This window comes from Dama dama, chromosome 7 (assembly GCF_033118175.1).
Source record: "Dama dama isolate Ldn47 chromosome 7, ASM3311817v1, whole genome shotgun sequence".
Lineage (NCBI taxonomy): Eukaryota > Metazoa > Chordata > Mammalia > Artiodactyla > Cervidae > Dama > Dama dama.
This window is the reverse complement of record NC_083687.1, coordinates 28740778-28801725: the sequence shown is the minus strand read 5'-3', so window position 1 is coordinate 28801725 and position 60948 is coordinate 28740778. Positions and strand designations below refer to the sequence as shown.

General features: G+C 37.8%; 1 protein-coding gene across 5 annotated transcripts; it reads right to left on the bottom strand.

Moving 5' to 3' along the window:
- Window positions 1-7331: 7331 nt before the first annotated feature.
- Window positions 7332-54194, bottom strand: LOC133059611 (butyrophilin subfamily 1 member A1-like). Of its 5 annotated transcripts, none has more exons than XM_061146963.1 (12): window positions 54021-54194; window positions 53028-53093; window positions 48663-48767; window positions 47784-47804; window positions 18277-18297; window positions 16718-16738; window positions 11608-11628; window positions 10421-10441; window positions 9479-9505; window positions 8965-8991; window positions 8389-8415; window positions 7332-8212 (listed from the first exon to the last, which is right to left on the bottom strand). In XM_061146963.1, exons 1-12 carry the CDS (start codon window positions 54115-54117, stop codon window positions 7689-7691), a joined length of 978 nt encoding a protein of 325 aa, XP_061002946.1. In that variant the 5' UTR covers window positions 54118-54194; the 3' UTR covers window positions 7332-7688. The 5 variants fall into 5 exon arrangements, with proteins under 5 accessions (XP_061002946.1, XP_061002950.1, XP_061002948.1 ...); XM_061146967.1 differs by having other exon boundaries at window positions 53028-53203; window positions 54021-54158; XM_061146965.1 differs by lacking the exon at window positions 8965-8991.
- Between the last annotated feature and the right edge of the window lie 6754 nt (window positions 54195-60948).

The following is a 60948-nucleotide window of genomic DNA, read 5'->3' as shown; positions in this document are numbered from 1 at the left end:
CCCTCCCTGCTCTGGTGGTTGGCATCTAAAATAAAGCAAACTTTCTTTTCCACCAACCTGGCTTCCTTAATGGCTTTTGAGTGGTGAGTTGCTGGACCTGTGTTTAGTAACAATGGGACCCGTGATGCCAGTCCCGGAAATCACTGCATATGTTTTGGTGTTCAGTATGAACACATAGTTGTTCTGTCATTAGTAGAGACTTCAAGTCTCTATACCATTAATTACTCCTGAACTATAAGCCATATTTGTGATGTAGCATGACTGAATTGTTTTGTACCAACAAGACAGAGAAGGAGCACTATTACTCTGTAGGTTGAAGTTTATTTCTCCTTGCTGAAAATCTTGTTCACTCAAGAAACAACATTGAAGGATGAATTATTTTGATAGAAATTTCCCCCCACATTTCCACAAATTTTGTTTTCAGAGTTTTAAGCCTTTACTCTATATCTGCCATTTTACTAAATATAAGGAAACATCCTCTCCTTAGAATCTGGCCATCTTTTAAGCTGTATGAAACCCATAGGGGTTTAAACATGAAACAGGCAAATGAAGCTTGGCTACTATGTTGGGTTCAAATACTTCTTTGGAAGAGAAAAGTTGTGCATTATAGGAAACTATTTTAAAAGAACTGATGATTCTTCACTGGTGTGTGGCTTGTATTTTTAATGCCTAGCACTTAATGCCTGAGTGCTATACTCAGCTGACCACAGGAAATACTGGAGTCTAAGATTGTACTTCCAGAGAAACCTTGGCATTTACTGAGGACACATGTTGTTAAACATCACTGATACTATACCTACTGATACCCAGTGTGAGAATGGTAGTTTTAGTGTGAAAAGTTCAGTGAAATTCTTGGGATAAAAATAGACTTTATTCATTTTCTAGGGCTGCTATAACAAAGTACCACAACTGAGTAGCTTAAATAACAAAAGTTTATTATCTCACAGTTGTGGAGGCTAGAAATCTGAGATCAAGGTATCGACAGGGTCATACTTGCTCTGAAAGCACTAGAAAAGGGTCTATTCCGTGCCTTTCTCTTAACTTCTGGTGGTTTGCCAGCAATACTGAGGATTCCTTGGGTTGTGGCAACAAACTCCAGTCTTGATATGATGTTCTCCCTCTGTGCATGTTTGTGTCCACATTTCACCTTTTTATGAGGATACCAGTCATTTTGGATTAGAGAACCACCCTACTCCATTATGACCTCATCTTGGTTAATTACATCTACAATGACCCAGATTCCAAAGAAGATCACATTCTGAATACTGGAGGTTAGTCATTCAACATGTGAATTTTGAGGGACTGGAGTATGGCAAGAGAAAGTGAAAGTAAAAGTCACTCAGTCCTGTCTGACTGTTTGCAACCCCATCCACTGTAGCCTGCCAGGCTCCTCTGTCTATGGGATTCTCCAGGCCAGAATACTGGAGTGGGTAGCTGTTCCGTTCTCTAGGGGATCTTCCCAACCCAGAGATTGAACCCAGGTCTCCCAAATTGCAGGTGGATTCTTTACTGTCTGAAGCCCATAATATGGTGACAGAATTCAACCCATAATCTAGAGTGTGCAGAGGAGAAATGGGAAACAAGGAAATATGAATAGACTATTTAGATAACTACTCTGAGAGTTTTATTATGAAAAGAGAATAGTATATGAAAGGACACAGAGTTGATGGAATATTGTATTGTTTTGTTTTTAATATGGGAAATGCTTTTAAAATTTTAAGGTTCATGAGGAGAAGTTGTACAAAGTTTGAGAGGAATAACTAATGGATCCCAGTACTAGAAAGGGCATTACAGGATGGATAAAGAGGAGAAGGATCAGTATTTCCTATTAAGAAAAAGGAATACTTCTCTTATAACAGTGAAGGGAGGCATAATGGGAAAATGCAGAATTAAATTGGTTTGTTAGCTTATTATTACAAATTCATATAGTCCCCTTCTCATAGATTCTTCTCCTTCTTCTTCACCTCCGCCTCCTCCTGCTTATTATTATTATTATCATAAGAGGGAATGCAGTCATAAACTGAGAATAAGGAGGCAGTAGAGTAGGAAGTTTAAAGAAAGTGAAATTTTTAATGAAAATTTTTTTGTCTTCATTAGAATTTCTTATTGTATTTATTTGAAAAATATTTTTCATTTATATTATTGGCTAGGAGATATTGCTGAGTAGGTTTTTGTCTTTTTATTTTATTTATTTATTTACTTTTTAATTGGAGGATAATTGCTTTACAATGTTGTGTTGGTTTCTGTTTCTGCAACTACTAGTAGCCCCAGAAAGAATGAAGCTGCTGGGTCAAAACAGAAATGATGCTCAGTTGTGGATGTATCAGGTGATGAAAGTAAAATCTGATGTTGCAAAGAACAGTATTGCATAGGAACTTGGAATATCAGGTCTATGAATCAAGGTAAATTGGATGTAGTCAAGCAGGAGATGTAAAAATAAACATCAACATCTCAGGAATCAGTGAACTAAAATGGAAGGGTATAGGTGAATTTAATTCAGCTGACCATTATATCTACTACTGTGGGCAAGAATCCCATGGAAGAGTTGGAATAGCCTTCATAATCAACAAAAAAGTCCAAAATGCAGTATTTGGGTGCAACCTCAAAAATGATAGAATGATATCTGTTTGTTTCCAAGGCAAGCCTTTCAACATCACAGTAATTCAGGTCTATGCCCCTACCACTGATGCTGAAGAAGCTGGTGATCAGTTCTATGAAGACCTAGAAGACCTCCTAGAACTAATACTAAAAAAAGATGTTCTATTCATCATTAGGGATTGGAATGCAAAAACAGGAAGTCAAGAGATACCTGGAGTAATAGTGAAGTTTGACCTTGGAGAACAAAATGAAGCAGGGCAAAGGCTAGCTGAATTCTGCCAAGAGTATGCACTAGTCATAACAAACTCACTTTTTCAGCTACACAACAGATGACTTTACACATGGACATCACCAAATGGTCAATCCTGAAATCAAATTGATTACATTCTTTGTATCTGAAGATGGAGAAGCTGTATACAGTCAGCAAAAACAAAACCTGGAGCTAACTGTAGCTAAATCATCAGCTTCTCATGGCAAAATTCTGGCTTAAACCAAAGAAAGCAAGGAGAACCACTAGGTCAGCCAGGTAGGACTTAAATCAAATCCACTGTGAATATACAGTGGAGGTGATGAATAGATTCAAGTGATTAGATCTAGTAAACAGTGTGCCTGAAGAACTATGGATGGAGGTCCATAATATTGTACCGGAGGCAGAGAACAAGACCATCCCAAAGAAAAAGATAATCAAGAAGGTGAAGTAGTTATCTGCGGAGGCTTTACAAATAGCTGAAGAAAGAAGAGATGCAAAAAAGCAAGGGAGAAAGGGAAAGGTACATCCAACTAAATGCTTAGTTCCAAAGAATAGCAAGGAGAGACAAGAAGGCCTACTTCCATGAACAGTGCATAAAAATAGAGGAAAACAACAGAAGGGAAAAGACTAGAGATCTCTTCAGGAAAATTGGAAATATCAAGAGAAGATTTAGCCAAAAGATGGGCACAATAAAGGATAGAAACAGTGTCTACCTACTAGATGCCAAAGAGATGGAAAGAATACATGGAAGAACCATAAAAAATAAAAGATCTTAATGAACTGGATAACTATGATGGTGTGGTCAGTCACCTAGAGCCAGACATTCTGGAGTGTGAAGTCAAGTGGCCCTTAGGAAGCATTGCTGCTAATAAAGCTAGTTGATGCAATGGAATTCCAGTAGAGTTATTAAAAATGCTAAAGGATGATGCTATCAAAGTGTTGCATTCAATATGTCAGCAAATCTGGAAGACCCAGTAGTGGCCACAAGACTGGAAAAGGTCAATCCTCATCCCAATTCCCAAGAAGGCTAGTACTAAAGGACATTCAAACCACTGGACAATTGCACTCATCTCCCATGTTAGTAAGGTCATGCTTAAAATCTTGCATTCTAGGCTTCAGCATTATGTGAACCCAGGATTCCAGATGTCCAAACTGGGTTTAGAAAAGGAAGAGGAACCAGAGATCAGATTGTCAACATTCTCTAGATCATAGAGAAAGCAAAACAATTCCAGGAAAACAACTACCTCTGCTTCACTGACTATGGTAAAACCTCTGTGGATCACAACAAACTGTGGAAAGCTCTTAAAGAGATGGGAATACCAGACCATCTTACATGTCTCCTGAGAAACCTGTATGCAGGTCAAGAAGCAACAGTTAGAACCCTGTATGGAACAACTGATTGACTGAAGATTGAGAAAGGAGTACGACAGGGCTGTCTGCTGTCACCCTTTTTATTTAACCTATATGCTGAGCACATCATGAGAAATGCCAGGCTGGATGAGTTATAAGCTGGAATCAAGATAGGGAGAAATATCAACAACCTCAGATATGTAGATGATAACACTCTAATGTCAGAAAGCAAAGAGGAACTAAAGAGCCTCTTAATGAGAGTGAAGGAGGACAGTGAAAGAGTTGGCTTAAAACTAAATATTGAAACAACCAAGATCATGACATCTGGTCCCATTACTTCGTGTCAAATAGAGGGGGGAAAAGTAGAAATAGTGACATATTTCTTCTTCTCGGGCTCTAAAATCACTGTGGATGGTGACTGTAGCCATGAAATCAGAAGACGATTGCTTCTTGGCAGGAAAGCTATGACAAACCTAGACAGTGTGTTGAAATACAGAGACATAACTACTGACAAGTGTCCATATAGTCAAGGCTATGGTCTTCCCGGTGGTCACATATGGTTTTGAGAGCGAGACTGTAAAGAAGGTAGAATGTCAAAGAATTGATGCCTTTGAACTGTGGTGCTGGAGAAGAGTCCTGAGAAGCCCTTGGATAGGAAATCAAACCAGTCAATCTTAAGGGAACTCAACCCTGAGTACTCACTGGAAGGATTGATACTGAAGCTGAAGCTCCAGTATTTTGGTTACCTGATGCAAAGTACTGACTCATTGGAAAAGTCCTTGATGCTGGGAAAGAGTGAGGGCAGGAGGAAAAGAAAGCATCAGAGGATGAGATGGCTGGATGGCATCACCGATGCAATGGACATGAACTTGGGCAAGCTTTGGGAGATGGTGAGGGACAGGGAGGCCTGGTGTATGGCAGTCCATGGGGTTGCAAAGAGTCAGACATGACTGGGTGACTGAACAGCAATAAGAGTTGGAAGTTTAAAGAAAGGGAAATTTTTGATGAAAATTTTTCATCAGTCTTAATTAGAGCTTTTATTGTGTTTATTTTCAAAATATCTTTCATTTATATTATTCCCTAGGAGATATTGCTGAGTAGGTATTTATATTTTTATTTTATTTATTTACTCCTTAATTGGAGGACAGTTGTTTTACAGCGTTGCATTGTGTTGGTTTCTGCCATACAATGTGAATCAGTCATAACTATATATATCCCTGACCTTTTTAATGAAGTTGATTGCAAAATAAGGAACTGCAAATGGCTAGAGATGCACAGGAGCATTACCAGATAATACTAGTGTGCAAGAGTTGATAGGTGATTACACAAGTATAAAGAAAACAATTATTCATTTGCGTGAATTGTTATAGCATGCTAATTGTAAGACGTGGATAATTAGATCAATTCATATTTGGAATTTGCCAGGTTGATGTGACAGGATAATGACAACAGGATTTTCATTTATTAGTAAGGGAATACTTAAAATTATTAGCCATGATACATGAATAGGGAAGGGTTTGAAGTCAGGAGTGACTAATGAATTAGTGGAAATAAAGGGGCTTAAAGAGATCGACACACTGGAGAGGCGTAGGAGTAGTTAAGTGATCAAGTACAGAACTTTACCCCTCGAGTTTCACCTGCATATTCAATTTCGGGTGCCATCTGCTGCCATACTTAAAAGGGAAAGTGCTTCAGTAAGGGTAAGAATCACAAATGACAAATATCCAACATATAAGTTGACTAAAGATACAAGTTTATATCTCGCAGAGAAGAGTTCTAGAACTGCATAATAGAGTAGCCCCAAGAAATTGTCAAAAATCCAGTTCATTTTAATTTCTTCACCATCCATGTAGTATTACATCCATGTCATATTACATGTCATATAGTTTTTGAGTTCTAGCCATCATGACATATTACAGCCAGCAGAAAGTAAAGAAGAATAGAAAGGCACAGTTTATCTTTACGGACACATCCTTATAGTTCTGCTTATAATAACAGCATCATCACTTATTCACATTGAGTAGAGGAGGTAAGGAAATCTAATATTTATATGAGGCTGTCATAGGAAAGTATAAATATAAAGAAGAGGGGAGAATTAAAATTCTCCAAGCCAGGCTCCAGCAATACATGAATCGTGAACTTCCAGATATTCAAGCTGGTTTTAGAAAAGGCAGAGGAACCAGAGATCAAATTGCCAACATCCACTGGATCATCGAAAAAGCAAGAGAATTCCAGAAAAACATCTATTTCTGCTTTATTGACTAGGTCAAAGCCTCTGACTGCATGGATCACAATAAACTCTGGAAATTTCTGAAAGAGATGGGAATACCAGACCACCTGACCTGCCTCTTGAGAAACCTGTATGCAGGCCAGGAAGCAGCAGTTAGAACTGGACATGGAACAACAGACTGGTTCCAAATAGGAAAAGGAGTATGTCAAAGGCTGTATATTGTCACCCTGCTTATTTATGTGCAGAGTACATCATGACAAACACCAGGCTGGAAGAAGCACAAGCTGGAATCAAGATTGCTGGGAGAAATACCAATAACCTCAGATATGCAGATGACACCACCCTTATGGCAGAGAGTGAAGAGGAACTAAAAAGCCTCTTGATGAAAGTGAAAGAGGAGAGTGAAAAAGTTGGCTTAAAGCTTAACATTCAGAAAACTAAGATAATGGCATCTGGTCCCATCACCTCATGGGAAATAGATGGGGAGGCAGTGGAAACAGTGTCAGACTTTATTTTGGGGGGCTCCAAAATCACTGCAGATGGTGACTGAAGCCATGAAATTAAAAGATGCTTACTCCTTGGAAGGAAAGTTATGACCAACCTAGATAGCATATTAAAAAGCAGAGACATTACTTTGCCAACAAAGGTCCGTCTGGTCGAGGCTATGGTTTTTCCAGTGGTCATGTATGGATGTGAGAGTTGGACTGTGAAGAAAGTTGAGTGCCGAAAAATCGATGCTTTTGAACTGTGGTGTTGGAGAAGACTCTTGAGAGTCCCGTGGACTGCAAGGAGATCCAGCCAGTCCATCCTGAAGGAGATTAATCCTGGGTGTTCATTGGAAGGACTCACGCTGAAGCTGAAACTCCAATATTTTGGCCACCTCGTGTGAAGAGTTAACTCATTGGAAAAGGGATTGGGGGCAGGAGGAGAAGGGGACGACAGAGGATGAGATGGCTGGATGGCATCACCGACTCAATGGACATGAGTTTGAGTAAACTCCGGGAGTTGGTGATGGACAGGGAGGCCTGGCGTGCTGCGATTCATGGGGTCCCAAAGAGTCGGACACAGCTGAGCGACTGAACTGACTGACTGAATCATCAGTCTGTGTCCAGAGCTTCAACTTGAGAATGAACCAGTAAGGAATAGGAAAAATATCTATTTGTATCTCATTGAGGGAGAATTGTGATTTTTCGCTGGGGATCAAAGTAATCATTTCTCCCGGAGGGGTAGGCATCAGCACATTACACCATCAGCACATTCTCATTCACTTGGACAGATGGTTAGGGAGCCTGACTCAGAGGACCAAAGTCTGAAAAGTGGCCTTAGGGCACCATAGAATGTGTTCTGGGGAAAGGTGAATATGTGGGATCCATCTGTCATATTATAGAAAGATACATCTCCAGCCTCATAATCCAGAAATACCCCCACAATAAAGGGTTTTTCTCTGAGAGTAAGATGGGTTTCTGGGGAGGTGAGGGCCCAATGCTCTCCCTCATAGAACCTAATGGCCCAGAAACCATTCTGTGGGGACATTGTGACCCTCCCCTTCCTTGTTACATTATCCCTACAAACTCCCAGGTCCCAGGAACGGGCATTCCCAACCTCTACTTTCCAGAAATATCTCCCTGAGCTGAATCTCTGGTCACCCAGCACACAAGGAATGGAGTCGAATCTCTGTGGGGAGCTGGGAAGATTTTGATGCCTTTCTTGACAGGAAACTCGTCTCCCTTCTTCAGACAGGAGGAGGGTAGGATGAGCAGTGGCTGCATCCAGGGTCACATGTGCTGCAAAGACAAGTGGACCATCATGTTTCTGGGAAGGGTCTCAGTAGGCCTGGGCCAGAGGGTTCTCACTCTGTGAGGACTCCTCTGACCCTGGGTAGATCAGCTCACTTCCACCCATCATTCCTCCAGGCTGTCCCACAAAGAGCAAGGTCCCTCATGGATCATTGCATACTCACCAGTTTTGAATTCTTCTTTCCTCCAATCTACAAGGAACAAGTGAACATGAGAACCTACCATCTGAAAAACACAGCTGCCTGTCTGTCCAAAATACTATGAGTATAAACTCCCTAAGATTAATTAAAGAATAATAGCAATCAAAGAAAATACTCTTTTGTAAGTTAACTTTTTTTTTAACAGTCTTCTAGATAATGTGTGACTTGAGACATGACCCATCCCTATGCCCTCTAAGTTGACATTCCTGCAGGATAAATACTTAGACTCTATTTAGAGTGTTTAAGAGGAAATAAGGAACACGGTGTTTGACAAAGTAACTTGTTGATCACGTTAGTTTCCTCAGATTTTAGCCAATGAAAACCAGTTTATATAGAATGTGAGATATAATTAAAAAATCTGCTAAAATTTAGCACTTTATACATCTTATTATCTCTTATAGTATTAAGTAGTCTATGAAATTAATGTTATGTATGCTTTGGAGTTTCTTTGATTTTCATTATATGTTTTACACACAGTAGATGTTCATTTAAAATATTTTTGATCATAGGATTTTCTTCAGCAGAGTCTATGTAACTCACCAGGATATAATGGTGCATTCCTCCAGACTACAAAAGAACAAAATAGGAAGCCCTTTAATTTTTTTTTCCTTACCTGATTTCTCTTACTATCATTTTGTTTTTCTGCTGTCTTTATTCCCTTTCTTTTTTGACTCTCTTGGGCTTTCTCTTTCTATCCTGTATTATCTTCATATTCTGTTTTTTTCAAACATGAAAATAAAAGTGGTCAGGTGTAGGAAAGGTAGAAATAAAGAAGCAGCAAAAGATCAGAGGAACACTGGAGGAGTGTGAGGAAGATTAAATAAACAGGAGAAGCATGAAAGGAGGAAAGGAGGAAAAACATGTGAATCACTCATCATTTACTCGTCAAAGATAATTCACTGAAATTACAGAAATTTAGCAGGTAATTCTAGAAATTCCTCTTTGCTGGCTACAGACATTTTTATTTTGTTCCTGCTTCCCATCCTACTGCACTAGAGACAAGACTCAAGATAAACACAAGAATGGAGCTTTCTGAGAGCTAAGCATTACTCACCTTGTTTGAATCGAGCCTTCCTCTTATCTGAGGGACAATATACAAACACACATATATGAGACAGGATTTCTTAACATCATAAGGAAGATGAAATTAAAGCCACACATCTGCCGATGTTTGTGTTAGCATACTGATCAGGTATTGCTTATTCAAAAATAATGACAGGAATCTCTTAAGTTCCTTGCATATGAAACATTTACAATAGTATAAAGAATGCAGTCTGATATGTAGAGTGATGAAGATATAAATAATTTTTATAATAGGTTACTAAACTTGTATAGGAATATCTTATAAAGACATGTGAATCCATGGCTGATTCAGTCAATGTATGGCAAAAACCACTACAAAAAGTAATTAGCCTCCAACTAATAAAAATAATTGGGAAAAAAATAATTTTAGAGTTTAGTGATATATTATCAATGAAGTTTATTTGAGTCAAAATGAAATACAAAAGACCCTGAATGATGAACAACTTGTTGAATAATTGAACTAATCTAAGCAAATATGAAAGAAGAAGAATAGCTACAGTAGGAAACAAAAATAACAAGGCAAAATCAAGAAAAACATTTAAATACCTTGGCTTCTTAAGAACATGATCAAGAGAAGTGGACTAGCAAGATTACACTTGTTATCAGTAGACAAAGTCCTTCAGTATGAACTTCTCTCACTCACCAGGTTTGGAGTCTGAGCCCTTCTAGGAACGGGGGCAATATCATGTACAAAACAATGGGCATTGCTTCTCAGAGGACACCTTGGAGAACCCAAGTTAAAGAAAACTTTCTATTAAATGGAGAAAACCACATTCTAGCCTAATCCCTATCATGGAGACAACCTCATGATGAAATTATGATAATCATCTGAAGATTATATCAGAAGAGGGAAGGGAAACAAAGTATGTTTATAGGAATTACATCTCTAAAAGGATGTCAGAATAACAGTTACCAAGTTCATTCTGAAGTTCCCCTGAAAAGCAAAATGGAAAAAACTCAAGTAAGTGTCAAGGAAAAACAACCCAGAAAATGAAAATGAGCTGAAAATTTGCAGTTCACAGAAAATTGGTAGGATGAATGTGATCAGAAAACAAAACAAAACAATACAAAAATGGGAAAATGGCAAGGAAGTCCATTTGTCTTAGAAAAGTGAGAAAAAGAAATGAATTTCATAATTGACTGAATAAAAAGAATGGCTAAGGTGTGGACAGAAAATAACTTGGATGTGAGCTGGTACATGTTTCTTTTATGCATAGTTTTAAGGATATAAGTAGTTAAAAATATAGACAGAAAATATACTTAAAATGACCTTAGAGTGAATGTTTTTGGTTGTAGTGTAGTGATGTTGATTTCCTAACTATACAAACCTTTCTGAATATATCAGATTAAGCATGATGTCCTTAAGTGAAAACATCATTTGTATATTTAGGGTAAACATATGTAAGTCCTGAAAAAGTCTTTCAGGAAGATGTCACAGCATTGATAAAGTGAATGACTATACTAAGTCGGGGTACAATACTTTTGTGCTTTAGGCTGTACAATACAAAGTATGTACAATACTTCTGTACGTACTTTAGGCAGATGGTTTCTAATTCTTTACACTTAACACAATTGCAATATATTTAATTTAGTTGCCAACTGAAGGACTTTCAAAATTAGTTGTGAAAGCTTGTAGTCTCTGGTTTTATCACCTACTGCAGAAGCCAAAGAATTGAGTGTCATGGCTCTGGCCAAATTCTTTCCATTTCTATTAACTTACACTGTTGAATGTTTTCTAGAAAAAAGATATAGAATAGAAAGCATCTACCTATCAGCTTCATGCCTTTCATCTCACCAGCTTCTTAATGAAACTGGCAAGATCCTGCAAGACAGAAGGAGCCAGTCTTTATAGAGAATGCATGGTATGAAGTGAAAAGAGAAGGAATGGGAAAGTAGAGAAGGTAGGGAAACAGAAATGGACAGAATTAAAATGGGAGAATTCCCACACCAAAATAGTAGGGTGGAACATGGAATATTAGGTAGACATGCAGGAGAAAGCCATGCCAATACAAGGCATAGAGATGAGAAGTCAGGTAATGTTAAATGTTGCATCAGTCATTTTAAAGGGGATTAAGACTAAGGAGATATCAGAAAATTTACCTAGTCTATTCCGAAGTACTTCTAAAAAAAAAAAAAAAAAAGAAACAAATGTAAATGGCTTGGGGAAAACACTACAAAGAGAATGCAAAATTTACTGGAAAATACATATTTAAAATTAACCATGTCCAGTTTCAGATGAACACGCACAGAAATTGGCTCAGAGCTGAGTATTGTTCAGAGACATGCTAGAGTAAATAAAGAAAGGTGAAATGGAGTTAATGTAGTTATTAGACAAATTTTTTAGGATTATTACTTCTGGTGGTTAATTTGTAAAATCATTCTTGATCCCTTTGGCAAATTTAGGCTACTATTGTCCTGTTTGTTAGCTTTAGTATGGTCATTGGCTGCTTTTACATGTACTAGTCAGTTCTCATCATTGCAGTAGCTACATGTAGTCAAGTTGCCACAAACACTGTATAAAGGAATACTGAAACACTGTAGGCATAGATCATACACTGGCAGGTTTCTGAGTACCTCTTTTTACAACTCTGATTGCCACCAGTTAATTTGCTACCTTGTTACATTTGAGTTTCTGTTTAATTCATGCGTGCTGCTGCTGCTGCTGCTGCTAAGTTGCTTCAGTTGTGTCTGACTCTGTGCGAACCCATAGATGGCAGCCACCAGGCTCCCCCATCCCTGGATTCACCAGGCAAGAACACTGGAGTGGGTTGCCATTCCTTCTCCAATGCATGAAAGTGAAAAGTGAAAGTGAAATCGCTCAGTTATGTCTGACTTTTAGCTACCCCGTGGACTGCATCCTACCAGGCTCCTCCATCCATGGGATTCTCCAGGCAAGAGTACTGGAGTGGGTTGCCAGTGCCTTCTCTGATTCATGTGTGAATGAAACTTAACCCAATCACATGGGTGCTGAATCCAGGAGAGAGAAAAGAGTAGGTTTTCTGAGAGATTCTGTTTCTCAACAACCATGCTTTTTACCATTCCTCCTGCTTTTTGAGAGAAAATATCTAAACACACAAATAGGAGACAGGTTTTCTGAACATTATAAAGGAGCTTCCACTAAAGCTCTACCTTTCCTAATGATTGTTTCTGTGACACTTTCAAGTTATGTTCTTTTTGTTATTAAAGGTGTCAGTTCAGTTCAGTTCAGTCCCTCAGTCGTGTCCGACTCTTTGCAACCCCCTGAATCGTAGCATTCCAGGCCTCCCTGTCCATCACCAACTCCCAGAGTTTACTCAAACCCATGTCCATCGAGTTGGTGATGCCATCCAGCCATCTCATCCTCTATCGTCCCCTTCTCGTTCTGCCCCCAATCCCTTCCAACCTCAGGGTCTTTTCCAACGAGTTAACTCTTCACATGAGGTGGCCAAAGTATTGGAGTTTCAGCTTCAGCATCAGTCCTTCCAATGAACACCCAGGACTGATCTCCTTCAGGATGGACTGGCTGGATCTCCTTGCAGTCCACGGGACTCTCAAGAGTCTTCTCCAACACCATAATTCAAAAGCATCAAGTTTTCAGTGCTCATCTTTCTTCACAGTCCAACTCTCACATGACCACTGGAAAAACCTTGACTATACGAGCCTTTGTTGGCAAAGTAATATTTCTGCTTTTTAATATGCTATCTAGGTTGGTCATAACTTTCCTTCCGAGGAGTAAGCGTCTTTTAATTTCATGGCTGCAACCACCATCTGCATTGATTTTAGAGCCCCCCAAAATAAAGTCTGACACTGTTTCCACTGTCTCCCCCTCTATTTCCCATGAAGTGATGGGACCAGATGCCATAATCTTAGTTTTCTGAATGTTGAGCTTTAAGCCAACTTTTTCACTGTCCTCTTTCACTTTCATCAAGAGGCTTTTTAGTTCCTCTTCACTTTCTGTCATAAGGGTGGTGTCATCTGCATATCTGAGGTTATTGGTATTTCTCCCAGCAATCTTGATTCCAGCTTGTGCTTCTTCCAGCCTGGTGTTTGTCATGATGTACTCTGCACATAACTTAAATAAGCAGGGTGACAATATACAGCCTTTGACATACTCCTTTTCCTATTTGGAACCAGTCTGTTGTTCCATGTCCAGTTCTAACTGCTGCTTCCTGGCCTGCATACAGGTTTCTCAAGAGGCAGGTCAGGTGGTCTGGTATTCCCATCTCTTTCAGAAATTTCCACAGTTTATTGTGATCCACACAGTCAAAGGCTTTGGCCTAGTCAATAAAGCAGAAATAGATGTTTTCCTGGAACTCTCTTGCTTTTTCAATGATCCAGTGGATGTTGGCAATTTGATCTCTGGTTCCTCTGCCTTTTCTAAAACCAGCTTGAATATCTGGAAGTTCACGGTTCATGTATTGCTGGAGCCTGGCTTGGAGAAGTTTGAGCATTGCTTTACTAGCCTGTGAGATGAGTGCAATTGTGCAGTAGTTTGAGCATTCTTTGGGATTGCCTTTCTTTGGGATTGGAATGAAAACTGACCTTCCCCAGTCCTGTGGCCACTGCTGAGTTTTCCAAATTTGCTGGCATATTGAGTGCAGCATTTTCACAGCATCATCTTTCAGGATTTGAAATACCTCAACTAGAATTCCATCACCTCCACTAGCTTCGTTTGTAGTGATGCTTTCTAAGTCCCACTTGACTTCACATTCCAGGATGTCTGGCTTAGGTGAGTGATCACACCATTGTGGTCATCTGGGTCATGAAGATCTTTTTTGTACTGTTCTTCTATGTATACTTGCCACCTCTTCTTAATACCTTCTGCTTCTGTTAGGTCCATACCGTTTCTGTCATTTATTGAACCCATCTTAGCATGAAATGTCCCCTTGGTATCTCTAATTTTCTTGAAGTGATCTCTCATCTTTCCCATTCCTTTGTTTTCCTTTATTTCTTTGCATTGATTGCTGAGGAAGGCTTTCTTATCTCTCATTGCTATTCTTTGGAACTCTGTATTCAAATGGGAATATCTCCTTTGCTTTTCACTTCTCTTCTTTTAACAGCTAATTGTAAGCCCTCCTCAGACAACCATTTTACCTTGTTGCATTTCTTTTCCATTGGGGTGGTCTCATTCCCTGTCTCCTGTACAATGTCACGAACCTCTGTCCATAATTCATCGGGCACTCTATCAGATCTAGTCCTTTAAATCTATTTCTCACTTCCACTCTATAGTCATAAGGGATTTGATTTAGGTCGTACCTGAATGGTCTAGTGGTTTTCCCTACTTTCTTCAGTTTAAGTCTGAATTTGGCAATAAGGAGTTCATGATCTGAGCCACAGTCAGCTCCCAGTCTTGCTTTTGCTGACTGTCTAGAGCTTTTCCATCTTTGGCTGCGAAGAATATAATCAATCTGATTTTGGTGTTGACCATCTGGTGATGTCCATGTGTAGATTCTTCTCTTGTATTGCTGGAAAAGCGTGTTTGCTATGACCAGTGCATTTTCTTGGCAAAACTCTATTAGCCTTTGCCCTGCTTCATTTCGTACTCCAAGGCCAAATTTGCCTGTTACTCCAGGAAGTAACTCCTGTTACTTCCTACTTTTGCATTCCAGTCCCCTATAATGAAAAGGATACTTTTTTGGGTGTTAGTTCTAAAAGATCTTGTAGGTCTTCATAGAACCATTCAACTTCAGCTTCTTTAGCATTGCTGGTTGGGGCATAGGTTTGGATTACCGTGATATTGAATGTTTTGCCTTGGAAACGAACAGAGATCATTCTGTCATTTTTGAGATTGGATCCAAGTACTGCATTTCAGACTCTTTTGTTGACCATGATGGCCACTCCATTTCTTCTAAGGGATTCCTGCCCACAGTAGTAGATACAATGGTCATCTGAGTTAAATTCACCCATTCCAGTCCATTTTAGTTCGCTGATTCCCAGAATGTCGATATTCACTCTTGCCATCTCCTGTTTGACCACTTCCAATTTGCCTTGATTCATGGACCTAACATTCCAGCTTCCTATGCAATATTGCTCTTTACAGCATCGGACCTTGCTTCTATCACCAGTCACATCCACAGCTGGGTATTGTTTTTGTTTTGGCTACCTCCCTTCATTCTTTCTGGAGTTATTTCTCCACTGATCTCCAGTAGCATATTGGGCATCTACCGACCTGGGGAGTTCCTCTTTCAGTATCCTATCATTTTGCCTTTTCATACTGTTCATGGGGTTCTCAAGGCAAGAATACTGAAGTGGTTTGCCATTCCCTTCTCCAGTGGACCACATTCTGTCAGACCTCTCCATCAGGACCTGTCCATCTTGGGTGGCCCCACACGGCATGGCTTAGTTTCATTCAGTTAGACAAGACTGTGGTCCTGTGATCAGATTGGCTAGTTTTCTGTGATTATGGTTTCAGTGTGTCTGCCCTCTGATGCCCTCTCACAACACCTACTGAATTACTTGGGTTTCTCTTACCTTGAATGTGGTGCTGCTCCTTGGAGGTACATCTCTATAAACCATTTTATGGTTTATAAATTTTATAAATTCATTTTATAAGTGGAAACCATTTTACAAATTCATTTGAATGAATTTCATAATTGACATAGAATTTTTAACTTATTTTTGTGCTAGAATATTAAAAAGAGTTCTGGAATTATCTCAGGACATAACTTTAGACTTTAGTGATATATTATCAATGAGATTTACTTGTGTGAAAAACATATGATTAAGATCCAAAAGGAATAGCAATTTGGCAAATTAATAATCAAATGAGTAGGAATAAAAATGAAAGAGGATTCATAACTATGGCTGGAAATTGAAAATAACTAGGCCAAGTCTGGCAGAAACACTTACATACACTGGATCACTTGAGGGTATGGTCAAGAGAAGTGGACTAGCAGGTCTTAAGATTACATTTGTTATCAGTAGACAGAGTCCTTCAGTATGAACTTCTCTCACTCACCAGGTTTGGAGTCTGAGCTCTTCTAGAAACTGGGGCAATATCATGTACAAAATAATGGGCATTGCTTCTCAGAGGACACCTTGGAGAACCCAAGTTAAAGGAAACTTTCTATTAAATGGAGAAAACCACATTCTTCTAGCCTAATCCCTTTCATGGAGACAACCTCATGATGAAAATATGATAATCATCTGAAGATTATATCAGAGGAGGGAAGGGAAACAAAGTATGTTTATAGGAACTACATCACTAAAAGGATGTAAGAATAACAGTTACCATTTTCATTCTCTAGTTCCCCTGAAAAGCAAAATGGAAAAAAATCAAATAAGTGTCAAGGAAAAACAACACAGAAAATGAAAATGAGCTAAAAATTTCTAGTTCACAGAAAATTGGTAGGATGAATGTGATCAGAAAACAAAACAAAACAATACAAAAATGTGAAAATGGCACGGAAATCCATTTGTCTTAGAAAATTGAGAAAAAGAAATAAATTCCATAATTGACTGAATAAAGAGAATGGCTAAGGTGTTGGCAGAAAATAACTTGGATGTGAGCTGGTACATTGTCAGGAATCGTCTGGCCCTTATTAATTCCTGAATATTCAGGAATTAAGAGGTGAGGCACGCCTTTCCCAGGGCTGAGGAATCCAGGCATTTCCTTTATTAGTTTCTCATTATGGTGATAAGCACCCTCTTCTCTCTTTAATAGGGATCGCCTTGTGTTTTGTAAGTCTGGAATTTTAACCTTTATCTTTGCTGAGAATAACTACCTTTTAAGACAGTATATATGCCCACGCCATGTTGACTAAAGCACCTTTGCTCCATCAGAGCTTTGGTCCCCATGTCTTTCTTTCTTTTTTTCTCCATCTCTCTCCGTCTATTTCCGGCTGATTCTCTGGAGCACGGAAGCCGGCTGCGTAACCCAGGGAATATTAGCCTCTTTACTTCTTTCACTCTTTCATCCACGACTCCGGACCACCAGGTTCCGGTCCATTAAAGGACCAACAGTACATGTTTCTTTGGTGCATAGTTTTAAGGATATAAGTAGTTAAAAATTTAGATTAAAAACATACTTTAAATGATCTTAGAGTGAATGTTACCTTGGTTGTAGCGTAATGATATTGCTTTCCTAATTTTACGATGTCCGTAAGTGAAAACATCATTTGTATATTTAGGGTAAATACGTCTAAGTCCTGAAAAAGTCTTTCAGGAAGATGTTACAGCATTGATAAAGTGAATGACTGTAATAAGTCGGGGTACAATACTTTTGTAAGGCTGATGGTTTCTAATTCTTTACACTTAGCACAATTGCAATATATTTAATTTAGTTGCCAACTGAAGGACTTTCAAAATTAGTTGTGAAAGCTTGTAGTCTCTGGTTTTATCACCTACTGCAGAAGCCAAAGAATTGAGTGTCATGGCTCTGGCCAAATTCTTTCCATTTCTATTAACTTACACTGTTGAATGTTTTCTAGAAAAAAGATATAGAATAGAAAGCATCTACCTATCAGCTTCATGCCTTTCATCTCACCAGCTTCTTAATGAAACTGGCAAGATCCTGCAAGACAGAAGGAGCCAGTCTTTATAGAGAATGCATGGTATGAAGTGAAAAGAGAAGGAATGGGAAAGTAGAGAAGGTAGGGAAACAGAAATGGACAGAATTAAAATGGGAGAATTCCCACACCAAAATAGTAGGGTGGAACATGGAATATTAGGTAGACATGCAGGAGAAAGCCATGCCAATACAAGGCATAGAGATGAGAAGTCAGGTAATGTTAAATGTTGCATCAGTCATTTTAAAGGGGATTAAGACTAAGGAGATATCAGAAAATTTACCTAGTCTATTCCAAAGTACTTCTAAAAAAAAAAAAAAGAAACAAATGTAAATGGCTTGGGGAAAACACTACAAAGAGAATGCAAAATTTACTGGAAAATACATATTTAAAATTAACCATGTCCAGTTTCAGATGAACACGCACAGAAATTGGCTCAGAGCTGAGTATTGTTCAGAGACATGCTAGAGTAAATAAAGAAAGGTGAAATGGAGTTAATGTAGTTATTAGACAAATTTTTTAGGATTATTACTTCTGGTGGTTAATTTGTAAAATCATTCTTGATCCCTTTGGCAAATTTAGGCTACTATTGTCCTGTTTGTTAGCTTTAGTATGGTCATTGGCTGCTTTTACATGTACTAGTCAGTTCTCATCATTGCAGTAGCTACATGTAGTCAAGTTGCCACAAACACTGTATAAAGGAATACTGAAACACTGTAGGCATAGATCATACACTGGCAGGTTTCTGAGTACCTCTTTTTACAACTCTGATTGCCACCAGTTAATTTGCTACCTTGTTACATTTGAGTTTCTGTTTAATTCATGCGTGCTGCTGCTGCTGCTGCTGCTAAGTTGCTTCAGTTGTGTCTGACTCTGTGCGAACCCATAGATGGCAGCCACCAGGCTCCCCCATCCCTGGATTCACCAGGCAAGAACACTGGAGTGGGTTGCCATTCCTTCTCCAATGCATGAAAGTGAAAAGTGAAAGTGAAATCGCTCAGTTATGTCTGACTTTTAGCTACCCCGTGGACTGCATCCTACCAGGCTCCTCCATCCATGGGATTCTCCAGGCAAGAGTACTGGAGTGGGTTGCCAGTGCCTTCTCTGATTCATGTGTGAATGAAACTTAACCCAATCACATGGGTGCTGAATCCAGGAGAGAGAAAAGAGTAGGTTTTCTGAGAGATTCTGTTTCTCAACAACCATGCTTTTTACCATTCCTCCTGCTTTTTGAGAGAAAATATCTAAACACACAAATAGGAGACAGGTTTTCTGAACATTATAAAGGAGCTTCCACTAAAGCTCTACCTTTCCTAATGATTGTTTCTGTGACACTTCCAAGTTATGTTCTTTGTGTTATTAAAGAGGTACATCTCTATAAACCATGTTACTGGTTATAAATTTTATAAATTTATTTTATAAGTGGAAACCATTTTACAAATTCATTTGAATGAATTTCATAATTGACATAGAATTTTTAACTTATTTTTGTGCTAGAATATTAAAAAGAGTTCTGGAATTATCTCAGGACATAACTTTAGACTTTAGTGATATATTATCAATGAGATTTACTTGTGTGAAAAACATATGATTAAGATCCAAAAGGAATAGCAATTTGGCAAATTAAAATCAAATGAGTAGGAATAAAAATGAAAGAGGATTCATAACTATGGCTGGAAATTGAAAATAACTAGGCCAAGTCTGGCAGAAACACTTACATACACTGGATCACTTGAGGGTATGGTCAAGAGAAGTGGACTAGCAGGTCTTAAGATTACATTTGTTATCAGTAGACAGAGTCCTTCAGTATGAACTTCTCTCACTCACCAGGTTTGGAGTCTGAGCTCTTCTAGAAACTGGGGCAATATCATGTACAAAATAATGGGCATTGCTTCTCAGAGGACACCTTGGAGAACCCAAGTTAAAGGAAACTTTCTATTAAATGGAGAAAACCACATTCTTCTAGCCTAATCCCTTTCATGGAGACAACCTCATGATGAAATTATGATAATCATCTGAAGATTATATCAAAGCAGGGAAGGGAAACAAAGTATGTTTATAGGAACTACATCACTAAAAGGATGTAAGAATAACAGTTACCATTTTTATTCTCTAGTTCCCCGAAAAGTAAAATGGAAAAAATTCAAATAAGTGTCAAAGAAAAACAACACAGAAAATGAAAATGAACTGAAAGTTGCAGTTCACAGAAAATTGGTAGGATGAATGTGATCAGAAAACAAAACAAAACAATACAAAAATGTGAAAATGGCAAGGAAATCCATTTGTCTTAGAAAATTGAGAAAAAGAAATGAATTTCATAATTGACTGAATAAAAAGAATGGCTAAGGTGTGGACAGAAAATAACTTGGATGTGATCTAGTACATGTTTCTTTTATGCATAGTTTTAAGGATATAAGTAGTTAAAAATTTAGATAAAAATATACTTAAAATGATCTTAGAGTGAATGTGAACCCAGGTTAAAGAAAGCTTCCTATTAAATGGAGAAAACCACATTCTTCTAAGCCTTGTCCGTTTCATGTCAACAAGCTTATGATGAAATTTTGATAGTTATCTAGAAGTCAGAATCCCAAGAACATATGAAACGAAGGAAATAAAACAAAAAAAATATTTCTAGGAATTATATCCATTAAAAAGTCATAAGAAATTTGCTCATTAAATATTGAAATATATATGAATAGTTGTGGCTGATTCATGTCTATGTATGGCAAAACCAAAACAATACTGAAATTATCCTTCAATTAAAATAAATGAATTAGTTAAAAATTAAAAACACTCATGCGTATGTCAAGGAACACCAACAAACAAAAACAGAAATAATTTGAATGTCCTCACTTTATATAAAATTGGCAGGAAGAATGTAATTTAAGAAAAAAAATAAGCAAAAACACCTCCCCCCCCAGAAAAAGAAAGAAAAAATATTGTAAGGAAGCACATGGAAAATTTAAGAAAGGGAATCAGTTTCTCAATTGACTTAATAAAAGAACCATGGGAAATGTTTAGAAAGAATGAAAACCAGGATTTCTTATCATACATGTTTCATTTATGGAGAGTTTTATAGGATATAAGTATTTCTAATTTAGACCAAAATACCTGTTTAATAAAATGATAAAATAATTTTACAGTAATAATTATATCTTGGTGGTAGTTTAGTGAAATTGACTTTTAGTTTTCAAATGTTTCTGACTATGTCAGATTAAACAAGATTTCTGTAAGAGAAATGGAGTAGGAAATGGCAGTCCACTCCACTGTTCTTGCCTGAAGAATTCCATGGACAGAAGAGCCTGGCAAGCTACAGTCCATGGGGTTGCAAAAGAGTCAGACATGACTGAGCACACATGCATAAGAGAAAATGTCATTTCTATAATTAAGGTGAAAGTGAAAGTGATAGTTGTGTCTGACTCTTTACAACCCCATGGGCTGTAGCCTACCAGGCTCCTCTATTCATGGAATTTTCCAGGCAAGAATACTGGAGTGGGTTGCCACTCCCTTCTCCAGGGGTTTTTCCCAATCCAGGGACTGAACCTGGGTCTCCTGCACTTCAGGCAGAGTGTTTACATCTGAGCCACCAAACGTATGTATGAGTCCTGAAAAGGTATTTTTAGAAGATGCCACAGCCATTGAGAAAGTTAATGACTATATGTCTGGGTACAATATTTTTGCAAGTCTGTTGGTTTCTAATTCTTTACACTTAATAAAACCGGGATAAATTAGTGATCAATAGAAGGACTTTCAAATTAGCTTTGAAAGCCTATACTTTCTTATTTTATCATTTACTTCAGAAAGTAAAAAAATTGAGTGTCACGGTTCTAACCAAATTCTTTCCATACTTTTTCATTTTCATTATCAAGGATTTTCAGCAAACAAATATTTTAAAAACAGAAAATAAATGGAAAAGTTGATGTAGATGACTGATTTATGTATTTGGGGGACATATAATCTTCAGCATGGAGTTAATGGAGGAAAACAAATGCTATGATTATATCATATAATCAAAGCAAAGTGTTAGACTGTGCTTTAAGCACTAATTTTATCTCATTCTATAACGTGACTCTGGGCTATATTGAAGTCACTTATAAAGCTTTCATATAAATTTCAAGAGATCAGCTCATTTAGAGAAATTGACATTTTGTTAAAAGACAGTGTTTGGGGGTCCTTACGATTTATAGGTTTCAAGATGTTACTCACTATGCACACTGTTCCTTGTCCTACACTTTTGGAGGAAACCTCTCAAGCAGTATTAATCCACTGTGTGGTCTTCCCCCCATCTCTCCTGTGTTCACTAGACTAAAATAACTATTAATACTCATCTCTGCCTCTCAAGTTACAACCTTCCTATATTTAGATATCTTTTAGGATATACTTCCTAACTTAAAGAAGGGGAGACTAGTGTAATCTCATGGAGAAGGAAATGGCAACCCTCTCCAGTATTCTTGCCTAGAGAATCCCGTGGATGGGGAGCCTGGTGGGCTGCTGTCCATAGGGTCGCACAGAGTCAGACACGACTGAAACGACTTAGGAGTGTAATCTCATATACATTACTGTGAGGAAAAACTCATCCTTTCAAATAAAATAGGGTAGAAAAGGAATAGAAAAGAGATATTATGTGGAAATGAAGAGAGATTTAAATTGAAAAAGCCTATATTGGGGAATACTGACAGGTCAGAACTTTAAAATACTCAGATGTGACATATATCTTGGTGCTAAAACTCTGTTCACAGAAGGGCCTTGCCTTCTTGCTATAGATAGAAATATGAGAGAGGTAATAATGGCATAAACTGAATTGCAAATGACACTAGGTAACTGAGTTGAAAGCTAAGATACTGACATAAAATCATGTAAAAGCATCTTGTTTGAGTTACGGCAAGTGATCACCAGAAGTTTCAACATTAAGTTTCAAGGATACAAGAAATAGATAAAAGAATAGCAAGGCACACAATGGAAAACTTATTGGTACTTGTCTCTTTCCTGTTCACTCTCCTCCAAAAAGTAAAAAGAAGAAATAAAAATTCATTCCAAATAAAAGCATATTGTTGGGAAGAAAGGAGAACAAAAATTGGGACTCCTTTCATAGTTTACTCCGTGGTACAACTTGACCCATATTTGTGAAAAGTGGAGCCATAAGGTTGCAAAGGATATCTCATTAGTCAGAGACAGTGTCATTTTATATCCTTCCACCCCTTAGTGCAAAAGAAACTAAATTAGGAAATGAAACCATTAAGGAGAGTTAGGGTGGGAATTCTTTGGGGATGTACAATATCAGCCATTTATATATCATTGGGACTTTCTTTTTCACTTTAAAATGGAAATGTAAACATGCAGAAGACAGGTTCTTACTAAAAAGTGAAGAAGAATACAGAAAAGCCATGTATTTGTGCCAAACTATATTTGTCACCATAGTCATGTGAGATTTACTATAATCATTGTTTTTGTTGTTTTTCAGTCACTGAGTCCGATTCTCTGCAACCCCATGAACACCAGGCTTCTCTGTCCATCACTATCTCCCTGAGTTTGCTCAAACTCATGTCCTTTGAGTTGGTGATGCCATCCAACCATCTCATCCTCTGTCGCCCCCTTCTTCTCTTGCCCTCAATATTCCCCAGCATCAGAGTCTTTTCCAGTGAGTCAGTTCTTCCCATCAGGTGGCCAAAGTATTGGAGCTTCAGCTTCAGCATCAGTCCTTGCAGTGAGTATTCAGGATTGATTTCCTTTAGGATTGACTGGTTTGATCTCCTTGCAGACCAAGGGACTCTCAACAGTCTTCTCCAGCACCACAGTTTGAAAGCATCAATTCTTTGGTGCTCAGCTTTCTTTGTAGTACAACTCTCACATCCATATGTGACTACTGGAAAAACAATAGCTTTGACTAGATGGACCCTTGTTGGCAAAGTAATGCCTCTGCTTTTTAATATGCTGTCCATGTTGGTCATAACTTTTCTTCCAAGGAGCAAGCATCTTTTAATTTCATGGCTGCAGTCACCATCTGCCATGATTCTGGAGCCCCCAAAATAAACTCTGTCACTGGTTCCCCATCCATTTATATCTTGGCTAATGTGAACAGTGCTGCAATGATTGTGGGATTACAAATCTCTCTTTGAAATACTAACTTAAATACACAGTACAATTTTTAAGTTTTTGAGGAATGCCCATGCTGTTTTCTGTATGGCTGTACTAATTCACATTCTTACCAACAGTTTGTAAGGATTCTCCTTTTTGCATATCTTTCCGATCATTTGTCATTTTTTTTGTCTCTTTGATAATACGCAATCTAATATGTGTGAGTGATATCTCATCATGGTTTTTATTTGCCTTTACCTGAGGATTAGTGATGTGAAGGACATTTTTAATTACTAATTGGCCATGGAATGTGAAGTCAAGTGGGCCTTAGAAAGCATCACTATGAACAAAGCTAGTGGAGGTGATGGAATTCCAGTTGAGCTATTTCAAATCCTGAAAGATGATGCTGTGAAAGCACTGAAGATGTGAAGCCTGAAAGATGATGCACTTAATATGCCAGCAAATTTGGAAAACTCAGCAGTGGCCACAGGACTGGAAAAGGTCAGTTTTCATTCCAATCCCAAAGAAAGGCAATCCCAAAGAATGCTCAAACTATCGCACAATTGCACTCAATTCACACACTAGTGAAGTAATGCTCAAAATTCTCCAAGCCAAGCTTCAGCAATAAGTGAACTGTGAACTTCCAGATGTTCAAGCTGGTTTTAGAAAAGGCAGAGGAACCAGAGGAACCAGAGATCAAATTGCCAACATCTGCTGGATCATCAAAAAAGCAAGAGAGTTCCAGAAAAACATCTATTTCTGCTTTATTGACTATGCCAAAGCCTTTGACTGTGTGGATCACAATAAACTGTGGAAAATTCTGAAAGATATAGGCATACCAGACCACCTGATCTGCCTCTTGAGAAACCTATATGCAAGTCAGGAAGCGACAATTAGAACTGGACATGGAACAACAGACTGGTTCCAAATAGGAAAAGGAGTACGTCAAGGCTGTATATTTTTACCCTGCTTATTTAACATATATGCAGAGTACATCATGAGAAATGCCGTGCTGGAATATGCACAAACTGGAATCAAGATTGCCGGGAGAAATATCAGTAACCTCAGATATGCAGATGACACCACCCTTATGGCAGAGAGTGAAGAGGAACTAAAAAGACTCTTGATTAAAGTGAAAGAGGAGAGTGAAAAAGTTGGCTTAAAGCTCAACATTCAGAAAACTAAGATAATGGCATCTGGTCCCATCACCTCATGGGAAATAGATGGGGAGGCAGTGGAAACAGTGTTAGACTTTATTTTTTTGGGCTCCAAAATCACTGCAAATGGTGATTGCAACCATGAAATTAAAAGATGCTTACTCCTTGGAAGGAACGGTATGACCAACGTATATAGCATATTAAAAAGCAGAGACATTACTTTGCCAACAAAGGTCCGTCTAGTCAAGGCTATGGTTTCTCCAGTGGTCATGTATGGATGTGAGAGTTGGACTGTGAAGAAAGTTGAGTGCCAAAAAATCGATGCTTTTGAACTGTGGTGTTGGAGAAGACTCTTGAGAGTCCCTTAGACTGCAAGGAGATCCAACCAGTCCATCTTAAAGGAAATCAGTCCTGGGTGTTCATTGGAAGGCCTGATGCTGAAGCTGAAACTCCAATACTTTAGCTATCTCATGTGAAGAGTTGACTCACTGGAAAAGACCCTGATGCTGGGAAGGATTGGGGGCAGAAGGAGAAGAGGACGACAGAGGATGAGATGACTGGATGGCATCACCGACTCAATGGACATGGGTTTGAGTAAACTCCGGGAGTTGGTGATGGACAGGGAGGCCTGGTGTGCTGCAATTCATGGGGTCGCAAAGAGTCAGACACAACTGAGCAACTGAAATGAACTGAACTGAACTGATGTCTACTTTTGAGAAATATGTGGTCAGGTTTTTTTGCCCTTTTTTTAGAGGATTGGTTTGTTTGTTTTTTGCTATTAAATTAAATTAATTTCTTTTACACTTTGGATATACAACCATTATCAAATACATAATTTGCAAATATCCTCTCTGTTTCTGTAGTTGTCTTTTCATTTTCCAAATGCTGATCCTTTCTTTTGCTGTGCAGGAGCTTTATAGTATGATATAGTCCTATTTGCTTATTTTTACTTTGTTGCCTGTGCCTTTAGTGTCACATCCCAGAAATAATTGTGAAGACTAATGTGAAGAGGGGCTTCTCAGGTGATGCTACTGGCAAAGAATGTGCCTGCCAATAAAGCAGACATAAAATATGCGGTTTTGATATCTGGGTTGGAAGATCCCCTGGAGGAGAGCATAGCAACCAACTCCAGTACTCTTGCCTGGAGAATCCCATGGAGGGAGGAGCCTGGTGAGCTACAGTCCATAGGGTTGCAAAGAGTCAGACCTGTCTGAAGCAACTTAGCATGCATGCATACAAGGTGAAGGAGGTTTTCCTTGCCTAGAGGTTTTATGAATTTAATCTCATATTTAAATTATTTAGTTGATTGTTGTGTATGGTAACAAAAGAGTCCAATCCCATTCTTTTGCATGTGGGTATACATAGTTTCCCCAACATGGTTTATTGAAGAGACTGTTCTTTCCTCTGTGTGCATTCATGTCACTTTTGTTGAAGATTAGTTGACCAGATATATGTGGGTTTAATTCTGGGCTCTCTGTTCCGTCCCACTGTGTCTGTTTGCCAGAACCATAGTGTTTTGATTACTATAGCTTTCTAGCATAATTTGAAATCAAGAAATGTGATGTCTCCAGTGTTATTCTTTTTTTTTTGAAAGTGTTTTATTTATTTAAAAAAATTATTTACTTTAATTGGAGGCTAATTACTTTACAACATTGTAGTGGTTTTGTCATACACTGATATGAATCAGCCATGGGTGTACATGTGTTCCCCATCCTGAATCCCCCTGCCACCTCCCTCCCCATCCCATCCCTCTGGGTCATCCTAGTGCACCAGCCCTGAGCACCCTGTCTCATGCATCGAACCTGGACTGGTGATATGTTTCACGTATGATAATGTACATGTTTCAATGCTGGAGAGGGTGTGGAGAAAAGGGAACCCTCTTAACACTGTTGGTGGGAATGCAAACTAGTACAGCCACTATGGAGAACAGTGTGGAGATTCCTTAAGAAACTGGAAATAGAACTGCCATATGACACAGCAATCCCACTGCTGGATATACATACTGAGGAAACTGGAATTGAAAGAGACACGTGGGGGGAGGAGCCAAGGTGGCGGAGGAATAGGAGGGAGAGACCACTTTCTCCCCTATAAATTCATCAAAAGAACAATTGAATGCAGAGCAAACTTCACAAAATAACTTCTTATCACTAGCTGAGGACATCAGGCGCCCAGAAAAGCAGCCCATTGTCTTCGAAAGGAGGTAGGACAAAATATAAAAGATAAAAAGAGAGACAAAAGAGCTAGGGATGGAGACCCGTCCCAGGAAGGGAGTCTTAATAGAGGAAGTTTCCAAACAGGAAACTCTTGCTCTGGCGGGTCTGGGGGAAGTTTTCGAATCTTGGAGGGCAACCTAACTGGGAGGAAAAATAAATAAAACCCACAGATTACGTGCCCAAAAGCAACTCCCAGCAGAAAAGTACCCCAGACACCTGCATCCGCCACCAGCAAGTGGGGGCGGAACAGAGAGGAGCGGGTGGCATTGCTTAGGGTAAGGACTGCGCCTGAGTGCCCTGAGGGCAATTGGAGGGAGCTTTTGTTAGATACCAACTTAAACTGTGGGATAGGAAAAGAGAGAGAGAAAATTAACTGGCCCGAACACACTGCCGGCCGTTCGCAGAACAAAGGGTCTGAGCAAGTCCAGAGAAGAGCTCACCAGCTACGGACTGGCCCAGCCCCACAGGAGGCAGGAGGCAGGAAGCAGGAGGCAGGAGGCAGGAGGGAGGGGAACGGGACAAACTCGGCCCCAAAGACGGCATCCCCTACCACACTGCAAACAGGCCTCCAGTTTCTAACCAAAGACTTCAAAGATTCTGGGTGGTCGACATCCACCGGGAGGGTTGCGGCTAAACACAGGGCACACGCACCCGACCAGCACGGGCAGAGGCTGAGGCTGGGGCCGCGGAGGGGAGAAGGCGCTCCGCACCCAGGAGAGTGCGCCCATCAAGCTCCGGGCTGCCTGAGCTGCTCGGGCGGGGAAGGCACAAAGCGCAGGCGCAACCGAGTCCGCGCTTTTCTGGAATACCCGAAAACTGGAACCGCACCCAACGCAGGGCCTGCTCCATATAGAGCAGCTGGGAGCCTGAGCAGCGTAGACGGGGAAAGCAGCGCCAGTCCCTCCCCGCAGCACAACGGAACTAGCGAACCTGAACAAGACACCACCTCCGCCCGCCTGTGTCAGGGTGGAAATTAGGCACTGAAGAGACCGGCAAACAGAAGCCAGACAAACAAAGGGAACCGCTTCAGAAGGGACCGGTGCAACAGATTAAAATCCCTGTTGATAACACAGACTACACTGGAAAGGGCCTGTAGATATCGAGACGTGTAAGCTGGAACGAGGAGCTATCTGAAACTGAACTGAACCCACACTGACCGCAACAGCTCCAGAGAAATTCCTAGACATATTTTTACCTTTCTTACTTTTTTTTTTTTAATTAAAAAATTTTTTTTCTTTTCTTTCCTTTTTTATTTTTTCTCTTTTATTTCCTTTTAAAATTCCCTATTACTCCCCCATTACTCCTTAACTTTCATTTTCATAGATTTTAACGATTTTTTTAATTAGTAAAAAAATTTTTTTTCTTTTCTTTTTTTTCTTTTTCTCTTATTTTCTTTTAAAATCCTCTATTACTCCTCTACTACTCCTTGATTTTCATTTTTATTTCACTATAACCTTGCAAAAAAAAAAAGAGAAGCCCTATTTTTAAACTGAACTTCATATATATTTCTGAAATTTATTGTGTTTTTGTTTTTAATATTGTATTTTTAAGAGTCTAACCTCTACTCTAGATTTTTAATCTTTGTTTTTCAGGATGTGATATAAATTTTGGACTTTTAAGAATCCAATATTCAGTTCCCATTTTTATTCAGGAGTGTGTTGATTACTCTCTCCCACTTTTGACTCTCTGTTTTCTTCCTCAGAACACCTCTATTTCCTCCTTTCCTCTTCTCTTCCCAATCCAGTTCTGTGAATCTTTGTGGGTGTCTGGGCTACGGAGAACACTTTGGGAACAGACAGCTGCGTAGATCTGTCTCTCTCCTCTTGAGTCCCCCTTTTTCTCCTCCTGCTCATCTCTATCTCCCTCCTCCCTCTCCTCTTCTTCATGTAACTCTGTGAACCTCTCTGGGTGTCCCTCATGGTGGAGAATCTTTTCACCATTAACCTAGAAGTTTTATTATCAGTGCTGTACAGTTGGAGAAGTCTTGAGACTACTGGAAGAATAAAACTGAAATCCAGAGGCAGGAGGCTTAATCCCAAAACCCGAGAACACCAGAAAACTCCTGACTACATGGAACATTAAGTAATAAGAGACCATCCAAAAGCCTCCATACCTACACTGAAACCAACCACCACCCAAGAGCCAGTAAGTTTCAGAGCAAGACATACGATGCAAATTCTCCAGCAACACAGGAACATAGCCCTGAACGTCAACATACAGGCTGCCCAAGGTCACACCTAACACATAGACCCATCTCAAAACTCATTACTGGGCCTCCATTGCACTCCAGAGAGAAGAAATCCAGTTCCATGCACCAGAACACCGACACAAGCTTCCCTAACCTGGAAACCTTGACAAGCCAATCATCCAACCCCACCCACTGGGTGAAACCTCTACAATAAAAAGGAACCACAGACCTCCAGAATACAGAAAGCCCACTCCAGACACAGCAATCTAAACAAGATGAAAAGGCAGAGAAATACCCAACAGGTAAAGGGACATGAAAAATGCCCACCAAGTCAAACAAAGGAGGAGGAGATAGGGAATCTACCTGAAAAAGAATTTAGAATAATGATAATAAAAATGATCCAAAATCTTGAAAACAAAATGGAGTTACAGATAAATAGCCTGGAGACAAATATTGAGAAGATGCAAGAAATGTTTAATAAAGACCTAGAAGAAATAAAAAAGAGTCAATTAAAAATGAATAATGCAATAAATGAGATCAAAAACACTCTGGAGGGGACCAAGAGTAGAATAACGGAGACAGAAGATAGGATAAGTGAGGTAGAAGATAAAATGGTGGAAATAAATGAAGCAGAGAGGAAAAAAGGAAAAAGAACCAAAGAAATGAGGACTACCTCAGGGACCTCTGGGACAATGTGAAACGCCCCAACATTTGAATCATAGAAGTCCCAGAAGAAGAAGACAAAAAGAAAGGCCATGAGAAAATACTCGAGGAGATAATAGCTGAAAACTTCCCTAAAATGGGGAAGGAAATAGCCACCCAAGTCCAAGAAACCCAGAGTCCCAAACAGGATAAACCCAAGGCGAAACACCCCAAGACACATATTAATCAAATTAACAAAGATCAAACACAAAGAACAAATATTAAAAGCAGCAAGGGAGAAACAACAAATAACACACAAAGGGATTCCCATAAGGATAACCGCTGATCTATCAATAGAAACCCTCCAGTCCAGAAGGGAATGGCAGGGCATACTTAAGATAATGAAAGAGAATAACCTACAACCTAGATTACTGTACCCAGCAAGGATCTCATTCAGATATGAAGGAGAATTCAAAAGCTTTACAGACAAGCAAAAGCTGAGAGAATTCAGCACCACCAAACCAGCTCTTCAACAAATGCTAAAAGATCTTCTCTAGACAGGAAATGCAGAAAGGTTGTATAAACGTGAACCCAAAACAACAAAGTAAATGGCAATGGGACCACACCTATCAATAATTACCCTAAATGTAAATGGGTTGAATGCCCCAACCAAAAGACAAAAACTGGCTGCATGGATACAAAAACAAGACCCTTATATATGCTGTCTACAAGAGACCCACCTCAAAACAAGAGACACATACAGACTAAAAGTGAAGGGCTGGAAAAAAATATTTCATGCAAACAGAGAACAAAAGAAAGCTAGTGTCGCAATACTCATATCAGATAAAATAGACTTTCAAATAAAGGTTGTGAAAAGAGACAAAGAAGGACACTACATAATGATCAAAGGATCAATCAAAAAAGAAGATATAACAATTATAAATATATATGCACCCAACATAGGAGCACAGCAATATGTAAGGCAAACGCTAATGAGTATGAAAAAGGAAATTAATATTAACACAATAATAGTGGGAGACTTTAATACCCCACTTCAACTATGGATAGATCAACTAAACAGAAAATTAACAAGGAAACACAAACTTTATTTTTTTTTCATTTATTTTTATTAGTTGGAGGCTAATTACTTTACAATATTGTAGTGGGTTTTGTCAAACACTGACACGAATCAGCCATGGATTTACATGTATTCCCCATCCCAATCCCCCCTCCCACCTCGCTCTCTACCCAATCCCTCTGAGTCTTCCCAGTGCACCAGGCCCGAGCACTTGTCTCATGCATCCAACCTGGGCTGGTGATCTGGGAAACACAAACTTTAAATGACACAATGGACCAGCTAGACCTAATTGATATCTATAGGACATTTCACCCCAAAACAATCAACTTCACCTTTTTCTCAAGTGCACACGGAACCTTCTCCAGAATAGATCACATCCTGGGCCATAAATCTAGTCTTGGTAAATTCAAAAAAATTGAAATCATTCCAGTCATCTTTTCTGACCACAGTGCAGTAAGATTAGATCTCAATTACAGGAAAAAAATTGTTAAAAATTCAAACATATGGAGGCTAAATAATACGCTTCTGAATAACCAATAAATCATAGAAGAAATCAAAAAAGAAATCAAAATATGCATAAACATGAATGAAAATGAAAACACAACAACCCAAAACCTATGGGGCACTGTACAAGCAGTGCTAAGGGGAAGTTTCATAGCATTACAGGCTTACCTCAAGAAACAAGAAAAAAACCAAATAAATAACCTAACTCTACACCTAAAGCAATTAGAGAAGGAAGAAATGAAGAACCCCCGGGTTAGTAGAAGGAAAGAAATTTTAAAAATTAGGGCAGAAATAAATGCAAAAGAAACTAAAGAGACCATAGCAAAAATCAACAAAGCTAAAAGCTGGTTTTTTGAAAAAATAAACAAACTTGACAAACCATTAGCAAGACTCATTAAGAAACAAAGGGAGAAGAACCAAATTAACAAAATTAGAAATGAAACTGGAGAGATCACAACAGACAACACTGAAATACAAAGGATCATAAGAGACTACTACCAGCAGCTCTATGACAATAAAATGGACAACTTGGATGAAATGGACAAATTCTTAGAAAAGTATAACTTTCCAAAACTGAACCAGGAAGAAATAGAAGATCTTAACAGATCCATTACAAGCAAGGAAATCGAAACTGTAATCAGAAATCTTCCAGCGAACAAAAGCCCAGAACCAGATGGCTTTACAGCTGAATTCTACCAAAAATTTAGAGAAGAGCTAACACCTATCTTACTCAAACTCTTTCAGAAAATTGCAGAAGAAGGTAAACTTCCAAACTCATTCTATGAGGCCACCATCACCCTAATTCCAAAACCGGACAAAGATGCCACAAAAAAAGAAAACTACAGGCCAATATCACTGATGAACATAGATGCAAATATCTTTAACAAAATTCTAGTAAACAGAATCCAACAACATATTAAAAAATCATACACCATGACCAAGTGGGCTTTATCCCAGGAATGCAAGGATTCTTTAATATCTGCAAATCAATCAATGTAATACACCACATTAACAAATTGAAAGATAAAAACCATATGATTATCTCAATAGATGCAGAGAAAGCCTTTGACAAAATTCAACACCCATTTATGATTAAAACTCCCCAGAAAGCAGGAATAGAAGGAACATACCTCAACATAATAAAAGCTATATATGACAAATCCACAGCAAGCCTTACCCTCAATGGTGAAAAATTGAAAGCATTTCCCTTGAAATCAGGAACAAGACAAGGGTGCCCACTCTCACCACTACTATTCAACATTGTTTTGGAAGTTTTGGCCACAGCAATCAGAGCAGAAAAAGAAGTCAAAGGAATCCACATAGGAAAAGAAGAAGTGAAACTGTCGTTGTTTGCAGATGACATGATCCTCTACATAGAAAACCCTAAAGACTCCACCAGAAAATTACTAGAGCTAATCAATGTATATAGTAAAGTTTCAGGATATAAAATTAACACACAGAAATCCCTTGCATTCCTGTACACTAACAATGAGAAAACAGAAAGAGAAATTAAGGAAACAATAACATTCACCATTGCAACAAAAAGAATAAAATACTTAGGAGTATATCTATCTAAAGAGACAAAAGACCTATACATAGAAAACTATAAAACACTGATGAAAGAAATCAAAGAGGACACAAACAGATGGAGAAACATACCGTGTTCATGGATTGGAAGAATCAATGTTGTCAAAATGGCTATACTACCCAAAGCAATCTATAGATTCAATGCAATCCCTATCAAGCTACCTACGGTATTTTTCACAAAAGTTGAACAAATAATTTCAAAATTTGTATGGAAATACAAAAAACCTTGAATAGCCAAAGTAATCTTGAGAAAGAAGAATGTAACAGGAGGAATCAACCTGCCTGACTTCAGACTCTACTACACAGCCACAGTCATCAAGACAGTATGGTACTGGCACAAAGACAGAAATATAGATCAATGGAACAGAATAGAAAGCCCAGAGATAAATCCACGAACCTATGGACACCTTATCTTTGACAAAGGAGGCAAGGATATACAATGGAAAAAAGACAACCTCTTTAACAAGTGGTGCTGGGAAAACTGGTCAACCACTTGTAAAAGAATGAAACTAGAACACTTTCTAAACCATACACAAAAATAAACTCAAAATGGATTAAAGATCTAAATGTAAGACCAGAAACTATAAAACTCCTAGAGGAGAACATAGGCAAAACAATCTCCGACATAAATCACAGCAGGATCCTCTATGGCCCACCTCTCTGAATATTGGAAATAAAAGCAAAACTAAACAAATGGGACCTAATGGAACTTAAAAGCTTTTGCACTACAAAGGAAACTATAAGTAAGGTGAAAAGACAGCCCTCAGATTGGGAGAAAATAATAGCAAATGAAGCAACAGACAAAGGATTAATCTCAAAAATATACAAGCAACTCCTGAAGCTCAATTCCAGAAAAATAAGCAACCCAATCAAAAAATGGGCCAAAGAACTAAACAGATATTTCTCCAAAGAAGACATACAGATGGATAACAAACACATGAAAAGATGCTCAACATCACTCATTATCAGAGAAATGCAAATTAAAACCACAATGAGGTACCATTACATGCCAGTCAGGATGGCTGCTATCCGAAAGTCTACAAGCAATAAATGCTGGAGAGGGTGTGGAGAAAAGGGAACCCTCTTACACTGTTGGTTGGAATGCAAACTAGTACAGCCGCTATGGAGAACAGTGTGGAGATTTCTTAAAAAACTGGAAATAGAACTGCCATATGAGCCAGCAATCCCACTTCTGGGCATACACACTGAGGAAACCAGATCTGAAAGAGACACGTGTACCCCAATGTTCATCGCAGCACTGTTTGTAATAGCCAGGACATGGAAGCAACCTAGATGCCCATCAGCAGATGAATGGATAAGGAAGCTGTGGTACATATACACCATGGAATATTACTCAGCCATTAAAAAGAATTCATTTGAATTAGTTCTAATGAGATGGATGAAACTGGAGCCCATTATACAGAGTGAAGTAAGCCAGAAAGATAAAGAACATTACAGCATACTAACATATATACATGGAATTTAGAAAGATGGTAATGATAACCCTATATGCAAGACAGAAAAAGAGACACAGATGTACAGAACAGACTTTTGGGCTCTGTGGGAGAAGGCGAGGGTGGGATGTTTTGAGAGAACAGTACCAAAACATGTATATTATCTATGGTGAAACAGATCACCAGCCCAGGTTGGATGCATGAGACAAGTGCTCGGGCCTGGTGCACTGGGAAGACCCAGAGGGCTCGGGTAGAGAGGGAGGTGGGAGGGGGGATCGGGATGGGGAATACATGTAACTCCATGGCTTATTCATGTCAATGTATGAAAAACCCATTACAATATTGTAAAGTAATTAGCCTCCAACTAATAAAAATAAATGAAAAAAAAGAAAAAAGAAAGAAAGAGACACTTGTATCCCAATATTCATCACAGTACTCTTTATAATAGCCAGGGTATGGAAGCAACCTATATGTCCATCGGCAGATGAATGGATAAGAAAACTGTGGTACATATACACAATGGAATATTACTCAGCCATTAAAAAGAATACATTAGAATCAGTTCTAATGAGGTGGATGAAACTAGAGCCTATTAAACAGAGTGAAGTAAGCCAGAAAGAAAAACACCAATACAGTATGCTAATGCATATATATGGAATTTAGAAAGATGGTAATGATAACCCTACATGCAAGACAGCAAAAGAGACACAGATGTATAGATCAGTCTTTTGGACTATGTGGGAGAAGGTGAGGGTGGGATGATTTGAGAGAATAGCATTGAAACATGTATATTATTATATGTGAAACAGATTGCCAGTCCAGTGTTATTCTTGTTTAAGATTGCATTGGCTATTTAGTCTCCTTTGTGGCTCAATATGAATTTTATCAGTTTTTCTATTGCAATGAAAAAGTCTTTGGAATTTGACATGGATTTCAGTGAATCTGTATATTACTTTGGGTAGAGGATTGAACATTTTGAAAATATTAATCTTTCAATTCAAGAATATAAAATAATTTTACATTTATTTGTGTTTTAAGTTTCTTTTGTCAGTGTTTTACAGTTTTCATTATTAGGTATTTCACCTTTTAAGTTAAGTTTATTCCTAAACTTATTTAGGTTAAGTTTATTCCTATTTTATTCTTTTCCATGCTGTTGTAAAGATTATTTTTTTCATTTATTTATAGATAGTTAATTTTCAGTGTTTGGAAATATAATTGATTTAGTCCATCCTGCAACTTTACTGAACTTTTAATTTCTAATAGGGTTTTTTTTTTTGATGGTAGATGAGAGTTTTATTTTGTTCATAAAATTTAAAATCATCTTGTAATATTCCATAACTAAACACTCTGTTAAAATTTGTGTGTGTTTGTGAAATGCAGTTAACATGTAGATCAGTGTTGGGAGAATGGACATATTTTTAGTACTGAGTCTCTCATTTTTTGAATATGACATGTCCCTTAATTTATTTAAAAATTTTTGAAACAAATTTTCAACAATACTTCTTAATTTTCAGTGTAAAGATCTACCTTCCTCTTATTAGATTTATTCAAGGTGTTTGATATTCTTTTGTGATGTTGTGGGAGTGGTATCTTTTCAGAATTTAATTTTTATGTGAGTTTTTTGCTAGTATATGAAATTCATTATCTTAAAATCATGACCTTATATCTAGCAACTTTTCTTAATTCAAATATTAATTGTAAATTTTTTTGCTACAATTTTTATTTCTCATTTTGTACATATACAATTATGTATTTGGTGAATACTCTTTTTCTTCTCATCCAATTCACATCCACATGCAATTTCCCTTTTTCTTGCTTTATTGATTCTGACTAGCATCTTTATTCCATTTTTAATAAGAGGAGGAATAGTATATATTCTCACATGATAACAAATGTCAAGGTGGAAACTTTCAATACTTCATCAGTACATGTGCTATTTGTTCTCAGGTTTTAACATGATATTTCATATTTGGGGATATATACTTTTGCATAAATACATGTCAAGATCTTCAAATATTCTTTGTATCAAATATTCAGTGTACCTATTGAGATGATGATATAAATGTTATCCCTGTTTCCATTAATGAGTAACTTACATTGATTTTCAAATATGAAATCATGTTTACATCCTTGAATAAACACTAACTTTGATATTTATGCATATGCATTCATATACATATACATGATATATGTAATATATATATATATATACATGAATTAATTTCCTAATATTTGTTTAAAAATTTTGCATCTCTATTTATGCAGGATGTTGTTGTTGTTCAGTTGCCCAGTCATGTCCGACTCTTTGTGACCCCATGCTCCGAAGCATGCCAGGCCTCTCTGTCTCTCACACCAGGTTCATGTCCATTGCATCAGTGATGCTGTCCAGCCATCTCATCCTCTGACACCCCCTTCTCTTTCTACCCTCAATCTTTCCAAGCATCGGGACTTTTCCAGTGAGCCAGGCTGTTCGCATCAGTTGATCAAAATATTGGAACTTCAGCTTCAGCATCAGACCTTCCAATGAGTATTCAGGGTTGATTTCCTTTAAGATTGAGTGGTTTGATCTCCTTGCTGTCCAAGGGACTCTCAGGAGTCTTCTCCAGCACCTCAGTTCGAAGGCATTGATCCTTCCTCGTGCTGCCTTCTTTACAGTCCAGCTCTCACAACTGTTCATGACCACTGGTAAGACCATAACCTTGACTATATGGACTTCTGTCAGGCAGAGTAATGTCTCTGCTTTTAAACACACTGTCTAGGTTCGTCCTTGCTTTCTTGCCAAAAAGCAAATGTCTTCTGATTTCATGGTTGCAGTCACCATCTGTAGTGATTTTGGAGCTCAAGAAAAGGAAATCTGCCATGACTTCCACCTTTCCCCCCTCTATTTGTCTTAAAGTAATGGGACCAGATGCCATGATCTTAGTTTTGTTAGTATTTAGTTTTAAGCTGGCTCTTTCACTCTCCTCCTTCACTCTCATCAAGAAGGCTCTTTAGTTCCTCTTCACTTTCTGACATTAGAGTGGTATTATCTGCATATCCGAGGGTGTTGATGTTTCTCCTGCCTATCTTGACTCCAACTTGTAACTCATCTGGCCTGGCATTTCTTGTTATGTGCTCAGCATATAGATTAAAATAGAGTGATAGCAGACAGCCATGCTATACTCCTGTCTCAACGTTGAACTAATTAGTTGTTCCTCACAGGGTTCTGACTATTGCTTCTTGACCAGCATACAGGTTTCTCAGGAGACAGGTAAGATGGTCTGGTATTCCATCTCTTTAAGAGCTTTCTACAGTTTATTATGATCCACACAGTCAAAGGCTTTGGCATAGTTGATGAGACAAAAGTAGATATCTCTCTGGAATTCCCTAGCTTTCTCTGTGATACAGAGAATTTTGGCAATTTGATCTCTGGTTCCTCTTCCTTTTCTAAACCCAGGCTAGACATTAATTTTTTCAAAAGCATTAATTCACATAATGCTGAAGCCTGGAATGCAAGATTTTAAGCATGACCTTACTAGCGTGAGTGCAACGCAGGATATTGACCAATAGATTTCCTTTCTTGTAGTATCATGGGCTTGTTTTATAACAAGTTATGATGGCTTCAAAATTTCATTGAATACATATTTTATCATCGTCTAAATACTCTATGAGAGTTTTGTTTAAAATTGGTTTTTAATCTTCCTTAGATGTTTGAAGGATTTTACTTTATTTTGTGTTATGTTATTTTTATTTTTCGCCACACTGCCTGGCTTGTGAGATCTTAATTCCCTGACCAGGGATTGAACCTGGGCCTACAGCACTGAAAGCACCACGTCCTAACCACTGGACTGCCAGCAAACTCCCTGAAAGATTTTAATAGTGAAGATTTTAATAGCGAAGTTTTTTGGGTCTGAAGTTTTGTTTATGCAGAAATTTATTTTAATACACCCAATGGAATATTACTCAGCTGTTAAAAAGAATGCATTTGAATCAGTTCTAATGAGGTGGATGAAACTGAGCCTATTATACAGAGTGAAGTAAGTCAGAAAGAAAAACACCAACACAGTATATTAACATATATATATGGAATTTAGAAAGATGGTAATGATGACCCTATATGTGAGCCAGCAAAAGAGACACAGAAATAAAGAACAGACTTTTGGACTCTGTGGGAAAAGGTGAGGGTGGGATGATTTGAGAGAATAACTTTGAAACGTGTATATTACCATATGTGAAATAGATTACCAGTCCAAGTTCAAAGCGTGAAACATCCCAGCCAGTGCACTGGGAAAACCCTGAGGGATGGGATGGGGAGGGAGGTGGGAGGGGGGTTCAGGATGGGGGATACATGTACAGTCATGTCTGACTCATGTGAATGTATGGCAAAACCACTACAATATTTTAAAGTAATTAGCCTCTAATTAAAATAAATACATTAATAAAAAATTAATATTTTTCTCAATGAGGACTATTAGAAATTTTTGTTGTTTCAGTTTTACCAAATTCTTTTTAAAAAGTGACTTGTCAATTATTGTCAAAGTAACTGGGACAAATTATCCCTCACATTTTTCACATTATATTTTAAAATGTTTTAGAGTGATGCTTTCTTCTTTCTCATTTCTGATATCTATAGTGTTTTTCTTTCTTTTATTATCAATTCTTAAAACTTCTAAGATTGCTATTAAGTTATACATTTTATTAGTCTTTTTAAAGAGCCAATTTATCTTTTTTATTTTTTTATCACAGTTTTTAATTTCATTAGTATATATTTATGGGCTTCGCTCATAGCTCAGCTGGTAATGAGTCTGTCTACAATGCAGGAGACTCTGGTTCAATTCCTGGGTCAGAAAGATCCCATGAGAAGGGATAGGTTTCCCACTCCAGTATTCTTGGGCTTCCCTGGTGGTTCAGATGGTAAAGAGTCTGCCTGAAATTTGGGAGACCTGGGTTAGGAAGATTGGGAAGATCCCTTGGTGGACGGCATGGCAAACCACTCCAGTATTCTTGCCTGGAGAACCCCCACAAACAGAGGAGCCTGGCAGGCTACAATCCATGGGGTCACAAAGAGTCAGACATGACAGCACAGTGTGTATTTTTATAACTATGTATTAGTTACTTTCATCTGCTTTCTTTTAAGGCTTTAAATTTTCTCAAAAGCATTAATTAACTGCATTTCACAAGTTTTCCTTCTGAAGAGTCTTGAAATCAAATCTTTTTCATCTATGAGACAAGGAAAACTCTTCTCGTTTTCAGAGGTTTGCATATATTTTTCAACATCCATTCCTTTATAGCTCCATAGTTTGGTGGTAAAATGAGCTGTATGTTTATTATAAGGTCTCTCAAGTCTCCAATTCTATCATTCAGCCTCACAAGACTGCAAAAATGTGGATGTGCTTGACTTGATTGTAATCTTTTGTCTTGAGAAATGTCTTGATTTTTAGTTTCTTGACTGAACTCAGAATTGGCAAATGTTTACTGGGTGACTGTGGCTGCAAAAAGTCAGCTCATCTTTCATGGCTCTTGACATTCTAGAATCCATTGATATCAAGTTGACATTTTGCTTCTTCTAAATGTATTTAAACACATAATATTTGCATTTTTTCTTTCTCTATTTGTTGTGGTCAAATCATTTGTCTCCAGGAAGCTACTGAATCTGTCCCAGAAATAGCATTTTATTTGTTCATATGTAAGAGTAGAAAGCTATAAAATGCAAGGAATTTCTGTATGAATGTTCTTCATTTCATTTTTGATAAGTACCCCTTATTCTATATTCAAGTAGCTGGGCCATTTTACTGGGGTATATATGACACTAACACATCATATTCCCTTTTGGCCTTCCAGAAGGCCCTCCTCCCCAAAGGAATGGGCTTAACTCTGGGAAAAATATTTATCCTCAGATCTCTCAGGTTCATTATCTATAAAACAGTATGTTAGTGGTACCTACCTCATATGCAAATTTACAAATCATGTGAGATATATGTAAGATCTTCAGAACACTGTATGCACTCAGCATATAATTCACAACACTCATCTATTAAGTTATTACTCAGTTCAGTTCAGTCACTCAGTCATTTCCAACACTGAGACCCCATGGACTGCAGCACACTGGGCTTCCCTGTTCATCACCAACTCCTGGAGCGTGCTCAAACTCATGTCCTCTAGTCAGTGATGCCATTCAACCATCTCATCCTCTGTCATCCCCTTCTCTTCCCACCTTCAATCTTTCCCAGCATCAGGGGCTTTTCCAATGAATCCCTTCTTCACATCAGGTGGCCAAAGTATGGGAGTTTCAGCTTTAGCATCAGTCCTTCCAGTGAATATTTAGGATAGACTGGTTGGATCTCCTTGCTGTCCAAGGGACTCTCAAGAGTCTTCTCCAACACCACAGTTAAAAAGCATCAATTCTTGAGCGCTCAGCTTTCTTTATGGTCCAACTCTCACATCCATACATGACTACTGGAAAAACCATAGCTTTGACTATACGGACCTTTGTTGGCAAGAGAATGTCTCTGCTTTTTAATATGCTGTCTAGGTTGGCCAGAACTTTTCTTCCAAGGAGCAAGTGTCTTTTAGTTTCATGGCTGCAGTCACCATCTGCAGTGAATTCGGAGCCCCCAAAATAAAGCCTGTCACTGTTTCCATTGTTTCCCCATCTATTTGCCATAAAGTGATGGGACCAAATGCCGTGATCTTAGTTTTTTGAAAATTGAGTTTTAAGCCAGCATTTTCACTCTCGTGTTTCACTTTCATCAAGAGGCTCTTTCAGTTCTTTTTCACTTTCTGCCATAAGGGTGGTGTCATCTGTTTATCTGAGGTTATTGATATTTTTCCCAGAAATCTTGATTCCAGCTTGTGCTTCATCCAGCCTGGCATTTCACATGATGTACTCTGCATATAAGTTAAACAAGCAGGGTGACAATATGCAGCCTTGCTCCTTTCCAATTTGGAACCAGTACATTGTTCCATGTCTGATTCTAACTGTTCCTCCTTGACCTGCATACAGATTTCTTAGGAGGCAGATGAGGTGGTCTGGTATTCCCATCTCTTGAAGAATTTTCCAGTTTGTTGTGATCCACACAATCAAAGACTTTGACATAGTTGATAGAGCAGAACAGATATTTTTCTGGAACTCTCTTGCTTTTTCTATGATCCAATGGGTGTTGGCAAATTTGATTTCTGGTTCCTCTGTCTTTTCTAAATCCAGGTTGAACATCTGGAAGTATGTGATTCATGTGCTATTGAAGCCTAGCTTAGAGAATTTTGAGCATTACTTTGCTAGCGTGTGAGAAGAGTGCAATTATGTGGTAGTTTGAGCATTATTTGGCATTGCCTTTCTGTGTGACTGGAATGAAAACTGACCTTTTCCAGTCCTGTGGTCACTGCTAGTTTTCCAAATTTGCTGGCATATTGAGTGCAGCACTTTCACAGCATCATCTTTTAGGATTTGAAATAGCTCAACTGGAATTCCATCACCTCCACCAGCTTTGTTCATAGTGACGCTTCCTAAGGCCCACTTGACTTTGCATTCCAGGATGTCTGGCTCTTAGGTGAGTGATCACAGCATTGTGGATATCTAGGTCATGAAGATCTTTTTTGTATAGTTTTTTTGTGCAAAATTGCCACTGCTTTTTAATATTTTCTGCTATTAGGTCCTTACTATTTCTATTTTTTCTTGTGCCACTCTTTGCATTGAATGTTCCCTTGGTATCTCTAATAATTTTCTTGAAGAGATCTCTAATTTTTCCCATTCTATTGTTTTCCTCTATTTCTTAGCATTGACCTCTGAGGAAGGTTTTCTTATTTCTCCTTGGTATTCTTTGGAACTTTGCATTCAGATGGGTATATCTTTCCTTTTCTCCTTTGCCTTTAGCTTCTCTTCTTTCCTCAGCTATCTATAAGGCCTCCTCAGACAACCATTTTACCTTTTTGCATTTCTTTTTTCTGGGGGATGGTCTTGATCATTGCCTCCTGTGCAATGTCATGAACCCCAGTGCACAGTTCCTCAGGCTTTTTGTTATCAGATCTGATCCCTTGAATCTATTTGTCACTTCCACTGCATAATCATAAGGGATTTGATTTTGGTCATACCTGAGTGGTCTAGTGGTTTTCCCTACTTTCTTCAATTTAAGCCTGAGTTTGGCAATAAGGAATTCATGATCTGATGCCAGAGTCAGCTCCCAGTCTTGTTTTTGCTGATTGTATACAGCTTCTCTATCTTCAGCTGCAAAATATATAATCAATCTGATTTTGGTATTGGCCATTCGGTGATGTCCATGTGTAGAGTATTCTCTTGTGTTGTTGGAAGAGGGTGTTTGCTATGACCAGTGCATTCTCTTGGCAAAACTCTATTAGCTTTTGCCCTGCTTCATTTTGTACTTCACAGCCAAACTTGCCTATTACTCCAAGTATCTCTTGATTTCCTATTTTTGCATTTCAGTCCCCTATGATGAAAGGACATCTTTTTTTGGTGTTAGTTCTAAAGGGTCTTGTAGGTCATCATAGAATTGGTCAACTTCGGCTCTTCAGCAGTAGTGGTTGGGACATAGACTTGGGTTACTGTGATATTGAATGGCTTGCCTTGGAAATGAACAGAGATCATTGTATCATTTTTGAGACTGCACCCAAGTACTGCATTTTGTACTCTTTTGTTGACTGTGAGGGCTACCTCATTTCTTCTAAGGGATTCTTGCCTACAGTAGTAGATATAATGGTCATCTGAATTAACTTCACCCATTCCAGTCCATTTTAGTTCACTGATTCCTAAAATGTCATTGTTAATGTCTTGTTAATATTAGTGGATTATATGCCTGGCTATAATGGCCCTGGAAGTTCAAGTTTTCAGTGTTTGATGTCCCTTAGATTGCTCTGATCATCCTTTGTGGAACAGAAATCTCCCATCTTTGGATGAGAGAAACACAGTTTTCAATTCATACAGAGATGGAGAGAAGCTTAAATAGAATTTCAATAGCATTTGACATTTCCCTTTGCAATGGAATAAATTTTTCACAATTTGTCTGTTTTTCTGTGCTTCATTATTATTGCCTCCCACTATATCCTATCATCCATGCAGTGTTCAGTTAACTTGGATTTGCTAAGTCAGGAACCACTAGCACATTTGACTTGTAGTTTTGAAAATACTGCTCTTGTCTTCTCTGTTATTACCTGTATCTACATAAAACTGTCATCTTTCAAAAATCCTGTTGGTTTCATTTTAAGGAAAACTTTCACTAAAGACAGATTAACATATGTTTAATTTACCATTTTAATTTGTATATCTCTTAAATCTACTCAGCTCTGATGATAACTCCAAGATGGCAGTACACTGTTTAGAGGGTTGCCAATAAACCCTGTGTTACACATTCAAGTAGAAACTAATCTTTATTTTTTTATCCTTGAAACACATTGGTTTTTTAATATTTTAGAATCATCATCCGTCTTGTTTCCACCCACTATGTAACTACCTATGTCTCTTTCTGGCCCTCTTTACTTCTCTTCCCAATCTTTAAATATTAGTATATATTAGGGCTGATGTCTTGGTTAGCTTCCTTTCTTTGTCAACTTTTATATCTCATGTTATTTAAATCCATAGTTTAATATATAACTGAAAAGTATCTACTGTATAGCACAGGGAACTCTATTCCAAGCTCTGTAAAGACCTATATGGGAAAAAAATCTGAAAAAGAATGATTATATGTATATATGTAACAGATTCACTCTGCTGTACACTTGAAATTAGCACAACATTGTAAATCAACTATACCCCAATAAAAAAACTAATTACATGATTTTATTCAATCCCTAATTTTATTTTATATTTCAAATTTATATCTTAAACGTCTAACTTTATATTCTACCTCAGATTTGCCCTACTTATCTTAAGTTTGGCATAACCACAACCATTTTCTTTTTGGTTTATATATTTTATTTAAAAAATTTATTTATTTAAGTTGAAGTACAGCTGATTTACTCTGGGAGAAGGGAATGACTGACTACCCACTCCAGTATTCTTTCCTGGAGAATTCTATGGACAGAGGAGCCTGGTGGGCTATAGTCCATAGGGTCCAAAAGAGTTGGATACAACTGAGAGACTAATAGACAAACATATAGCTGATTTATGACATTGTGTTAAAGTTTCAGGGGTACAGCAAACTAATTCATATATATATGTGTATATACATATACACAAATATTTTTTCAGATTCATTTCCATTATAAGTTATTATAGTGTATTGAATATAGTTCTCTGTGCTATACAGTAGGTCTTTGTTGTTCATTGATTTTATATGTACTAGTGTGTATTTGTTAATTCCATACTCTCTTTTATTTTATTTTATTTATTTATTTATTTATTTTTTTTACTTTTTTTTTTTTTTATTATTATTTTTTTTCCCAGTGGGTTTTGTCATACATTGATATGAATCAGCCATGGATTTTTGGTAACCATAGGTTTGTTTTCAATGTCTGTGAGTCTGTTTCTGCTTGTAAATAGGTTTTTTGGTATTATTTTTAATATTCCACATAAAATGATATTACCTAATATTTGTTTTTCATTTTAATGCACACTTGGGTTGCTTCCATGTCTTGGCTATTGTAAGTAGTGCTGCCATGAACATTGGGGTACATTTAACTTTTCAAATTAGAAGTTTTGTCTTTTCCAGATATCCCAGGAGTGGGATTGCTGGGTCATATGGCAACTCTGTGTTTAGGTTTTTAAGGAACCTCCATACTATTTTCAATAGTGGTTGCTCCAGTTTACATTCTCGCTAACTGTGCATGAGGTTTCCTTTTCTCCACACCCTCTCCAACATTTATTATTTGTAGACTTTTTGATGGTGGCCTTTCTGACAAGTATGAGGTGATACCTCAGTGTAGCTTTGATTTGTATTTCTTTTAATAATTAGCAATATTGAGCATCTTTTCATGTGCCTCTTGGCTATCAGTATATCTTCTTTGGAGAAATGTCTATTTAGGGCCCATGCCTACTTTTTTCCTTATTCCCAGTTTTTGATTGCCATGACCTTTTCCACAAAACTTTAAAAAATAATCCTAAAATGTTTATGGGCCCACAAAAGACCCAGAATTGCCAAAGCAATCCTGAGGCAAAAGAACAAAGCTGGAAGCATAGCCCTTCCAGACTAGAGACAATACTACAAAGCCACAGTAATCAAAACAGCATGATATTGGCACAAAAACAGATATATAGATCAATGAAAGAGAATAGAGAACCCAGAAATAAACCCATATGCCTAAGAACTCAGAAATAAACCCATATAACTAACTATAGTCAATTACCTTTGATAAAAGAAGCAAGAATATACAATAGAGAAAAGACAGCATTTTTGGAAAGCTGGACAGTCACATGTAAATCAGTGATGTTAGAACATACCCTAACACCATACATAAAAATAAAATCCAAAGGCCTAAAAGACTTAAATATAAGACATGACACCATAAAATTCCTAGAAAAGAACATAGGCAAAACATTCTCTGACATAAATGATAGCAATATTTTCTTAGATCAGTTTCCTAAGACAAAGAGATAAGGATTTTAACAATAAGCGTGTACCACCAAGAGCACTGTTGTTTAGTTGCTAAGTCATGTCTGACTCTTTTGTGATCCCATGGACTGTAGCCCACCAGTCTCCTCTGCCCATGAGATTTTCCAGGCAAGAATACTGAAGTCAGTTGCCATTTCCTTCTCCAGGGGATCTTCCCAACCCAAGGATCGAACCCATTTCTCCTAATTGGTAGTCAGATTCTTTACTGATAAGCTACAAGAAAAGTTCCAGAAGGAAATAAAAGTAAAAATAAACAAATGGATGCATGCATGCTGAGATGCTCAGTCATGTCTGACTCTTTTTGACCTCATGGGCTATAGCCGGCCAGTCTCGTCTTTTCATAGGATTACCCCAGCAAGAATACTGGAGTGGGTTGCCATTTCTTCCTCCAAGGGATCTTCCTGACCCAGGGATCCAACCCGCATCTCCCTAATCAAAATTAACAGCTTTTGCACAGCAAAGGAAACTAAACAAAATGAAAAGACAACATACAGACTGGGAGAAAATATTTGCAACTGATGCAACCTAAGAGGGCTTAATTTTCCAAATACACAAACAACTCACACTGCTGAATATTTGAAAAAAACAAACAATATAATCAAATTCTTAATTTACACTCCATTACAAATGTATGTCTCTTCTATATATCCATCAAATATCACTATTCATCTAGCAGTTGACCTTATACACATGAAATTCATTCTCTGACATTTTTATTTCTAATAGATGGACTAAATTACAACAGGAAAAAAGTCATCTATAGTGCTAATAGATGTCAGAATAGTGGTTCTTTGTGAATAAGAGGGTTGTAATTGGGAGGGACAAGAAGGAGGCTTTTTGTGTGTGCTGATGTTCTATTCCTGATCTTGTTGGTGACATAGGTATGTTTGTTTTGTGGCAAATCAATAATGTGCACACTTACGATTGTTGGACACTACTGTCTCTTGATCTCAGACGTATACTCTCCAGAATTATAAGACAATTAACTTCTGTTACTTAACCTATCCAATTTGTTATGGAAGCTTTAGCAAACTAATAAGCAAATCTTCATAAATAAGCTCTGAAAGGAGGAAGATGTGCTCAGTTATGTCCGACTCATTGTGACCTCAGGGCCTATAGCTCAACAGACTCCTCTGTCCATGGAATTCTCTAGGCAAGGATACTGGAGGGGGCTGCCATTCCCTTCTCTAGGAGATCCTCCCATCCCAGGTTTTGAACCTGGGTGTCCTGTGTCTCCTATGTTGGCACACAGATTCTTTATCACTAGTGCCAAGTTATAGTTTATAACATTATCTTATTTTTATGCTTAAATAATTTAATTATTTCTATTGGGGGGATTAATATTTCAATCTTACCTATTTGTCTTTGGTGAGAACCTGAAAGGAAAGGGAATCTTTCATTAGGCCTCTTAGACTGATGGGGAATAGAAAGCAGAAGCATAATATTAAATCAATATTGTATGTTATAAAAAAGTAAAAATGTTATAGCTTTATATGATTAGTTGTTTTTAATAATTTTCAGAAAAATGATTTTCAGTCAATATCATGTGTGTAAGCTTTTAAATCTTCCTGTTTCCAATTCTCAGTTATTCAAAAATATATTCATTAATAGTTACATTATGTAAGGCTTGATATTTTATGGGCCATGGCCAAATTTACATGAAATTTAATTAGAAGATCCTATACACCTGAGAAAATAATTATTATGGAATAAATGAGATTTACAAGTATGAATGCAAAGTTCTCAGAAAATTTAGTTAACCTTATGTGACAATTATGAAGTAATTATACATCTTTATCAAGTAAATTTTAATCAGAATAAGAATAAAAATGAGAAAATATGATAATGTATATTTCTGTAATAATTTCTTCCTCATTAATTAGTATCAAAGCCTTAGTTTTTTTTTGCCAAGTCACTTCTTCACAAATCTATGTTTCTTTGTTTAAAAAGTATATAAAATCCTACTTTGATTACTTCTTAGTTTTTACATCTATGAGACCTTTGTATGGACAAAATTAATTTTTTTCTCCTGTTAATCTACCTGTGTCAAATTAATTATTAAACCAGCCAAAAAACAAAAGGAAAGTGGGGGAATTTTTTTCCTTCCCCAAGAATCTCTCTTTTTTTCTAAATAATGCAGGACAATATTGATATTACTCTTTCCTTATTTTCATTTCCAACTCATTTTATTGGGCTTTGTCAAAATTTATTACATTGCATTTTTAATATCTTACCCCGCTCTCTGTATCTTCTTATGCAACAACAGAAAAATACAATTATTGTGACAATTAGTATGATTACAAGCACAATTAAAATTATATCTTTCTGTGAAAGTTTTTCTGAAAAACAAAATATAGACATGTGCAGTTAGATTCAATATTCATTCTTTGTCCCCTTTCATCCCCAAAGAATCCACTTTCATTTTTCTTCTCCCATCTGGAGGAGTTTAAGGGTTGTCTCTTTGTTCAAAAATACAAAAACATGTTTTTTTTTAACATCAGCTATGTTTAGCCAATGAATGGTTGGTTAATTTAATTTAGCCATAGAGGACTAAATTAGAAAAGAAAACTTGCAGAGACTTTTTAGGGGACCCAATCAAACAGCAAAAGGAAATAGAATTTAAAATTTGCAGAGAGTAAAGCACAAAAACTACAAAACATCTCCATATACTGTTGAGAATGATGCAGAAGTATATTTTGTGATAGAAAGAATAATAGTCTTCTAAAAACACCCAGATACTAATTAATCCTTGGATTCTGAGAGTATGTTATCTTACATAGCAAAAGGGCTTCTGCAAATGTGATTAAGCTAAAGACAACCAGATGGGGAGGTGACATTTAAAAATACGTATGTAAATGCCATTGGAGACAAAAAATACTAAAGAAAAATATTAGTCACCTTCTCTCTCTCTTTTGACCAATGGAAAACAAAAGAAAAATATTCTGCATTTATCTAAACGTCAGAATAATTAAGAAAATTTGTCTTTGTGTTCTAGAGAGGTGGGTAGACTAATATTCAATTTGTTTCTCATAGAGTATTTCACAGATTTTATTTCTACCTCTTATCTCTAGCATATATACTATTATCATCCTGAATGACCACATGACTTACATGGACAAACATCCATCACACTTGCCATTGCCATTTACAAGTAGATTGTATTGTTTTCGATTTAATGCTTTTTCATGTGAATGTACAGTTTTTCCAACACTTGAAAAGACTGTTCTTTCCCCATTGCTAAAAATTAGTTGACCTTATATGCATGTGCTCATTTCTGGACTTTCCATTCTGTTTCATTGGTCTACATATTTGTTTGCATGATAGTTCCATATTGTTTGGTTTAGTATAATTTGAAATCAAGGAAGTGTAATACCTCCATTTTATTCTTGCTCTAGATTGCTTTGCCTCTTTGATGTCTTCTGGTTTCCTACAAATTTTAGCATTGATTTTTCTATTTCTATGTAAAATGCCATTGTGATTTCAAGAGGCATTTCATTGAATCTGTGAATTACTGTAGGTAGTATGGGCCATTTTACACTAATAATTCTTCCGATCCATGAGCAGAAGATATTTTTTCCATTTATTTGTGTCTTCTTAAATTTCTTTCATCAATACTTTGTAGTTTTCAGTATATAGATGTTTTATCTCCTTGGTTAAATGTATAGGATTGTTATCTTGATTTCTTCTTTTGATATTTTGCTGTTATTATGAAAAAATGGTACTGATTTTTGTGGTTTTTTATCTTGAAAATTTATATAATTCATTTATGAGTTCTGGAAGTTTTTTGGTGAAGTCTATGGTTTTCTACATGTAGAATATGCAATTTGGGAATAGAAGCAATTTTACTTTTCCATTGTGACTTGGATAGATTTACCTTTTTCCTGTGTAATTGCTCTTGCTAGTTCCTTCATTACTATGTTGAATAAAAGGGAGAAAGCGGGCATGCTTGCTTTTTTCAGGATCTTTAAGAAGAAGCTTTTTCCTATTAATTATAATGCTAGGCTCTTCACATATGGCCTTTATTTTGTTTAGTTCCTTCTATATCTATTTTGCTTAGAATTTTTCTTTTTTTTAAGTCTGAATGGATGTAGCATTTTGTCAAATGCTTTTTCTGCATCTATTGAAGTGATCTTTTTGTTTTAAATATTACATTCTGTTATGTTGTATCACATTGATTGATCTATATATGTAGAACCAACCTTGTATCCCAGGGGTAAATCCCATTTGGTCATAGCGTATAGTTTTTTGACGTGCTAGAATTTGACTGAGGATTATTACATCTATGTCTAAGCAGTACTAAGAGGGAAGTTCATAGTTATAAAAGAAAGTGAAAGTGTTAGTAGCTCAGTCGTGTCCAACTCTTTGCAACCCCATGGATTGTAGCCTGTCAAGCTCTTATTGTCCTTGGGATTCTCAAGGCAAGAATACTGAGGTGGGTTGCTGTAGGGATCGAACCCCAATCTTCTGCCTTGCAGGCAGATAAAATGGAAAGAAAATGAAAGTGTTAGTCACTCAGTTGCAAAAACCACTACAATATTGTAAAGTAATTAGCCTCCAACTAATAAAAATAAATGGAAAAAAAAATAAATTAATAAAATTAAAAAAAAAAACTAAAAAAAAAAAAAGACTACACTAAAAATATCTCCAAAATTAAAAAAAAATCAATAATTTAATGTTACATATCAAGGAACTATAAAAAGAATAAACTAAAAGCAAAAGGAAGGAAATAATAAGGTTCAGCAGAAAACAAGAATAATGAAAAAAATTAACAAAACAATGAGTGAGATTTTTAAAAAAGATATAATTTGCAAGCACTTAGCCGGACCCTGATAGCTCAATTGGTAAAGAATCACCTGCAATGCAGGAGACCCTTGTTCAATTCCTGGGTGGGGAAGATCCCCTGGAGAAGGGATAGGCTTCCCACTCCAGTGTTATTAGGCTTCCCTTGTGGCTCAGCTGGTAAAGAATCCACCTGCAATGTGGGAGACCTGGGTTGGATCCCTGGGTTGGGAAGATACCCTGGAGTAGGGAAAGGCTAACTCCAATATTGTGGTCTGGAGAATTCCCTTGGGTCTCGAAGAGTCAGACACCACTGAGTGACTTTCACTTTCACTTTCTTTCACTTCTTTCAGACAAGATTAATTAAGAAAAAAGAGAAGACTCCAATAAGTAAAATAAAAGTGAGTGAGAAGATTTTAAACAAGATGCCTGAGGTATTTTTAAAAAAAGAATACTAAGACCTGTTCCTCATCTGTATATTTTCTTTGGAAAAAACATCTATTCAGTTCTTCTGCCCTTTTGTAAATCAGGTTTATTTATGAATAAATAAACAGTTATATGAACTGTTTATTTATTTTGAATATTAAGCCATTTTGGTCCTATCATTAGCAAATATTTTCTTCCATTCAGTAGGTTGTCTTTCCTATTGTACAAAAACTTTTAAGCTTAATTAGGTTCCATTTGTTTGTTTTTCTTTTGTTTCCCTTGCTTGAAGAGAAAGTTCTAAAAAATATTGCTAAGACAAGTCAGAGTATACTGTCTATGTATTCTTCTGGAGTTTTATGGTTTCTGGTCTTACATTAAGGTCTTTAATCTGTTTTGAATTTATTTTTGTATATAGAGTGAGAAAATGTTCTAATTTCATTCTTTCATATGCAGCTATCCAGTTTTACAGCACCAAACTTTCAGCTATAAGATGAATAACTACTAAATAATAAACAACATGACAGAGGTAATTAATAGTGCTTTACATTATAGATGAACATTGTTAAGGGAATAAATCTTAAGAGGTCTCATCACAAGAAAATTTTTTCTATTTTATGAATATGTATTTATATGAGATGAGGATGTTCATTAAAATTCTTGTGATAATCATTTCATGATAAATGAAAGGCAAAAGATGCCATATGCCTTTAACTTATACAGTGCTATTACATCTTAATAAATGGGAAAGAAAAATAATTACTGTGGATTTAAAAAAGAATTCATACAGATTAGTCTTAATTCTGCCTGAGTAATTCCATCATTTGACTATTGATCAAACTAGATAGTTCATTATGTATTTGAAAATAAAATAATTGCTACATCTCACAAAGCTTTCCTTTCCCTAAGTCTTTTATTTATTTAATCATTCTGTCTCTGTTAGAGTTTGTGGACCCTGCAGGTTCTGGGAAATATAATCTAGCATTATATAAATCTATAATTTAGCATTGTTGATCCCAGAGTTAATGCAGATTTTATGTGACCACTGAATAATGACGCTGGGAAAGATTGAAGGCAGGAGGAGAAGGGGACAACAGAAGATGAGATGGTTGGATGGCATGACCGATTCAATGGACATGAGTCTGAGTAAACTCTGAGAGTTGGCAATCAACAGGGTGGCCTGGCGTGCTGCAGTCCATGGGGTCTCAGAGTCGGACATGACTGAGCGACTGAACTGAACTGAACTGAATGATGAAATGATAGAGCGAGTTTATCAGATATGGTCCATGGAAATTACTTTCTTCAGATACATTAAGAAGACACTGTTCACATCTTTTCTTGAAACCATTCAGAAGTCTAGTATTATAAATACCACTTCACTCAGTTTTTAAACTTACCATTTCCTCCAGGCTTCTGAGAGATGCCTTGATAAAACATAGTTAGCGTGCCGATTATAAGAGCAGCTGAAATGATATGGAATGATTTAATCATAATATAAGATGTGAAAAATGGAACCCCAGAGATCTCTTAGTTGGCTCCTGTGTAGAAAACAATGTTTTTCTTCACTTCTTTCCTGTAAATAAACAAAAATCATGACTCAGGTCTGTTTTCCCTAGGAAAACTGACTTCCATCATCCCCTGGGAAGTCAAGGGAAGATTGCTGCCTGGGTTGGCCCATGGTGGGAAATCAAGGAGGGGTTGGGATAAGCAGGAGCTTCTCTCCTGTGTCCTGTGCTGTGAGTGAGGTAACCTTATCTGACAGCACCAGCACAGGGGAGTGAGGGAAGCTCTGCCTGACCACAGATCTGCTCTCATTCTCATCTTCCTTCCCAAAGGAGGTATGAGAAACTGGAAGAGGTAGGAAAGATTCCAGACCCTTAGAAGAAGGTTGGCCTGAATGAATTCTTGCATTGGTTTTGGATGAGTGATTGAGTTCAGGTGAGGGAGTGCAGGTAAAAAGAGACTCACCTTGTTCTCATCTGACACAGAATAAATGCCTCTGCTGGATAGACAGTGATGGAAAGAAAACCAAGGGATGTAGAGATAATGTAAGGAACATGCAGTGGATCCAGAACCAACTAGGATAAAACTAGATAAGTTCAGGACCAGAGAGAGCAAGGTAAAAGCCTAATATCTAAGGTTGGAGGGGATTACAGGTTTTCTAGAAGAGTCCTTAAGGCTTTCCAACTAGAACAGAGATGCACAGGTCATGAGAGTTGAAGATGCTAAATTTATTTTTCTTAGATTCTCTGCTGTCTCTATTGACCTTTCTCAGATCCTTCATATACAGACAGACGGACAGACAGACAGACAGACAGACACACACTTTCTCTCTCTCTCTCTCTTCAACACTGCCCTTCTACATGATAAAAGTTTCTTTTTACACTTACCTGGCTTTATCCCAACAGAAAATATCAGTTTCTTAGTGTACACTGGGCATCTCTCTTCTCTGAAGCCTCCTCTGAAATACTGAAGCCCTAGAAGCATCAGTTAGACCACTCACTTGTTTCCCTTCTATGTACTCCAACCAACAGGGACATAAGTGTAGCACAAGGAAAGGAGATAGCAGGGAGGGGACTTTAGACTGCACTCTGCTCTTCTCCATTCATGTGACCATAATAAAAACCTCACATGACAATGAAGCGAAGTATTTAATTCAGATATATAAACACGCATACAGACTGCCTTTTCCCCTGCTTGTATTGCTTTTATTATTATTTTAAAGATCATAGCATATAGTAGAGACTTAAATGATACAGTCTCACAACAGCTTCCCAGATTTATGTATTTACCTAGATCAGAGGGAGGAATGCACATATATGCTACCTCTACAAGTTTTTGCAGTCTTAGCCTTATTAATCCTACAGTTTATGGAAAATCTACCCAGGATGTTGAGAATAGCTGATTTCTACATCTCCAACCCCGTAATATTTCTAGCCCATTCATTCAAAAAGCTGCTGCAGATATTTACAATCATCAAGAGTTTATTTTCTCCAGGATATTCCCATGAATTATGTATTATCAGCCCATAAAATTAAAATAGAACTCTAATGATTGCTGTAGGCAAGAGCACAGGAACCATCTACCTTTCATGTGTTGTTGGAACATCTGCATTCAGTCTAATCAATTAGGACAAAAGCTAAATCCTAGGGATCATCAGCTGAATTTACAAGATGTCTCCTGGTATCTTGCATTTGATCCCTGATAGACAAGTGTAACTGACTCTCAAGGTTCTCAGGTCCCACACTGATGTCAACATGATGCATTTCTTTGGCCTTGGAGGTGTTTACACCTGGTCTGAGAATGCTGTACAAGGTTGTCTCTCACATGGTAATTTGGGTGATTTAGTGCAACAAATCCTCAAACCTATCCCCTCCTGCTGTTCAACTAGAGAAAATATGCACACTGAAAACTTTGTAGATGAGAAATGCTGAATGATGCTATTTGGAGGATGTTCTTTTAGATTAATGTAGAAGATTAAGAACAGATTTCAGTGATCTTGAAAGCACAAGGGACATCAGAAAGGAAAACACCTCCTTAAACCTCTCCCCTGGTTTGGAGAATGTCAGGGACTTGAAGGATTTAATGGCCTGCAGCTCTGCGGCACTTGTGGATACCTCATCTCTCTGAGTCTACCTAGTAATTGCTAATAACTCTCTTTTTACTGGACAAATTGTTAGTTCTATGGTTAATGTCAAACAAAAAATGTTAAATAGGAAAAATCTAGGGCAAAAAGTAACAGTCAAGTCCTACCATAAAATTCCATTAAAAATATCAGAAATTTCTACCAAGTAAGCCTACTCTTCAGCTTTCCAGGTGTTGCTAGTAGTATAAAGAACCCACAAGCCAGAGCAGGTAGACGTAAGAGCTACAGGTTCGATCCCTGAGTGGGGAAGATCCCCTGGAGGAGGGCCCAGCAACATACTCCGGTATTCTTGCCGAGAGTATTCCATGGACAGAGGAGTCTGGCAGGCTACAGTCCATTGGGTCGCAATGAGTCAGACAGAACTGAAGTGACTTAGCATGCTCATGAACCCACTATTCTAAGGTGGTCAGGTGAGAGATTTTGCTTACTGCTGATAGAGAAATGGAGGTTGGTTTCTCTATCACTTAACTTTATGGAGGGCTCCAAAAAGGAAAAAATGATAAAGACATTTCTGGAGCCTTTTTGCTTTAAATTCTGGTTTCCCTTGGTAAAGACAGCTGCTTATGCTTCCCTGATATAAGACTGTCTTATTCTTATGTATAAATGTCCTGTCTGTGTAATTTTCCTTCTATTTTAGTTTTTGGCATTTCTGCTGAACTATATATATATATATATATATATATATATATTCATTCTCCAGTTACATAGTAGCTCATGAAAATTTATTTCCAATAGTGGGATTCAATCACCTATCAAATCAAGGGATTACAGTTTGTATCTCCTAATGCTCAGGAAACAATTTCCTTGATTGCAAGTTTAAAATTTTTTTTTTACTTTATACTGACTTGCACAATGTGAAACAGGGTTAAAACCTAGTAAATACATTTACAGCAAATGAGCAATTGAATGAATGAATTTCATATTTCCTTATATTTATTGTCTATACTATTCTATTGCCACCTGTATTTTCAAGGTAAGTCATATTGAATAATCTTCAAATTGTTTTCCCCCAAAGTTTGCTGATTTTCTCATCCCTGTTTGCTCCTTATGAGCTTTCTACTGAGTGGAGTAAGTGCCTGTCTCTCTGTCTCTCTCTTTTTTCTTCCATTTTGGTATATTGTTGATCTTGAAATGTTTTACTTTAGATAATGAGAAATCAAATCTTATGAGATTTTATTGCCTACATGAGAATGATTGCAATACTAACTCAGTCACAACTGATGAGTTAGCAAAGATATCTGGGCTGTATAGGGTTGACCTTTGTCCACAAGGGAGGGGGGAGATATAGTTTTATTGCTGGGAAAGTAATTGATAAGAAACTTGATATGTGTTTCATTTTTAAACACCAAGAAAATCTTCCAGGTCAAAAACATATAGCTACATTTGACATATATGTTAAAAACATATAGGGACAATTCAGAGGCAAAATCCTGACAGACATGGTGCACAAGAGCAATTAGAGAAAAGGAGATTTGAAAAGATTTTAACAATCAAATATAATATAGGTCAAAGGAGCTTTTGAGAAAGACAAGAGTAAATATCTGGAGGGAACTGACAGAATCTTGGAAGATTATTTCTGTATCAAGATATAATAATGGCTGTGAAGGTTGTCGGTACTGCATATATAGGGGAATGACTCTGGTCTCAACCTGGGGGTTGTAATAATTAGATACAAGCTTCACAGGACTTGGCAGTGTTTGAGTGCCCCCTTTGAAAAAGCCAAATGGTGACAAAGCAAAAGCATAACTAAATAAGAGGCAAAAATACAACTGGAACCATTTTTATGATTTACGTGTACAGATAATTCAAATTTCTCACACTTATTCATTGTCCTAAGCACTCAGAGATGCCCCCTTTCCCAGAGCCTGCTGTTCCCTCTGCTCTCATCATATTTCTCCCAGTTTTTGAGAATCTTGGCCTCCAGAAGCATTCACTCTCCATGGGATCTAGCCTTGTGTAGATTACTTTAGTCAGTTTATAACTGTAACCTAATTGACTACTTTGGCTTCCCTGGTGACTCAGTGGTAAAAGTTTGCCTGCCAAGCAGGAGATGTGGATTCAATCCCTGGGTCATGGAGATCCCCTGGAGAAGGAAATGTCCACCCACTCCAATATTCTTGCCTGGGAAATGTATGGACAGATGAGCTTGGTGGGCTACAGTCCATGGAGTAGCAAAAGATTTGGACACAACTTCGTGACTAAACAACAATAACAATTGACTACTCTAACCCTGATTTGGTGGTAAGGTTCTTCTGCCTAAATGATCTTTTCTACCATCCAAAACTGGATCTCTGTTTGCTAAGGACTAGAGTCTGTCCTTCCTACACCAACTATCTACCTGTTTTGGTTTCTGCTTCCTGGGCATGTCCATCAGATGCTTTATAGATTTTTCTGCTTTGTCCTCACGAGGGGCCCTCCTTGATGTTGGCTAATCCCTGTTATTATTTGAGGCCTTCCTGCCTTGATGGACTCGTTCATCTTCTTGCTGCTGGAACTGAGTCTAATATCTGCCTCATGTTTGCTACCTACCTCAGTGTATCTAGTTTCTCTAGCCTTCCTGTCTAGCTTGTCCAGCTGCCACCCAAATTCTAGTGTTGGAACCAGAAAGGGCAGGTTTATGAGACTTAAATAAGAAGGTGATGTCGGTGGGCCACTGGGGCTTTCCTGACTCCACAACAAGTGATTTTTGTGTGTGTGTATGTGTGTGTGTGTGTGTGTGTGTGTGTGTGTGATTTTAGAAAAGTTCTCATAATTCTGTGGACAAGGGACCTTGTAAAATATGATAAATGTTATGGTTGGTGTAGTATATAGTGGTAACGGACATTCAGAGTATAAGTGTTCAAGGTCATTAAGCATTAGAATATGCAGAGTAAAGCTTTCAGAACCCAGAGCGTACAGATTCATCTAAAGTTAAAGAGAAAGATTTCCTGGAGAAGGGAATAGCTACCCATTCCAGTATTCCTGGGACTTTCCTGATGGCTCAGATGGCAAAGAATCTGCCTGCAGTGCAGCCAATGTGAGTTTGATCCCTGGATGGGGAAGATTCCCTGGAGAAGAGATTGGATACCCATGCCACTGTTCTTGCCTGGAGAATTCCATGGACAGAAGAGCCTGGCTGGTCACAGTCCATGGGGTCACAAAGAGTCAGATAGGACTGAGTGACTAACACTTCCACTTTTGAAAAGAAAAGGAAGAGCCGGGCTTCCGAGGATCAAGTAACTTATAAGTGTAGGTTCAGATCTACGTGACACAGGCAGTCTATTCCAAAGTCTACGATGCAGTGGAGGCTGTGGATTTGGCCAGTGTCCAAAGCTCTGGTGAACTATCAGGAAAAAGTTTCAAAAGTGGTTGGCCCTGGCCACACTTGCCCTCTGTGATAGCCTGCACTCTGTCTGTGGTGTATGTTTCTAAATAAATCCACTTCTTTCTTCTCAAAGAGACACACTTTATCTCTCACTGAATTCTTTCTGCATTGAGCCATCAAGAACCTGAGCTTCATTAGGTCCTGACACCAGCCCAGAGCTGATATGGCCTGAAGAAATATGTGGAAGAGGATATCAAAAGTCTCAGAAATACAGCTTCTCTGTGGTCAGTTATTTCATTTAATGAAGCCTTTTTTCAGAGCTGACTTGGGCTTCCCTGGTGGGTCAATGATCAGGAATTCACCTGCCAAAGCAGGAGGCACAGGTTTGATCCCTGATCCTAGAGAATCTGGCATGCCACAGAGCAAATAAGCCCATGTGCCAGAACTATTGAACCTGTGCTCTAGAGTCCAGGGCCTGAAACTACTGAAACCTGTGCACCCTAGAGCCCATTCTCCTCAACAAGGGAATCCTTCACTCTGCAACTAGAGGGTGGTCCCCGCTCGCCACAAGTAGAGAAAAGCCCACACTCCAATGAAGACCCAGCATAGCCAAAAATAAATAAATAAATAAATTAATTAAAAAGGTTGTTGGGAATTGCTGTGCAGAAAATATGTTCAGTTCAGTTCAGCCTCTAAGTCGTGTCCAACTTTTTGTGACCCCATGGACTGCAGCACACCCGGCTTCCCCGTCCATCACCAACTCCTGGAGCCTACTCAGAACTCATGTCCATCACGTCAGTTATGCCATCCAACCATCTCATCCTCTGTCATTCCCTTCTCCTCCTGTTTCAGTCTTTTTCCAGACTCTTTTCAGGGTCTTTTCCAGTGAGTCAGTTCTTTGCATCAGGTGGCCAAAGTATTGGAGTTTCAGCTTCAGCATCAGTCTTTCCAATGAATACCAGGATTGATTTCCTTTAGGATTGACTGATTGGATCTCCTTGCAGTCCAAAGGACTCTCAAGAGTCTTCTCCAACACCACAGTTCAAAAGCATCAATTCTTCAGTGCTCAGTTTTCTTTATAGTCTAACTCTCACATCCATACATGACTACTGGAAAAATCATAGCCTTGACTAGACAGACCTTTGTAGGCAAAGTAATGTCTCTGCTTTTTAATATGCAGAGGCATAGCTTTTCTTCAAAGGAGCAAGCATCTTTTAATTTCATGGTTGCAGTTACCACCTGCAGTGATTTTGGAGCCCAAGAAGATAAAGTCTAACACTGTTTCCCCATCTATTTGCCATGAAGTGTTGGGACTGAATGCCAGGATCCTAGTTTTCTGAATGTTGAATTTTAAGCCAACTTTTTCACTGTCCTCTTTCACTTTCATCAAGAGGCTCTTTAGTTCTCCTTCACTTCCTGCCACAAGAGTGTTGTCATCTGCATATGTAGGTTATTGATATTTCTCCTGTCAGTCTTGATTCCAGCTTGTGCTTCATCCAGTCTGGCATTTCCCATGATGTAGTCTGCATATAAGTTAAATAAGCAGGGTGACAATATACAGCCTTGACATACTTGTTTCTCAATTTGGAACCAGCCTGTTGTTCCATGTCCAGTTCTAACTGTGGCTTCCTGACTTGCATACAGATTTCTCAAGAGGCAGGTAAAGTGGTCTGGTATTCCCATTTCATGAAGAATTTTCCTCAGTTTTTTGTGATCCGCACAGTCAAAGGCTTTTGTATAATCAATAAAGCAGAAGTAGATGTTTCTCTGGAATCCTTGTGCTTTTTCGATGATCCAACAGATGTTGGCAATTTGATCTCTGGTTTCTCTGCCTTTCTAAATCCAGTTTGAACATCTGGGTGTTCATGGTTCACATACTGTTTTTTTTTTTTTTAAGTCTTTTATTTTTTTTCATTTATTTTTATTAGTTGGAGGCTAATTGTTTTACAATATTGTAGTGGTTTTTGCCATACATTGACATGAATCAGCCATGGATTTACATGTGTTCCCCATCCCGATCCCTCCTCCCGCCTCCCTCCCCATTCACATACTGTTGAAGTCTGGCTTGGAGGATTTTGAGCATTACTTTGCTAGTGTGTGAGATGAGTGCAATTATGCAGTAGTTTGAACATTCTTTGGCATTGCCTTTGTTTGTGATTGGAGTGAAAATTAATCTTTTCCAGTTCTGTGGTCACTGCTGTTTTCCAAATTTTGGAATTTGGAGGCTGGCACTCAATTGAGTGCCAGCACTTTACGCTGGCATATTGAGTGCAGCACTTTAAAGTATCATCTTTTAGGATTTGAAATAGCTCAACTGGAATTCCATCACCTCCACTAGCTTTGTTTGTAGTGATGCTTCCTAAGGCCC

Excerpts from the sequence above, each read along its gene's own strand:
- LOC133059611 (XM_061146963.1), bottom strand. The coding sequence starts at position 54,117 with ATGCTTCTAGGGCTTCAGTATTTCAGAGGAGGCTTCAGAGAAGAGAGA. Across the intron at positions 47,805-48,662 it reads AAGAAGATACAGAGAGCGGG|GTTCTCACCAAAGACAAATA; the intron begins GTAAGATATTAA and ends CTTTCCTTTCAG. Across the intron at positions 8,992-9,478 it reads GAAGGCTCGATTCAAACAAG|TCTGGAGGAATGCACCATTA; the intron begins GTGAGTAATGCT and ends GTTCTTTTGTAG.